This window comes from Micromys minutus, assembly GCF_963924665.1.
Source record: "Micromys minutus genome assembly, chromosome: 4".
NCBI lineage: Eukaryota > Metazoa > Chordata > Mammalia > Rodentia > Muridae > Micromys > Micromys minutus.
This window is the reverse complement of record NC_137973.1, coordinates 35,205,589-35,258,526: the sequence shown is the minus strand read 5'-3', so window position 1 is coordinate 35,258,526 and position 52,938 is coordinate 35,205,589. Positions and strand designations below refer to the sequence as shown.

Sequence of the window (52,938 nt, the reverse complement as noted above, 5' to 3'; positions counted from 1 at the left end):
TTCCTATTTTGTGTCCCCACCTGGCTTTACTTTCAGCTTTGTAATAAGTCCTCCTGGGCAGTGTGATGAACCTTTATCTCAGGAATTGGCTAACCACACCCCAAGGGTCTGCTACAGCCTCACGCCCGCACTTTAAATACAATACTGGAATGAAGTCCTTCTTATCCCCTTACATTCTGTGCATGGCTGCCTTTGTGAGGAAATGACCACAAAGGGAGGTTGCTAAGGAAGACCATGTGTGCTGGTTTTTATTGTCAATTTTACATAACTTAGAGTCACCTGGGAAGAGTCAGCCCCAATCGAGGAGTTGCCTAGGTCAGACTGAGCTGGAGGCATGTGTGTGAGAGGTTTTAATCATTGCTAGTTGATGTAGGACAGCCTAGCCCAGTGTGGACTGTGCCACCCCTAGGCGGACGGGCCTGTGCTGTGTAAGAATGTGAGCCAGAGACAGAGCTAGTAAGTGGTGTCCCTCTATGGTTTCTGCTTCAAGCCTCTCCCTGGATTTCCTCAATGACGGATCGTGACCTGGATGTATCAGGCGGACAAACCCTTTCTCCCCAGGTGGCTTTTGGTCGGCATGTTTTTATCACAGCAACAGAAAGAAAACTGGAACACCACGTGACCTACAAAGTTGAAAATGATTTCTTTCTGACCCCTGTACAAGGGACCATTTTTCTAACGTCTGTCTCTTCTGGTTAACGTTCTGCCCGTTGTGGACACGTATGATATTCCTGAAACACTTGCTTTGACCTATTTTATCCACCATTGTTGTGGATTTGGTTGACTTCATAAACAGTCTTAGGCTCTGTGGTCTGGTGCGTGGTCCAAGCCAGATGTGCACTTGGGACACTCCCGAGCAGTAAGAAAGCTAGCTGTCCCACGGAACCCTCAGCACTGTTCTGAGAACCCTGTCTAAGCAAGACAGGCTGACGCGGAGATGAAGGAGGCACGGCCACTCCTTTCACTGTTTTTAGTCTTCTGAGATGCGTGTAACACTGACTGATTTATTGCTGAGGAGGAATGTAGTGTAAAAAGATGCAGGCCGTGCTAATTCCTCAGGACTGTCCAGAATTTATTCGACATCACAGAAGGGATGATCCTTCACAGAAGGGATCGTTTCTGTCCTATAAGCGAGGAACTGATGCTCAAAGAGGGTAGGATTTATCCAGGGTGCACTAGCACCATGCGGAAGAGAAAGAACCAGAATTCAGGCTTTCCAAGTGATCCTAAACTGGTGGTTCTTGACCTTTCCTAATGCTGTGACCCTTTAATATAGTCCCCGTCAACCATGAAATTATTGTGTTGCTACTTTATAACTGTAGTTTTGCTGCTGTTACAAATCGTGATGTAAATATCTGATGTGCTACCCCTGCCCAGGCAGAGAACTGTCCTCAACTCTTTTACCACAAACACTGCTTAAACTTTTTGCTGTGGTGGGAAATTCTGAGGATGATAATACCCACATCACATGGTTCAACTGGGGTGCTTATGTAAACACAGGAGCTTGTTTATTTTGTTTTCTATGGTGGGGTTCTTGGTGATAGCAGCAGCTCCGATCCACAGTAATTGAGCCTACGAAAGGGGCTTGCTCACATCTCAAGCAGCCAACTTATAAATAGGTTTTAAACCACTTCAAATCAGAAGCGAATGTCACTGTATCCCGACTTCCCCCCCCCCGCCCTACCTCTGCTCATATGAAATGAAATCAATAGTAGTAATTCGGATTTTATAGGCTTTTTTCATGGCTTGCTTACAACAGGGTCTTCGACATCAATAATGTTCTTCAAATATATCTAAGGATTCTGCAAGATTCTGAGGATTCACATGCCAGTGAAGTCTCTCCCCATAGCTCCCTGTGATTTAGTTGGGTACCATGGGCTCTGTGGAGCTTGAGATGTGGGACAACATTGCCCTCAAAGGTGACACTCTGCATCATACTCAGCTCAAAGGGGACAGATCTAAGGTCTCTGGGACTTTCTGATGTCTAGTTATTCTCTTATGAAAATAGCTCCATGGTCTCTTGCCCCAAATCTCCCTTGTGACATCTAAACCCTGGCCAGTGTGGGACCATTCTTCTGCTTTCTGTCCTATGGCCTCGAGTACCCTGTATTTCATCTCCTCTTTTCCCTTTTGCTTCCAGCGGGAGGTCATACAAGCCTGCTTGAGGGCACCACACCAGACAAGCTCCAAGGTGTCGGTATTCCCTCAGATGACACGTCTGTCCCACTGGCTATGCATTTTTACCCCAAATGAACTAAGCACTAAGGCCACCGAGAAAAGAGAAATACCATAAAGGAGATGCTATTTGGCTGAGGGTTAAAAGTAACAGCGTATCTTTAAAGGGAAAGTTGTGTTGGGGTAAACAGTCTAGGCAGAGGAGATGCTCAAGAAAAAAATGCCATACATAGAGTAGCTCTGAGTTGGGATGGGCAACGGGGTCAGAGAGGGATGAGCAACAGGGTCTCCTATGTGCATAGAAACTGAGCTTTATGGTGACCATTGGCTGAAATTGGGCAGTGGTACCAAAGTGAAGTAGGGCAGCTGGCTGAAAAACAATCATTTTCCTAACATGAATAATGGAGGTGGCATCAATTTTATGAATGCCTGAGTGTAGAAAAAAATTACCAGAAAATTCAAGTTTTAGGGAAACCTGGGCCACATGGCAAGACTCTGACTCAGAGACTCGGAAGAGAACAAAAGGAGAAAGAGAAATTTGGTCACTGCTATATTTGCTCTCTCAACTGGTTTTTCCTTCAGCTTTTTTTTTTTTTTTTTTTTTTTTGAGATAGGATCTTGCTGTGTAGGCCAGGCTAGCCCAGATCTGTAATCCCCTTGCCTTGGCCTCCTGAATGCTAGCTAGCATTATAGGTGTGTACCGGCATGCCTGTCTCCATGTATCTTCTTCTACTCACTTTTACATTTAATTTCATTGTTAGAAACTCGAAGCTTCTACCACATCACTTCTGAAACCAAGGTCTCTTCTGGATCAGCTACCAGCTAGAGATGTTTTGTTGAAACCATTTTCTGAGACAAAAGAGCAGATTAGGTAAGAAAGGTGATTCTGAAGTGTCTGGGCTATCAGCACCTGTGTATGAAAGTCCAAAGCTATACTTTCTATGAGGCAGAGGGTGGACAGTTTCTACTTTGTTCTGCACATCCAATAATGGGATTCTTAATAACTCATCTCTCCTGATCCCTCTTGGTACCCAGTGTTCCAGTTATAACAAATAACTCGTTGAGACAACAAATGACTTGCTGCCTCCCAACTGTGTTTCTCATTGTGTATCTTTTACTGTGGAAATCTTTTTGTCCCCTGTGATCTTGACTAGTCCTTTGAGTTGACCTCAATATTTCTGAGGCCCACACAAAGTCTTAGTAGAATGCTGTACTGTTTATTCTTTTGTTTGCATGTTCTAGACTGGATGAAATTTAGATAGAACTATGATACAAGACAGGCTCTCAGAGCGTTCCCTACTCCCCCCCAAACCCCTTTGGTAACTGAGATCATGAGTGTCCCTGATCTTCTCTAGGGTCATCTTCTTACATGGGACTGATGCCAGGAAGCATTTCTATACAGCTTGATGTCACACACTGCCCTGTATGGAGAGACTCAATAATAACCCGCCCCTTATCACTGTTGCGTGCCTGCAGCTGACCACAGCCAACAGAGCAAGCTGTTCTTCAAACAGAGGGGTTTTCAGCACTGTAGTTATTAATTATAACACTAATCACGGGGAGCACAGGGCATTGGGCTCACACTGTAGTACTAGTACTTGGGAGGTAGAGACAAGAGGATCAGGAGTTCCTCAGCTGCAAGATGAAGCCAAGGACACTTCACACTTCATGAAATTCTACAAACAAACAACGAAACTTAAAGTCATCATTGAAAGTATGGGGCACATAGAATAGATATACACTATTACAATATCAGTGAGTGTCCTTTATTAAACACACACACTTGTGTGTGTGTATGTGTGTGCGTGTGCACACGTGTGTGCATGTGCTCAATGAGTCCTTAATTGAAACATATACCATTAAGAGCTCTTGGTATGATAACTCTACAGAGCAAGGATCATCAGCTTAGATCTAAGCAGGTAAATTTAAAGAAAAACAATTTGAGGAGAGTCCTTGGGGAGTAATGCAGACAGGGGTATTTGGAGCATGCGTTTCTATTTAAAGGCACTCAGATCCAAGGTAATAGATAAGGTGGCTGTGTAAGGAATTAGAAGGTTCAGAGGAAGGGTTCAATCCTTTGAATCCCACCTCACATCCTGAAGCCATCACCAGATACCAGAAACTCCGCCATTAAAACAGCGCCTCAAGGTTATGAGTGCAGCCACAGATCACAAGGCTACATGTCCAGCTACTTTGCTATTTTACCTTTCAAAAGCAGTCCCATCACACATTGCAAATGGGTTGCGTGTAACACACGAGGCAGAAAGCTTGAGCATCGTCGCTGGGAATATAAAACAGTGTAGCCGCTGTGAACAAGCAATAGGTCAATCCTTTCATTTTCCCTCCTTATCTGATTTGCATTCTTTTACTGCAAAAATAAAAATGGAATTGCCACATAATTCAGTAACTTTGCTTCTGAGCTGATATCCAAATTACTGAAAGCAAAGACACGGAAGAGATTGTGTGTACCCATGTTCATAACAGCAGCATGCACAATAGGCAAAACTCGAAAGGCAACCCAATGTCCGTGGACACATAGATAAATTAACAGAATATGGTACTATACATAATAGAACATTAGTCATCCTTTAAAGGGGGAAGGGCAGTTTGACACATACTACAACATGGATGATCCTGGGAGACACTGTAAGAAACACATATCAATCATAAATGGGTAAGAGGTGTATGATTCTCTCATAGGAAGTGCCTGGAGTAATCGAATGAATAGACACATGAAGTAGAATACTGCTTTCCAGGGCTAAGAGACAGCACAGCCCAGCATACTTTTTAAGTCATTAGAGGGCTTTGATTTGGGAAGATGAATAATCCACCGGAGCTGGAAGGTAGTGACAGCACAATGTGCTCGAACTTAACACCACCGAAACGTGCACTTTCATGGGAAGATGTGTGTGTAGATTTTAGCACATTAAAAATGTGGGAAGCGGAGAGAGAGCTCAGCTGGTTTCCTGGGTAAGCCTGAGGATGTGAGCTTCAGCCTCAGAATCCACATTAAAAACAAAAACAAAAAAAAAACAAACCCTGGTGTGGTGGCATGTACTTGGAGTCCTGAACTAGGGAGGCAGAACCAGGTAGATCCCTCAACTGACCGGGCAACCTAGCTGAACCAGTGAGCCCCCAAGTCAGAGACCCCGGCTCAGAAATCAAGGTGAACAGCTCCTGATGAAAGATAACTAAGTTGGACCTCTGACCTCCACCTGTATGAGAACACACACATGCACAGGAACGAACACACACACACACACACACATGCACACTGGAAAGTGTAAGATAAAACACCAGCGTTTCCTTTCCACAATCACCCTGTTACTCTAGGGTATCTTTTTCCTCATGCAGTAGTTTCGAGAACAAAAATTATAATGAACACTATTATTTATATACTGTTTAGGAAATCATTGCTCAGCCAGGTGTCAAGGTACGTACTTAAAACTTGAGCTCTGGGGAGACAGAGGCAGGAGGACCGTGAGTTTGAGGCCAGTCTCAGCAATGTAGGGTGACCATGTTCCAAAGAAAGAGAAAAAGGCAAGCATCACGCAGTACATGCCTCTAACTCAAGACTCAGCAGATAGGAGCAGGAGGATATGCCAAGTTTGAGGCCAGCCTAGCCAAAATGGAGATTATGATAAGACCTTGTCTCAGAAACAAAACAAAACTTCAACTATGCTCTATAGACCTTAATGGTACATCAAATCACAATCAACCATGATCTAATCACAATTACCACTGTGCATGTTTTATTAAGAAATGCAAAACTGGCTTACTGTGCAAAATTCAATCTATGTAAATCACTTTGTTAACAGCATAGAGAGAAAATTCCTCATCATCCCTATAGGTGCAAGGAAAGAATTTAATAGTTTTTAGAGTTCACACTCAATTCATTTCTCAGCAAACAGACAATAGAGGGGAACTTCTTCGGGTTGACATAGGCTGTCAAATTCCGTTGTAGCACACCGAGTACTTAACTGCCTTTGATTAGGAATTTGATGGGATGCCAACTAGCACTGTATCTCCTGAGTACTTGACTGAAAGTTCTTGTAATGCAACACTGTAACAGATCTACTGGAGCACAATTGGTACAATGTTAGAGGCACCATCCTGACCGCAAAACTCCTCATGGCCCCAAGCAGGCAAATGGGAACAAAGACCTAGTCCATAGTTCCAAGAAAGCCCTGAGGAAAAAGTTCCTTAAAGTACTAGTCCTGCTTTTTTGGCTTCTGTATTTCCACTTTGTGCTAACAGACGTGTGCCGACCAGGATGCAGTTTTTGTGCGTAAAAGAAAAGAAAAAGAGCTGTAAACCTGGGCTTCCAGCTGCAGGATTTGGTCAATAAAGACTTTTCTTTTGTCTTTTTTTAAAAAAATTATTTATTTCATGTATGTGAGTTCATTATCTCTGTCTTCAGAGACACCAAAAGAGAGCATTGGAACCCTATTACAGATGGTTGTGAGTCACCGTGTGGTTGCTGGGAATTGAACTCAGTACTTGTGGAAGAGCAGTCAGTGTTCTTTACTTCTGAGCCATCTCTCCAACCCTCTTGTATCTTTTTCTTTCTTTCTTTCTTTCTTTCTTTCTTTCTTTCTTTCTTTCTTTCTTCCTTCCTTCCTTTCTTCCTTCCTTCCTTCCTTTTTAATTTTTAGATTTATTTATTTTTTATGAGTACAGTGTAGCTGTCTTCAGACAGACCAGAAGAGGGCATCTGATCCCATTACAGATGGTTGTGAGCCACCATGTGGTTGCTGGGAATTGAACTCAGGACCTTGGGAAGAGCAGACAGTGCTCTGAACCGCTAAGCCATCTCTCCAGCCCCTCTTTAGTCTTTAATAGTGCCTGTGTGGTGGTCTGTGGTGGGCTTACCTCATAATAATTCAACAGGACAAAGAAGTTAAAGGCAAAAAAACACATTGAAACAGAAATTAAACTTTTTATTTTCAGGTGACTTGATTACATTACAAACCAGATACTAGATCAGTACAGAAATAAACTGTAGTTTAATATCAAATGACTTGGAAATCAGACCTACAGTAAATATCAAATGTCTTGAAATAAAATTTTAAGAATTCTACATGTAAAACTATAAGTAAGACATTGCTGGGCTGAGAAAGACCAACTAGGGAGTTTCTTTTCATAGTTAAAGGGCTCAGCATCATGAACACATCAGTTATCCTGGAGTTGATCTATTGATGTAAAGCAGCTACTAACAGTGCAGGGAAGGGGCAAGTCTGCCTCCTGGTGAATATGTACATGGAGACATTTTTGGTGTTGCATCTTGAGGAAGTGACAGTGAGTGAGAGACCAGTATTCTCTGAACACCCCAAAATGCATAAAATGGCACCCCCCTTAGTAAATACTTTCCAAGTCCCAAACTTCATTAGTGCCATGCTTAATGGAACCCTAACTTGAATCCCAAATACTTTGGGGGCATCAACATGCTTTCATTCTAATACTAAATAAAAATACACGTTCTTTGGGATCAAGAAGTCCATGTTTAAAAATAAAAGGTTGAAGGAATTACATGATCAGGCAACAGGAAATTCTGCACAATACAATGTTTCTACATATAAATAAAGAACCAGCAGAGAAGAATGGAGACCAGAAGCAATTCTACACATCCACATTTATCTGATTTCTACTATTGCTGCTATTTTAATGAGGAGAGAATACTTCTTTTTAGCGAATTATGCTTGAATAAATTAAAACTAATACATAAAAAAAAACACCTCACGTTGTATTTGGTAAAATAATAAACATCATTAAAATAAAAATATCTAGAACCAAACAGGTGACTGACATTGTATAATTTTAGTATAAAAGAGAAGTGATGAGTTACATATTTTTAATGAGCATCCTGTGGTTCTGACTGGGTGATGAGGCTTATACTAAGATCCAGGCCTGTAGATGTTGCTGACAGAGTCTCTTCTCTCCACAAAGTGAACGCTTACGTCATTGAGCAGATACCATGGGTTTAGAAGGATTGGCTCTCTGGGACAACATGGGGTAGAAAATGGCATCAGTCAGAGTTCACCAGAGAGACAGAAGTAACAGGATCTGAGCAGAGATGGAAGAGGAATTTTGTTTTGGAAGTTGCTTCACACCGTTATAGAGGCAGTAAGATCCCTAGAACAATGTTTGTGGACCAGAGACCCAGTGAAGCTAACGGTGTGATTTAATCAGAACCCGATTAGGGGCCCGAGAGACTAAGGGAGCCAGTGAGGTGCTTCCTACCCTGAGGTGTAAGCCCAGGACTGAAGGGCAGAGGCCTGCAGGCCTTGCAACCCTACGGATCAAAAGCTCTGGTATTCAAGAGCAGAAGATAGACATCACCTCAAGAAGAGAGGATTTGCCCTTTCTTAGACTTTTGTTCTGCATGTGCTGGTAACAGTTTGCAACTACCAACCTGGAGGCTGATCTTTTTATTTAAAATCTTTTTTTTGGATTATATTATTTTATGTGTATTGAATGTTTTGCCTGCATGTATTTATGTGTACCTCAGGTGGGCACAGTGACCAGAGAGGTCCAAGAAGGGTCTCAGAACACCTGGAACTGGAGTTACAGATGGTTGTAAGCCATCTCATAAGTACTGGGAATTGAACTTGGGTTCTTTGAAAGAGCAACGGGTGCTCTAACCATTGAGCAAACTCTCCAGACCACAAGGCTGATGATCTTTACGTGGCTTACCTGCTCATGTCTTCCTGCAGCGTCCTCCCAGACATACCCAGGGACAGAATTTTATTAGTTACCTTGGGCATTCTTTAGCCTGGTCAAGTTGATGCGTACGATTATCCATCACAACTATACAACAGGGAGACACAGTTCTGCCTTATGATCACTAAGGATTATGACGCCCAAAGCAATGTTCCTCCTTCTGCAGTGAGCAGAGACTCTACCCTCTCACAAACCAGAAACATGAAAACAACAAGAGTATCACTGGGCAACAGCAATGATAGCTCCTAGGACCTAAGTGACAGGTCCTCATCTCTTAAGAGAGATGAAATTGGCTCAGGGAAGCTGGGGGACACTTAGCACTCAGCACTGACTTCCGCAGAGTGGCCACCCTGTGTGACCTTATGAGGCAGTGTACGCAGACACGGGATGATGTGTTTTGTGATGGTCTCCTGTCACTGGAGGCAGACGCTACATGTTCTCAAGTCTGACTTTAAGGGGTCTTTGCATTGTTTCGGCCTGTCTGGCAGCAACAATTTGTACCAGCCTGATGGCCATGGAAAATTGAAGGTTCTCTGGTGGCCATTGCTCAAGATACAGCTTGCTCAATAAAAGGCTGTTGGTATCAAAATGACAGGCATTTCGTTAAGCATTGTTCAGATAGCCCCCAAGCCCTAAGCAGACAAATAGTGACTCTGTGCCTAGAGAACAGGTCTGTTGAGGGAACAACGAGGGAGGGGTTGCAGCATCTGATCTGAAGAGGCGGGGCTCAGCTGCCAATGTGAGGAGGGGCTGTCTGCTCTGCCCAGCATCGGCTCCTAGCCCGTGGGCACATCTAAGTATATCTGTGGTGCTTGAGAGAGGAAAGCCATTCAGCACGGCATGAAATGAGGAAGCACCAGTTCCCACATGCTCCCACATGTCACCTGCCCTGTTCTGTAGTTTGTCCTTCCCCACCAAAGGCATCGTAAACACAGGAGCCTTCGCCAACGAGCTGGTTTCAATAAGTCAGATGGAAGCCACTAAGTCCCACTTCTTACCAGCCACTTTGACTTCTTGCCCTTTTTAGCTCCACAAAGTGAAGGTGATGTTTCTGACCTGACAGAGCTTGGTGTGAGGCTTAAATGAGATGAACTCAAGGGCACAAGGGAGTTGGCGTTCACTAGGGAATGGTCGTCCCCGACCAGCCCCCATTTTGATGCTTTCTGTACTTGAAAAGGAAACGCCAGCTACCTGTTTTCTAACTCCTAACATATCCTGGAGAGAACATGATGTGGGGTTTGAATGTAAGCACAGACTCAGTCACAGAAGAGGATTGTGCCCCGTTCTCCGCCGTGGAGGCAAATGAAGGGCAGGTTTCAGGAGTCGGGTTAGCAGGGCAGGGGGAATGGAGGAACATTTGGATAATGCGGTCTGGATGCTTTTCAGTTAAATGAGAAGCCAGTGTGATTTAGTCCAGGGGTTCAAAGCAAAGATATATAAATACATGGAAATAATGAGAAATGGAGCCGCCGGAGACTTCTATCCTGAGGTGCATTATACCTGTATTAATTAGCTAATTCAATTTACATGGAGATTTTAGTGCAAATAGCACATTTGGAGAACGCTGTATGAGGAAGCACATGCTGTGGTGGAGAGGAAGCAGTGACTTGGGAATTCGTATCGGGGTGCTTGGCCGAGAGTAAAGCACCAGGGGCAGGTAACAGACACGACAGACGTTTATTTTCTTAAAGTTCTCAAGGCTGAATCGTAGATCAAAGTGCAGATCCATTGTCAGCCAAGGGTTCTTCCTGGCCTGGAAATGAGCCATCTTCCTCCTCCGTGTACTCTCTGGACAGAGAGAGCAATCCTTTCTGCTCATATTCTGTCTGTCTCTGTCTCTTGTCTCTCTGTCTGTCTCTGTCTCTATCTCTGTGTCTGTCTCTGTCTCTATCTCTGTGTCTGTCCGTCTGCCTCCCCCCCCCCCCCGTAGGCATATGCATGATGTCAGAGAACAGCCCTGGGGGTTGGATTCTTCCTCCAATCATGTAGGATGCAAGGCGTCTCCTGGGCAGCTGCCTAGGCCAGACAAGCTGGTCCCCAAGCTCCCAGGATTCTCCTGTCTCAGTTCCCCATCTCACCGCGGGAACTAGCTTTACAGATGTGTGCTGCTGCATCTGGCTTTCGCTTAGGTTCTGGGGGTTCAAACTCAGGTCTTCACCCACTGAGCCATCTCCCCAGCCCTATTGTGTCTTCTGGTAAGAGCATTAATAATCATCTCAAGGATAATAATAATCGTCACAGAACCTCATCTAAATCTAATTACCTCCCTAAAGCACCATCCCTGAGTATTAATGTATTGGCTTCAGCGTATGAACTGTGGGGAACATAATGCCATAGCAGAATTGTCAAGATAATCAATGAACTGTTTGTCCTGTATTCACCCTACATGAATGTTCTTCAAGTCTCATAACATTTTTCAATGGTGACAAGTTATTTATGTGCTACAGGCTTGGTATATTTTGTTGTATAACAGCACTTGCGTGCACACCCATGCACACCCATACACACACACACACACACACACACACACACACACACACACACACACTATATACAACCTTAAAGCAGTATCAGTCTGATACTGTGAGCTCGATTTCTCCACCTGGCACTTAGCTGTGCTCCAGCTCTTCCATGAGAAATAACCAATTACTGAGGTGGCAGGAAAGGTGTCATCATAAAAAAAAGCTTAAGAACTCAAAGGAATAGCTTAAGGATGCATGCACAGCTCTGGGTAGGGACAGAGAACCAGGATGTGACTACTGTCACCACAGCCACCCATCAGTACTGCTTCCATCTGTCCTGCCCTGAACAAGTGTCCTGAATGAGGTTTGGGGAGAGGAACGTGCAGGAGTCAAAGAGGAATGGAAGAGAAGAAACAAGGGGAGCAAGTTCATAAAGGTGAGAGGATGCAGAAATAACAGGAGGCAGCCCACAGAGGGAACACACACACACACACACACACACACACACACACACACACACACACACACACACACGTCCTGCCCTGGGTTCCCTGACTCTGGGTAGCTCTGGATAGGCCCAGGGGTAAGAAGACAGGAAGCTTTTAGGAAATACTCCAGATATCCTGAGATGGAGAGGCAGTGAGAGTCACAGAGCTTAGTGGCCTTACTACCTCCCGGGCACAGAAGACAGTCTGCTGGGCTTCCAATTACAATGAGGTAAGGTCAGTCCAGGAAACAGGATAAGGAAGTAGTAAAGAGGAAGTGATGAACGAGGTGTTCTGGACCGTGTGGTTCAGCCAGGCTTCTGTACTGTGGCTCATAAGGTGGTGGCCTCAGATCCAAATGCATATAAACCCCCAAGAGAAGACCAAACAGGAGAGGAAGGAGGAGGCAGAAAGAGCCAGGAGCAGGAAATGATAGATGTAAGCAAGCTGATGAGTCAGGAGGTAATGTGGCTGAATAAACCACCGACCCTAGTGTATGGCAAGAGCTTTGTCCTGAAGGGTCATATTCCTCTGTGGTCTTGGGCTGTTTCCTGAGCCAGTCTCCAAGAAAAATCCGGGACAGATCAGCCTCCTTTCTTTTGCTGTTATGCTTTGAATTCTGATCAATAAAGGGACAAGCACAGGGCAGCAGCCATGAATGACAACAGAGTGAACTCCACTGGTGACTGAATGGCTGTGGTGTCACGTTTACCTGGAGGAGAACTCTGCCTGCCTCAGCAACTTTACAGGTAGCACCGCCGAAGGGAAGGAGGTGCTTGTCAAGTGTTCAGTCGGGAGGCAGTACTAGTAAGTCAGCCCTGAGAAACAGGAATCAAAGAGATCCGGACCGGCTAGAAGGGTGGATCAAACTGACAAGATGATATTCAGAATCCACGAGTAAGTTCAAGCAAATTGCATGCACTGGGTTTTTTGAGTCCATGTGTGAAAAATGAAAGCTGTAGTTGATTGCATACTCAATAAAAGTTACTAGCGTGGCATATTTGCTAGAAAGAGAGAGGGAAGGAGGGGGCATATAATGAACTGGTCAGAACCAAAAATAAAAATTAAAAAAAAAAAAGGAGATAACTATCCCCGCTGCTCTCCCTGAGATGAAGCAAACATCCCCCGAAAAGCATCGCTGAGGGGACTGCGGACGAGAACTGCAGCAGCTGGAACCGTTCCTCTGGAGAAAAGAACATGCTTGCGATGTGTGAAGAGCACAGAACAGCTTATTAGAAATTTTAAAGTGATGCTAGGAAAGTCTTGATGGGCCCCGGGTATCTTCACATGACAAGAAGGCAGTCACTGCAGACAGGACGGTTTCTCCTCAGTAGGCATGAGAATTCACTGCTACGGGCAGTAACAGAGAACCAACCGGTGCTGACCAGGTGCTACATCTGTTAGGGATGCTGCGGAAGGGACAGGAGGGCACACTGAGTGATGTTAAGGTTCCTCCCACTCTGGTTTCGTCCACCCACGGGACGGGTGTATATTGAATTTCTATGCCCTGTACTTAGAAAGAGTACTGAGCACAGGTTTCGGATCTTGGTACTTATGTTCAGTCCATGGGAGAGACGGATGGAGAACAGGCAAGCAGATGGCTGTGTGCTTAGTGCTATGTGAGAAAAGAGATCAGCAAGGGAGGGGCCCTGTGGAGGTGTACCCGGGGCAAGTGTGTGGCTGAGGCTTCACAGGCCAGAGGCTGGCCCTTTGAAGAATTGGGAGAAGTAGTGAGGGCTGATGGTCAGGACTGGCCAGAGTCTCAGGTGAAGGAAGGCTTGGCATTTGGAGGAATTGAGGGCGGAGGGGTTAGGCATGCGGCATGAAGGAGACAGGACTGTAGCAGTGGGGACAGAGAACTGGACTGGACCCGATCCTAAGAACCCAGGGAGGGTTTATGCCTGTCTCCAATTATCAGAGAGACACTGGGGAGTTTTGCTCAGAGAAACAAGAGTCAATCATGCTTTCAACGGGTTGGTATTTTTTGAGGAATGATCTTTTTTTGGTTTTGAAATATTTTTTATTCTTTGAATGTTTTATATACTTTTATAATGTATATTGACCATATCCATTCAATACCACCTCCCTCCAACTCCTCCTATCCCCCACCTTACTTCCCTCCCTACTTTATGTTGTCTTTTACAAATTGCCAATACCCCAGAGGCCAACTTGTACTGTGTATATGCACAGGGGTGTGGGACCAGCCTCTGGAGCGTGAGCAACTTTTCAGTGACCACGTCCTCACAGGACAGAGACTTCCCTCCACAGCAGCTGTCAATAGACCCTCTGATGGAGTTGGGCCTCAGCTCCCAACTTGTGAAACTGTTGACTGTCTCAGTCATGTATTTGTCCTGTATAGGTAACCAACTGCTAATAATTAATACATATAATAGCCACAACATGACCCAGACTCAGCATAGATCTCCTCCCAATTCATTCCTCTTCCTTCAAGTTCCCTAGACCTGGGCACATACCCAAAGGACTTCTCTCCTACTACAGAGATAATTGTAGATTCATATTCCTTGAAGCTCAAGTCACCATAGCCAGGCGATTGAGTCAACCAAGATGCCCTTCATGACAAATAGATAAGAAAATGTGGCAGGCATGCACAATGAATTACTCAGTTGTAAAGAACGAAATCACTACATTTACAGGTAAATCTATGGAGAAACTACAGTGAGTGAGGCTACTCGGGTCTAGAAAGACATGTTGCATGTTATCTCTGATGTGTGGATTCTAGCTTAAAATCTTTTCTTCTGGAAGTTAAACCTGGTGTACGTGTGGAAGTCAGGACACTAGAAACAGGCCATTGGGGGGTGAACACCTTAAGAGGGATAGTAAAATACAGGTAAAATGAAGGTAGAGAAGGGGAAAGGTTCAACACAGAGGAAGGTAGGGGTGGGGACATGAGGTATTGGCAGAAAGATTAACCAAAAGGAACAGTGTGTGAAACGCTACATGGAAACCTATGATCTTTCAACCCAAGAAAACCTTTCTGTTGCTCTTGGCTGTTCATCAGACCTACACGGCAAGGCCCTGTTGCTGATGACAATATGTACTTTGGATGCAGGGCATAGAGAAGTCAATCTCGAACTGACCAGGAAGTGTTCTCCCTGACCGCTAAGGTACAGCAGTGTCAGGTGGTACCAGGCTGCAGGGGACAAAGAGCAGCAATGGTCTTACCCCGCACTTATCCCAGCTACGGTCCCCTCCTGCTTGGAGAAATGTGCACACTGGGGGAGAAAGTGTGGCGTGATGATTTGGGGTACAGCCAACTGCTCTCTGATCAGATGTAAGGCCTGACTCACAGGGAAGAGTTCATGTCTGGTATGGTAAACCCAGTCGAAAACCATAGTGGGGGAATCAGCCACCCTAGAGGAGAATCTACGACTGTTGTTTTGCCAAATGGCCATCTTGGCAAGCTGCACTGTGAACATTTCTGTTTACACTCACAGACGTGTGCTGCTCGCAGCTTTGGTCAGAGAAGCTTCTCTTGGGCAGTGGGTAGTGGCTCATGCAGAGACTCATAACCGGCCAAAGTGCTGAGCGTGAACAATGGAGGGCTCGTCTGCTCTGAAACCTAGTGGCACAGTGCAGATGCTCTGTCCCAGCTCCTAGGTGAAGCCATGAAGGAGCCGCAGGGCACTGTCCCCAGATCTGTGCGGGTTGTCTCAGCCACTAAGATCCCAGCACCTGAAGGGGCCCAGAGGTGGTGAATCTTCAGAACCTGGGGTACCACATTCCTTCTCCACAGGAGAACTTAGCATGTGCCCAAGTGCCATGTGTGCCATGTGTCACCACCCAGAGGAAAGGCAACTTGGAGCAACCACGTACACAGCCACAGCAGCCTCTTCTCTCTCTCTCTCTCTCTCTCTCTCTCTCTCTCTCTCTCTCTCTCTCTGTGTGTGTGTGTGTGTGTGTGTGTGTGTGTGTGTGTGTGATGATTATGGCCTTAGGGAAGCAGTGAGGAGGAAGCAGTTCCTCCATCTTAGGAACACTGAAAATTAGGGTCATGAATCAAGCTAGAATTAAGTAAAATTAGTATGGAGAGAGCAAAAAGGAGAAAGGTTTAAAGTATGAAATTAGATACAAAACAGAGGGTGGGAAGAAATAGAAAGAGCCAAAGGAGAAAGGATTAATTACAGGATGGAGTTAGACAGCCAGGCTGAGAAGCATGCACGTATATAGAAGATTATGAAAGAGGCAGACATGTTATCCCAAGGCCACTCCACGGCAGTGTAATGAGATTACATGGGAATAAAAATGGGGGAGGGCACCCCAAATCCTGCCATCTCACATAAGCATAATCATCGTGATTCTGGTACACGCTCTCTGTCGTATCTCCCTGTGCGCTTGCTGTTAATGGCATTATTGGATTTTTTAAATCATAAGAGTGGTGCATGCTAGTTGTACAGAGTAGAACAGCAAAGATGTGCCAGCCTGGATTCCCAAAGGATAGAAATAGAGTCATCTAATACCGAGCTTTAAAAGTTTATGGTTTGATGTCTCAGAATATTGGCATGAGTACAGTCAGAGTGCACAAACAATGTTGATGTGCTCCACTGTTCCATTCTGGTTTCTCTGATGCCCTTGGGGTGGACCACTGAAACACTAGATGGTATGAATCAACCTCGAAGGCATCACGTAAGGATGATCTGAGACAGAAGCAATAGACGTGCGCTATGACTCCGTTTATAGAGGACATTCAGAAGGCAGCATTTTGTAGATGGAGATCGCTAGGCTGATCTCATTTTCAGGATCATAAACATTGGTCTTAAACTGTGGGGAGGGGCTCGGAGAGGCCACAGCTAGTGAAGTTCTTGTCATGTAAGCACAAGAACCTGAGTTTGGATCCCCAACATCTGGAGAAAGCAGGTGTGGTTGTGCATGCAGATGGGAGCTTGTGGAGTAAGAATCAGGTTCCGCAAGAGACCCTGCCTCAAAATCCAAGATGAAGAAGAGTGAATGATTATCTGAGGTCAACCTCTGGTCTTCATATGCTCACATGCATACATACGTGCACACACATGTATGTGTGCACATACACATTATACAATACACAAGCATGTTCTAAAAACAGTTGGCTATGCAACTCTACACATTTAAAAAGCACTATGATGAACTATAAACAAGCAGGAGAAAATGCTCTGAACAACTCTTGGCATCCTATTTTAAGAACAGTGAAATTTGGAATCTAACACTGCAAAATTTTGGTAACAACAAAATCATTTGTCAAACTGAATGACAGTTCAGATTATAAACAGATCTTTGCCCACAGTAACATCTTGATTGTTCCTTAATCAAAGGACAGGTTTAAAACTCTCATATATCTGGAAGGCACCAGATAAAATGAAATCGAATGAGCAGTACTTATTTGTAAGCCAAAAGAATGAAACAGAAATAGGCCGTCCTTCTGCTTGACTTTCATGTTAATGTGCTGCCACCTAGTGGTTATTTGTAAAATGGCTATGGCTTTTGTTTTTTATTTAGTCTTAGCAGTTGTTAAGCATGCCATAGCAAACACCTAAATGTTTGATGAAATGCAAGTGAAATATCTGAGTCACTGAATGTATTTTGAAACTTAAAAGTTTTGCCTGGCAGTGATGACATATGGTTTTAATCCTACCACTCAGGAGGCAGAGGCGGGTGGATCTCTAAATTCAAGGACAGCCTGGTCTACAGAGATAGTTTTAGGACAGCCAAGGCTACACTCGAACCCCTGCTCAAACAAACAAACAAACAAACACAAAACAACAACAACATTTTCATTTTAGCACACTAATTCTTTTGAGACACTATACTAATGGTTCCTTTTGAGACACATCTAACTGTGTAACTCAGGCAGGCCTGGTATTCTCTGTGTAGTCTGGGCTTGCCTTGAGCTCAAGACAATTCTTCTCTATGCTGGGGTTACAGGTGTGAGCCACCAGCCCTGACTTTCCCAAATCTTTAAAACTCGGAATAAAGAATGCATGTTGCTAGGGTAGTTGTGAGCACTAAATGTAGCAGCTATTCAGGAAAAGCCCTTATCTTACAACGCACCTCAGAGAGAGCTGAGATTTGACAACTTCCCTTCTCAGAAGGCGCTGCAGGGCAAAGATATGTCACCTGCCATTTAGAACGAGGCTCTGTGTTTGCAACAATCAAAATGTCTGAGAGTTTTGGAAAATCAGGTGCTGGGTGGGGCGGTACTCGGTGATTTGGTACTAAGCACGCCTCCTCACCCCTACCCCAGAAAACAGGATGCTTAGAACTGACATCTGGCTAGCAAACCTCCCTTGAGCACGTATATAATAAACGAGACTTGCAGAACTACAAGAATCTGACAACTGGCTTGAATTTAAATTGTTGGATATTTTTAAATGATGCTGAGAGGGGTGTTCAGGGGTTAGCTCACCCTCTCACCTCTATCGAGGACCCACTGAGTCTGACATGTGTCAGCCAGCACAGTGCCCAGCACACTTGTCTTCATTGCCTCAAGAACTAAAATGAGTGTACCGCCCTGTTGTCACAGGTTAGGGAGCCCACCTGCTTCAGGGTCAGCACTGTCTACCACCAGGTTCTTCAGCCACTAGGCTGTTTTCTAAGGATGGTGGTGCACCTCCCATTTACTTTCTACATGGACGGTTCCAACACCACTTACACATTTTTAAAAGCAGCTTTCTTGAGGCCTAATTTAGGTCTCATAGGATTCACCTATTCAAAGGGTCTGATGCTTAAAGTCAGCCTGGACACATACCCAGTTCAAGACCAGGTTGAGCTAATCCTAAAACTCTATCTCCAAACAAACAAACAAACAAACAAACAAACAAACAGATTTTTAAGCTCAAGTGCAGTCACTGTCACAATCTGGCTGCAGAATAATTCCAACATAAATTCTGTGGTCGAGCAGCCCATACTTAAATAATTTGTATTGTTAGCTCGTGCATTTAAAACATCCAGACTTAGGATTTACTCTAAGCATTTGTTCTGAGTACGTCATGGCTATCAAGAAAACCACAACTTTCATTCTTAGCTTCATTCAAAGTAGAAATGTATACAGCTCAGTCTTAGAGGTCTTTCTGGATGTTTTCTGGCTAAGAACGTACATGAAATATATATGCACAAAACCTGTACGTGCTCGGCTGTCTCACTGGCCCAACCCCTCTCCTATTAATATGATCCTTGCTCTATATATTTTTATTTAGCACATCCTAGATTTCTGGAAGGAACAGCTCCCCTTCCTGTTTTCTGTGTTCAGTTTTGCTCCTGGGAAGTGCAGAAGCCGGCTGAGCAGCTGCGGAGGAAAAGATTGGTCTGTAATGTCACACCCGAGACCTGGACTTTGTCTAGTCTCAAAATCATATTGTGCGGGGAAAGAATCTGTAACCTGGGGCTGGAGAAGTGGCTGAGAGGTTAAGAGCTCTGGCTACATGAGTTCAATTCCCAGCTACCTCATGGTGGCTCACAACCATCTACAGTGAGATCTGGTGCCCCCTTCTGGCCTGTAGGCATAAATGAAAAAAATAGGGGGAAAAAATCAGTAACCAGACTTTTGATTGCTCTGTGAGTTCTTTCCTCCCCCTTCTCTACCCCTCTCTTTTTAACCCCCATAATGCTAGGTAGAAAAGAAAAAAGGGGGGGCAGAGAGGAAAGGGTGGTGACACAATAATGGTAGGCGGCTTCCTGCTGATTAGGGCTGTCTAGTTCCTTGGGGCAAGTTTGAGCTTTGCCACCAGCACATCTAATTTTTTTCTTTTCATCTCTTTGCATACAACTGCTTAACAAAGCGCAGCCTACAGCATCCAACCACCATCCAGCCCCATTCTAATGGGCCCTAGTATTTATATATCCTCCGAAGAGTCCCCAGAATTCCAAATGTCACACTCTTGCAGAAACTATCCACTGGCTGACAAAACCACACCCTTGTTGGAGCACAGAGTCAAGTCATAGTCAGCTGCTGTGGACAAACTGTAGCGGCCCCACCTGATGAAAACAAACAAACAAAAATTCTTATATTTTTGTGTTTTTAAAGAAACAAAAAAAAAGTCTCACTACAAAAATCACCATGGTCCTCCTCCCCAAACCTCAGTGTTTTCAGTCTTCTTCACCTCACATGGTATCTAGTTCACACGCACATACAGATCTTGGAATTGCAACCTGGGAATAAAGAAAAATACCTCACCTATTTGTATAAAATCCCACTGGAGAACTGGCGGTATACTGCATGCACTTGGAAATTCATGTCTTTAGCTCTCCAGAGGGTTTGCTGCTGACTCCATTCGTCCTGACATTTAAATACTATTTTATATTTATTTAAGCATTAGGTATAAGTTAGTTCAGTTTCCTCCATTCAGTGAGCCCCTTGTGGTTAGAGCAGTTACCTTAAGTGTATGCATTACGTGAACTTCATATTTCTCAACCACTTACTCCTCTTGGGGCACCAAAAAAAAAAAAAAAAAAAAGCTATTTAGTAAGAACTGCTTAATTCATAAATGATACCTCGGGTTTGTCTCTCCAACTCAGGACTCCTAAAATGTTTGCAGTTTCCACATAGCCCAGACTTCTTACATACTGCAGCTTTTCTGTCCTCGTAGCAGTTGTGTGTGCCACTCTGAGACACATGGTCTTCAACAGCTGAAATATGAGCAACCAAGTTCCGATAGTCATCCCCCATCCCCCACTCATTAAAAGAATTGATTACAATTTCTAAGTATTCATTTTATTTTTAATCCCGTGAATGTGCCTCTCTGTGTGTCCAAGTTAAAGTGGGGAGTCCATGGAGGCGTGGGGCTGGATTTCAGGTGGTTGTGAGAGGCCGTAAGTATTTGCTAGAAACCAAACTCATGTCTGCAATAACAGCCAACAAGCACTCTTAAATGCTGAGCCATAATTCTCTAGCCCCTTGGTTACAAATGCAATATTCTCTTAATGTCAGTCTGTTTGTTTTTTTTTTTTTTTTTAAACTTCAAATGCGAAATAAGTTCAAAAGGTTTGACAATGCAAAATACATAAGCTTGCACGCGAGGCCCGAGGCCCGGAATTACCCTCAGGTTCTTCTCTTAGACTCAGGGCATCCACACCAGGTGGTCCTTAGAACCTCACCAGAAGGCAGCCATGAGACTCAAAGAGCGCAAAGCGTGGAACTGAGATGTGTGCAGACGTTCAATCCTGGGTGACCCTGTGGACGCCCTACACTCATTTAAAGGTTGTCCCGGGTCCTAAGGGAACCTTTGTGCAGACTACAGACTAAGCAATAGATTCCCACAGTTTTAGGAGATGCTCCTGCCTCTCGGCCGCCTCAATTTAAGTGTTTCCCCTACAGTGGCTTCTTCGTCAGCAAGCAAGTGGCTCTGGCTCCGTCTGGGTCTCAGCAGCTACTTTGAGGCTCAGCATTTAAGTCTCGCTTTTCCCCCCAAGTCAGGGAACCTCCTGGAGTCCTCATTGGACTTCTGCCACGCCTCCTACTTCAAGTTTGATTTCAGCGCGCGCCAAGCCTGAGGGAGGCTGTAATTGGTTGAAGATGAGAGGATCAGCCATGTGATTGGTGGAACGCTGTGGTGGGCGGAACGGGGCGGGGCCAAAGACGGAAACCCGGCAGGCCAGGGCTTCCTGGCAGCGTTATGGACGTAGTTAAGTGTCCGGAGCACGGTAAGGCCCTAGTCTTGGGATTTCTCTCCTGGGGACTGTGGGACTGGCTTGCAGTGGCTGTTGCTGACCTTCTTGTTTCCTCAGGGGCCGTTTGCTTCTTAAAGACCGGCGTCCGCGATGGCCCGAATAAGGGAAAGAGCTTCTACGTGTGCCGGACAAACACATGCGGCTTCGTGCAGGCCACCGAGTGAGTCTCCAACCCGGCCCGGTTCTATGAAGTGACCCAGCCCGGCCACTTCAACTGCCTTGGGACGCGGATTCGCCCACACTCGGATCCTTCTATAGTCCGCTTCAAGTTTCTAGGCACCTTGTGTGGCCTTCCTTAGCCACTCCCCTTTGCCCCAGAATCCTTTCTGCTCCCTCTAAAAGGCGTAAACAAACAGTGGGCGTGGGAATTAATTTGCTGGTCTTGTACCAATTTTAGGTCGCCATTTAAATTTTAATGTTTGAGGCTAAAATATAGTTAGACAGCAGCTTTTCTCGTTCATCTAGTGTGGCGTGACATCAATGATCCAGAGAGATCCATGGTCTTTAGGGCAGCGTTTCTCTCTCAGCCTGTGGGTAGCGACCTCCAGGGTCTAAGGACCTTTTCACAGGGGTTGCATTTCAGATGTCCTGCAAATCCGAAAGTTACATTATGATTCAAAACAGTAGCAAAAGTACAGTTATAAAGTGGCAACAGAAATGATTTTTATGGTTGGGGTCACCTCAACATAAGGAACTTTTAAAGGGTTGCAGTATTGGGAAGGTTGAGAGCCACTGCTGCAGGGTGTTAGCGCTGAATGAAACTTCAGAGGTTGATGTAGAACTCAGGTTCTGCTGACCTGAAATGTATTAAGGCTGAGACCTAGAAATGTCAAGCATCTTGTCTAAAGCGAGGAAAGTCATACTGCTCTCAGGTGTGACAATCTTAAGATACCAGGTGTTGACAGTGAAATTAAACCGTGGTATCATTTAACATTTCCTCCTGCTCTTTATTCAGCCGAACTTTGTAGAGCATAGTTATCTTTTCAGCATCATAGCTATATACTGGATATTAGTCCTGGAATAAGTTGTATGATTTGTATCTCCATGTTGCATCGGAGTTTACTATTTATTTCTAAATATATTAGGATTTAGTACACTGCTCAAATGTTGTAAGACACATGTGTGCTTATGTTTATAGAAATTATGCATCAACGTTGGTCTCAGGTTTGATTCAACATTAAGAGAAATATTCTTGGGGGTTGGGGAGATGGGTCAACCTTTAAGAGCACTGGCTGTTCTTCCAGAGGCCCCAGCTTCGATTTCTAGCACCCACTTAGGGGTGGTCAAATGTCTATAACTTCAGTTTTAGGGGATCGGGTGTGCTCTTTTGGCCTCTGAAGGCCTAGCATGTACATGGTGTATAGACACACATGCAGACAAAACATCCCTAAACAAAAAATAGAAATAAATCTTTAAAAAAAGACTGAATATCCTTAAACAGCGTGCCTCTTACCTGGGTATACTGTAATACAAACTAGTACAGTACTTTCACTGGAGGCCTGCGGCGTGTCTGACAAGCAGGCTGCAGGCAGTTTTACAAGTCATGGGAGAATGCTTTAGACCTTCACTCAAACCTGTTTGCTCTCAGTGTTGCCCATATTTTTCTTCTGTAAGTTAGGAGGGACATGTACAATTTTATTTCTGGCAAGAAGCACGTGAGTAAGTTATTGTTAGAGGTAGACGTGTGGGTAACGGCAAGTGGCAGCTAATAAGGTGTTAGTGGATAGAGGGTAATGGGAGAACCTGAGGAGAGGTCACAGCAGGCCTGCCCGATAGTCAGCCTTAGACTATGTCATCCCTGGGATGTTGCAGTGTGGGTGTCCTATGAAAGTGATGAAGAAAAGAATTATTGTCATGCTTTGGTTTAGAAAGTGGAAAAAGGAAAAAACTATGGGTCCTTTCCTTAGGAAGCCACACAGATAGCCATCTTTGGGACACCTTGGCATAATATCTGTGGTTGGGCTGGGTGTGGTAGCACACACTTGTGATCCTAGGACTCAAGAGACAGAGGAAGGATTGCTGCAAATTCGAGGCCACATTGGTCTAGGTAGTGAGTCCCAGCCCAGCCAGGGCTACTCAGTGAGAATTCAGGCTTGCATTTGACTTCAGGCTGCTGGCCTCTGTTCCTTGTCTTTTAAAATTATTTTATTGTGTTTTTCTCTCCTAGTATTCCTGTTTCTCATTGTTTATTGCATGAGGAGTTTGTGGTCGAGCTTCAGGGTTTGTTTCTACCACAGGGCAAGAAAGAATGGAGGTGAGTGTCCAGAGTGAACACGTAGATGCACCTCCACCTCCACACCCCCTCCACTTCCACACACACTCCCCCCTCCACACACTCCCCCCTCCATCCTGAAGAGTTGCAGCTTGTTTTTAAATTCTTTAAAAGTAAAGAATTTTGTCCTTTAAAAGTCGTCACTGACAACCGTTTCTGCACACACTGAGCATCATCTGTCTACCTTGTTAGTGGTTCTAAACCTGTGGGTCTCCACCCCTTTGCAAGGGTCAAATGACCCTTTCACAGGGGGTCACATGTCAGATATTTACATTGTGGTTCATAACAGTAGCAAGATTATAGTTTCAAAGTAGCAGTGAGGTTATCCCAACATGAGGAACTGTGTTAAAGGGTCACAGGTTGACAGCCAGTGCCTTAGATGCTGAAGGAGTTACCCCGAGAAGCCAGTGGTTAATTTCTGGATTAGCAGCTCTGTGGTACCCCACTAGCTGTCCAGTTGCTAATAACATCAACCCACTAACTAGTCAACTCTCAATTCTGATAATAGAAAGAGGGAAAAGGTCATACTCAGTAAAGTGCAGTTTCCCTTGGGAAGGGTGGGGAAGTCCATATAGATGGGAGATGTTAGTCATCATGAATGTTAATAGGTAAGTAGAAAGTCACCATCATTAGAGACTCTTTTAAATGAACACATTGGGGTACCAAGGCATGATGTAACATGACCACTTTGGAGAATTGGCTTGGGGGTTTGGCCAAGAAGGCAGAAGTCATACATGACTATTTTTATGTAATTTTAGAATTAAATTACATAACTTACAAATTAAAATTAGAATTAATTCATATAGTATAAGAGTCCAACACTAACTATCATGGCAGGAACAGGGCAGCAAACAGGTAAACACTGTACTGGAGCAGTAACTGAGAACTTAAATCTGGTCCACAAGCATGGGGCAAAGAGAGAGAATCCCCAGTGATGTACCTCCTTTAACAAGGCCACACACTTCCTAATCCTTCCCAGAGAATCCCAGCAACTGGAAAACAAGCCTTCAGATCTATGAGCCTATAGGGGCCATTCTCATTTAAACCAGCACGTCGGTGTAAAGTCCTGTCACCAACCCAAGTATATCGAAATGCTTGGCATCCTTGTTTTAAAAAAAAAAATCAATCAGCCCTAAGTTTGTGTCAGTGTCTGAGGTGGTTAATTTTTGCCCATTAGTTTATTTACATATTTTTGCATGGTTGATTATGTGAAATAATGTGTCTTCCAGCTTCTTCAAGATTGTGCTGGAATTGTGGGGTCTTTGTGTTTGCATAGCAAATAGATTCAGCCTCTTAAATTTCTACAGAAAACTGTTGAGGTTGCATATTTACAGAGATCCGTTTTGAGAGAACAGACTTCAATATTGACTTTTCCAGGCTGTGAGCATGATGTAAAGTATGACTTTAAATTGTTCTCAGTGTTTTAAATAATTTCCATTATAAAGTGCTCACAGTCCTTTCCAAGTGTATTCCTCTGGTTATGTTTTTACTGCTGCTGTAAATGGAGTGTTTGTTGTTCTGCATGTATGGGGGTATGTGCATATGTATATTTGCGTACATTTGGATGTGTGCAGTTGTCATGCACATGTGTGTGAGGCCAGAGGTTGATGTTGAGTGACTCTTGATCACCCTCCACCTTACTTACTGAGGGAGTGTCCTCACCGACCTTGGAACTCACCTGTTGGCAAGCCTCAATAGACAGTTTGTCCTGGGAACACTTTGTCTCTGCCTCTTGAGTGCTGGGATTACAGATAGGTGCCAAACCCACCTGTATTTTATGCGGGTTCTTTGGTTTTCACACTTGCAAGGGACCACTTTTTTCACTAAGACACCTCCCTAGCCTATACGGGTAATTAGAATAGAGAAGGAGAGAGGAAGAGAGTTGCTTTCTGTTAGTAGAGTTGGGCAGGCAAATCTTGATTAGGTTCAGTCCTGACACTAAGATCACTTGTCCCTTGGTACAGAAACACCTACCTCTAAAGTTGGTAGACGGCCACCAGTGGCTTTCTAATGTGCATTAGAAGAACCACGGAGATTCAAAAGTGAAGACTAGAGGAACGTATCTACCAAAGACCTGAGCCACATGGCACCTCATTATCCCTTATCCTCCATGCCCCTCTGCTGTGGCTGGTTTCGGGAGCTGTTTTACAGGTGGATGAAAGACTGCTGTTAGAGAGTTAGGAAGGGAATCTGACTTCCCGAGGTTGCTGGGATTCAGACCCAGATCCAGCTTTCTCTGGGTGAGAGCTTGAACTGAGATGGTGAAGCTGAGTGCAGTTAGGCTGAGACAAGCGGCCTGGAGAGAGCTGGAATGGCAGTCCATCCAGTGTGCTCTGTCCACCTCTCATCGGGGGCAGTGGTGGCCCTGCTCCAGAAAGGCCCCAGGTTGTGAAGAGTTAGCTGTGTGATAACCGTTCGGAGTTTGCTCGTATTTCTTGTTAAGCAACTTCCTTTGTTAGACAGTATTGTGGCCTCCCTTCTAGCACACACAATATCTGGTTATCCTTTGCCTGATTTTTAGCAGCTATTGCTGATCTCCTTCTCCATTTCATTTGTTCTTCATACAGAGTAAAAAAGAATAAACGGGTGCATGCTTTTGGTTATTGTATCATGTTGGTTCTTGACTTTCCAGCCCTTAAAAATGTCCCCTGCAGGGGCTGGAGTGATGGCTTAGTAGGTAAGCTGCTAGCTGTGCAAGCATGGGGACCTGAGTTCAGACCTTCAGTGCCCACGTACAAACCAGGTGTGCTCAGCTTGGGCTGTGGTGAGACCTCTCTCTCTCCCTCTCTCTCTCTCCCCCTAATTATGGGTTTAGATTAATGCCAAGTGGTTAAGAGCACTTGGTGCTCTTGCATAAGACTTGGATTCTGTTCTCATTACCCGTAATATCAGGCAGCTCACAACAATGAGAGGCCTGAATCTGGTGTCAGGGAATTCAGAGCCATCTTTTGGCCTCTACAGGTACTACATGTGTACATGCAAGCAAAATAAATGCTCATGCGTACACAAAATCAGTAAAAACCATAAAAAAATGAAACTCTTAAAGAACATGTGTGCCTTAATTATGTCTGTTCTGTACTCCATTAGGTTGTTCTTCCGATGTGCTAGAACTAAGGCGGAGGGGAAGCACTGGTGTGGAAACGTCCCGTGGCAGGTAGGAATCACCCATCTGTTTCCATCTACCAAAAGCAACCCAGTCTGTATGAACTGCTGGTGTCCGTCACACTGCCTCCAAGAGCCCTGGAGGGTTCTGTGGCTGCTCATTCAAAGAGCCACTGCCATGGTCAAAGTTTGATCACTTACCTTCTGTTTTACACAAATGTTTTCCAATGTCAGCCAGTATCCTACTTAGGTAAGAAAGACTAACCTCCCTGTCTTTTTATAGATCAGTATTGACTTGATTTTGATACAAGCTAAATGTAACGCCTAGGTTCCTAGACTGTGAGAGGAGGAGAGACCCTATTCTTGTGCCATACATGGGGACTAGACCTGGGGAACTAGTAACACTTATAAAGAATAGAAAAATACACATTGTGGCTCTTGTGACTATCAGCGCCTGTTGTCTCAGTCTTCACCAGGCCCTAGAAAGGAATTATCCTGAACAGAGTGTGAACAAGGAACTGAAAAAAGTGGATCCCTTGTGAATTTGGCATCTTTCCTTTTTACATGCAGAAGCAGTGCTAGGCATGGACTGCATTTACTGTGTTTTTGTTTCCTCTAAAAGGACATTTTAGATACAAAAGTAACCCTATTTTATGTTACAGTCTAATATTTTCATTGTCTGTAGGATCCTAATCCCAAGGAACACTCTGGAACCAGCAAGCCTCAGCTGGCATCTGAGTTACTGCCTCACCCTCCCAGCCAGCACAGAAACCCATTTAGGGTGCTTAACAAGAATCAGAAAACACTTGATTGGAAACAGTCTGTGGAAGTAGGAGAGAGAAAGACAGCTGATAAGAAGCTGAGAGAAGACAGAGAGCAGCTCTTGGATCAAAAGAAAGAACAGAAGTCTAAATCTAACTGCAAAATGGAGAAGGACCCCTCATCTGACCTGGTGACAACTAGACAGTCCGGAGGTGATCGAGAAGAACAAGAGGAGAAAACAGTGTTCCAGCCCCAAACTAAGAAAACTGAAGGAATGGTTTCCAAACAAGGCCATGGAGAGGAGCTTCAAGGAATACCCAAGGGCCCTCAGATGTCAGAGAGTCGAGAGGTCCCAAACAAGCCAGAACCTCTGAGAGAAAAGGAAACCCAGCTTTTGCAGCAGAGTATTCCTGGTCAGCACACAGAAAGTAAGGTTCAGAAAGAGGGACACCTCAGCAGGGAGCAGCTCAAGAACGGGGAGGCCCCAGGTAAAACAGGAACAGATGTCTGCAGTGCACAGGTCTCCCAGAAGGGGCTATCTCAGGAGCCTCTCCAGGGACCTTCCAAGACTTGGAGGCCTGCTCCCAAAGCACAAGTAGCCCCTGGGCTTTCCTCAGGAGCGGTACACCATGCCACCTCCAGCAGCGATGACAGCGAAGATGATGGAGTTTCCAGTAGGCCAGGGTCCCCACTTCTCTTTGACTTGACTCTGGACTCACAGAAGAAGGGGAGCCTCCAACATTCTGACCAGAGCGTGCAGAGACAGACAGCTATTGCTTCAGGTGTTTCTAAGAAGGGAGAATCATCTGACTCAGCAGTCCAGCGTGCGAACCTTACAACACAGCTGAAACAAAAGAAGGTGAGTCTGTAGTGTGTACTGCTCTGGCAAAAGACCCCAGATCAGTTCCCAACACCCATGTCAGCTGGCGCCAAACCAACTGTAAGCTCAGCTCCAGGGGATCTGACACCCTCTCCCTGCATCCTGGGCACTTGCACCTACACTCACATACTTATCCAAAGTTTATATTGCATACCAATACATATAATAAAAACTAAAAAAAGAAAGAAAGAAAAGAAAAAGACAGTCTGTGCTTTGTCTCTAAGGCAGTGGTTCTCAACTTGTGAGCTGAAACCGTGCTGGGGGTCAAATGACCTTTTCACAGGGGTTGCCCAAGACTGTTGGAAAACATAGATTAATATATTATAATTCATAACAGTAGTAAAATTTTAGTTGTGAAGTAGCAACAAAATAATTGTATGGTTGAGGTCACGACATCATGAAGAACTGTATTAAAGGGTCATAGCATCAGGAGGACGAGAACCAGTGCTCTCAGACCAGGGTGCTTCTGTGAGCAGCTTGGAGAGCTTGCAGGGTTGAGTGGATTCCTGGGAAGGCTTTCTAGGTGGCTGCTTAATGCCTGCCTTCCCTATGGTTAGACTTAGGCTTAGTGTGCTAGCTGGGGTTTATTTTGCTTTTTAATCTTGGTTTTCACATTCATAATTAGAAGACCATTTTGGAGTTTTTACATGCTAAGCCAGAATTGAAAAATGTGAGGTTGTCTTTTAATAACTTGAGATGCCAGTTCCACTTGATAGGGTCTGTTTTTTAGGGCACCCTGGCTGCAGTGAACATCCAGGCTCTCCCCGATAAGGGAGAGAAGTTGCTTAAGCAAATCCAGGCTTTGGAGGATGCGCTCAGTGCCCTGGCTCTCTCCCCTGAGCAAGGTAAGATGGGGTTTGTGCTGGAACTCAGTGTTTGTGAACATGTCAGACACACTCTGAGAAAGATTGTGTTCATTTTTCCTGCTGTATTGTTGGCGTCCAGGCTTTCTCGTAATGCTACCTGCTGTTGTATAGCAGGATTCCTGCATGCTGTGGTCCCAGTACAGTTAAAACTCAGTCTTCTCTGGGAGGCCTCCGCTGGCTGCACTTGCTTGTGATGTCTTTACTTGTTTCTCTCACTTTAATCTGCTTGTCCCGTGTGTGTTGAACAGGAAGTAGGGAGAACTGCAGCTCTCAGGAACCAGAGCAGAGTAACATCACCAAAACTGCTGCTGGCCCTCTACACTTGATACCTGCCCAGCCCCTTCCCAGGCCCCACATCCAGCCTGCAACCTCTCTAGGACTAAAGGCAGGCCGCCAGGAAACTCCTGAAGAAGGTAAGGTTCAAGGACTCAGGCCAGCTCCGACAAGCTGGTAAGTTACGCGCTACGCAGGCCGTATCTTTGCACCCACTCCAAGGGAAAGTTGTTCATCCTTGGATTGAGAGTTGCAGGTGTGTGAATTATCTTATTCTCGGTAGAGCTTCGAACAGTTGTTTTAGGACTCCGAGGTGGGGCTAGTTACTACCTTATGTCACCATGTGCCCACCAGCCAACCAACCCAGAGGTCAGTACATAGGATGCACAGACAGTATTGTGTATGAAAACTTGCTTATTATTATGAGGCAGATAGACCAGCAGGTAACATTTTTATTTTTCTATGTGAAAGATGAGGGTGGGTCGGGCATGTATGGAGGCAGAGAAGAATGATCTAAGGTGACCAATTCCTTCAGACACATAGAAGGCAGTAGTTCCCTAGTTAGCTATGTTTCTGTTGCTAACTTCCAGGCAACTTTGCAGGTCCCTAGTAGAGGTGTTTGTTTTTTTTAATTTTTTTAGGTTTTCTTGTTTTTTGGTGTTTTGAAACAGGATCTCACTTGTTTCAAAATTCTGACCTGGAACTTGCTGTATAGACCAGGAAGGAGTACACCACCATGCCCAGCTCCTAGATAGAACCTTAGGTGTGCTGGCTGACTGATGACTTGTTTTGCAGTCAGGAGATTGGAATTGAAGTGGGCTGGCAGAAATTAGGAAAACGGTGGCAGTTTTCTCCCAGTAATAACAGGTCTAAAAAATTGGAAGGCAGCCTTGATAGGGAGTGTCTAATAGGTGAGTGGGTGGTATTTGAATTTAGACTACTCTAAATGTGATTGAGAAAACACTTGGTCACATAGATAGCCAAGAAGCTTTTTGGGACTAAAGCTTATTTTACAACATTATTCTATTACTTAATAATGATGAAGCCACCTAGAGAAACATGAAGTTATAGCAGGTTATTGATGTAAAAGAACTTGTGACAGGTCTTGGAAAGAATCCTGTTAAGACAGTTTAAGGCACTTCAGAACTTAACATTTCCCATTGTCTAGAAACCTTGTCCTAGAAATGCTTTCCCCCTAGAATCGGGAACAGCTTGGGTATCTTGCTGGTATGGGGTGAGAGGGCCAGTAGTATAGAGTGACACAGTCCACTGTGACCTGCATCTCAGGGATCAGCTTTCTGTCCTCAAAGATAACTTCATGTGTGGCTTGTACTCTCACTGGCTCTTCTTTGGATTCAGAGGCCTTTGCTTCCAGAATTACTGCCCAGGATGACCTTCATGTCCACTGCTTTTCAGAACTGAAAGTAAATGGTGGAGATGGAGCTCAGCGGCAGAGCTCGCCTGTCACGTTCAAGGCCTCACATTTCATCTTCAGCTCTAGAAAAGTATTGTAGGTTGTTTGTTCTAAATCATAGTTGTTTGTGTGGTTAAGGAAACAGAATGGGAGTAGAAAGGCTTATGAGACCAGCAGAGTCTTGAGGTAGGAATTTTTACTCAGTACAGATTCATCATTTGACAGGTAATTGTGTTTTTTGAGGCTCTAGCCAGCATACAGTACTTGGCTTGCTGTTTTTGTCTGAGGAACGGGGCCTCCTGTATTGAATTTGTATGGTGTTGGGGCTCAAACCCAATTATGTGAGGCAAACACTATAGCAACCGCACCACATCCCCAGCCCTCACGACACAACACTTGTGACATCTTGGGGAACACTTGTCTGTCCTCAGGCCATATGAACCACCATCGTCTTTATAATGTGTGGAAAATCACGAGTGAAGCCATTGATGAGCTACATCGGTCACTGGAGTCTTGTCCTGGAGAAACAGCAGTGGCGGAAGACCCAGCTGGCTTGAAGGTGAGCCAGAAAGACTACAATGTAGAGTACCCAGCACCGGAGAGCACCGTGAAACCTGCGGGGAGATGCCTTCTATAGCGGTTCCTTCTTTTCTGTTGAACAGTAAAAGTAGTAACAGGACCCCCCCCCCCCCTTTTTTGAGTTATATTCTAAAACGGCAAAGGATCTGTGTGTTCAGTTGTTAGATGCTACAGGATGCAAACCACTTGTTATCTGAAATGAGCTACCGGGGTTGGAGATTTATAAAACAAACGTGCTCATAAGACAGAGATAAAAAGCACGGTGCTGCCAGGCGCTGGTGGTGCATGCCTTTAATCGCAGCACTCAAGAGTCAGAGACAAATGAATTGATATGAGTCTGAAGCCAGCCTGGTCTACAGAGTGAGTCCCAGGACAGCCAGGGCTACACAGAGAAACCCTGTCTCAAAAACAAACAAAATTGTAGCATGTCATAGGCCATATATGTAAAGTATATAGGGAACTCAAAATAATGGTCAGTAAGTTGTTTTATACCTTAAAAAAAATGAAGACGTTTAGGGGCAGAGAGGATTAAAAACAACACAGGCTAATGAGGGGCGGTAGTGAGGGACAGGTTGGTGTGAATCAGTCCCTCACTGGGAGGAGCAGACAGTGCTACAGAGAGTGGGGAGAGTCACAGTGGAGCCTGGCATTGGCCGATGAACTTAGATTTCAAAGATTCAAGATGCCCTCTGCAGTAGTCATAACTATAAAGGTTTATGAATGTTGTGAAGGTCTGTTGTCCCAAAGCACAGCATAAACTGGGACACAAAAGAACTGGGAGGAAGTCAGTATTTGAAGAGCTATTGCAATGTGTGACTATCAGTCTAGACTGGCCGTTGGGTAGAAAGGAGAGTCAAATACAAGGATCATGAGAAGGAACAGAAAGGCTAGTAAAAGTCAAGTGGACTTTTAGTGGAGGTGGAGACATGGACAGGAGCATCCTAATAGAGATGCTGAGTGTTAGCATAGTGAGGTCTTCATAGTGGGCAGGGGAAACCAGCAGCTCATGGCCACAGCTAGAACAGAGGGCTCACCGGTACAAGAGTAGAATGAAGCTGGGGTCCAGATAGCCTCTCATTAGGAATTCATTCTGACATTTGACTTAACTTTGTCAGGTCCCCTTGCTGCTGCACCAGAAGCAGGCATTAGCCTGGTTACTATGGCGGGAAAGTCAGAAGCCACAAGGAGGGATCCTGGGTAAGTTTGGTATTACAATAAGAGCTGACAGTTACGGGATACTTAGTCACTATGTTAACTGTGCTGTAGTGCTTGATTTGATGTTGTCACAGTGCTACGAGGAAGGTATGTCCATTTTTCAGATGGGAAACTAAAGTGTAGACATGTTAAGAGCTTGGTTAAGACACATAGCGTACCAAAGGAGCTGTTGGCAACCAACATTAGTATCTGCCTCTGACTAAGGAGAGTTTGTTCCGTTCTGGTCTCCAGTCTCTAGAAGCTGTGGAACATGAGCCTGGGGCCATCCTTCTAGGAGCACAGGCCATAGCCACAATTGCAAACTGATCATGACTTCATCCTGAGTGTTCAAGGAAGCTAAAGTTTCTGTCTGCTTAGGGTTCAGAGATTTGTAATGGGAGCCACAATATTTAGTGCATCCCCTGGCCATGATGTACACAGATCAAAACCAGCAGAAGGCCCATGGGACAAAATTCTGGGAGCAGTCTTCTGGAGTCTTCTCCTAATGAAGTCACATGGGTCACAATATCCTAGTAGTTGGAGGATGTTTCCAGCCAGAGAAGCGTTTTGGAAACTTAATGCCCAGGGAGTTTTCTAGTAGCATGTAGCATAGGCAATTTCATACTGGTAGACAGTGAGATTCCATCCTCCAGAAGGAAAGGCGATGTTGGTACAGAACTATATCATGTATATAAGTGGTGTGGGCAGTTTTGAAATGTGACAGCTCTCCTTACATGTTAGTTCCATGGGTAGCCATGGCCTAATGTTGGCAGCAGGGCTTTCAGATGTCGATACACAGGCTGCCCATGTTGACTCACACACTGTGGCAGAGGCAGAAAGTGAAGCACTCTACTGCTGAATCACAGTGATTATGTTGAAGGACTGTAGAAGCCTGATGAGCTAATCCAAGTGTTACATGTGGTATGAAGAGCAAGTTAGGTAATCTCAGAGACTAGCACAGGGACTGTGCAGTGTAACACAAGAAGTGTCATAGTTAGTGACTTGACGCACAAGCAAAACACTTGTAAAAGCCTGGTGACCCAAGTTTGATCTTTGGCATTCATGTAAAAAGTAGGAGAGAACTGACTCCACACACATGTGCCTTGGCATGTGATAGTTTTCTGCATGTCACACACATATGTATGTACAAATGTATACATGCACATATAATGAGGTGTTCAGTTATGGCCTTTGATGGATGATGGATGTGCATGACAGACTGCTGGAACTGTGGCAGTACCAGTAGAGTAGGTGATAGTGTATGTTAGCTAGACATTTTTGCTTTTGAGAATAACTGAAAGTCAATCAGTCCACTGTTAGATAAATCCACCATAGCAGGGAAACTGGGGTAAGAGTATCTGACCTCGATCTCCATACAAATAGCAGATTATCTTTACACAAACAGATCCCACAGGGATAGGAAGCAGATAGGAATAGGGAGTAGGCCAGTGTCTGCCAGAGGAGTCTTCTCTTGAAGTCATGTTGACCCTTTGTCTCTTATTTCTAGCGGATGACATGGGCTTAGGAAAAACCCTGACAATGATTGCACTCATTCTAACCAAGAAGAATCAGCAGAAAAGCAAGGAAAAGGACCGAAGCATGCCTGTGACGTGGCTTTCCAAGAATGGTAGATATAAGCGCCTTCTGCCATTCCCAACCCTATTTGGGACAGCAAAGGGGGGTTTTCAAGTTAACAAGGGTAGCTTTGGTCACATCTCATTAGCCTGTTATAAAGCCAGTACTGGTTACTTTCCTGTGTTATTTCTTTCTCCTTCTTTTGATTCTGGAATTTTATTCAGTGGTCTCTGGGTTTAGAAGAAATTGGTGGTGAAGCAAGGCTCGTGCTATCATGGAAACACTCGGTGGGGCAATGGGAACTTGATCTTGAGGTCATGGAATTGCCTGATACCCAGCCAGCTGCAGTCTCTTTCATCTTCCTGATCTGGAAGCAATACTTATGGGCACAGTGCCAGGCGTGGTTTCACCCTGTGGCATGACCCTGCCAGTGATGGCTATGCCCCAGTGCTCCCTGTGCATGTCATGTGTGCCAGTGTGGGAGTCATAGCACAGCCAGACACCAGAGTTCAGTGCTCTCAGACACTGCCTGCAGAGCCTTGTCATCTTCTTCACCTGTGACATGAAGCTCTAGAGATGGGACTTGGCCACCGCATGGTTGGGTGCACAGATATACACTCAGTACAGTGTGGGGTGAGCAAGCAGCACCCTACTACCTACCTCGTATGCCCGAAGTATGTCTGACACCTCCATGGCGGCCTGTCCTCATTTGACACCCACTCCTCCTGTGTTACTTCTGATGCTGAGTGTGCAGTTATAAATGACGTCTTCTTTCTTTTAATTGAATTTGGCATGATCTTGGATTCAAACGAGTTTTCCGGAGGTAGATGAGGTCCTAGAACAGTTAGTTCAAGCATAGTAGTTAATGTTTTCTCTTGATGCTAGGGATGAACCCCTAGGAACATCTAAATTAATGTACCTTTTTAAAGGTGCATATTCTGTTTGTTCACTTGTTTTTAAAATATAGCTTCATGCATATTTTATGTTGATATATGTTATCTGTTGCAGCTGGGCCCCTGACCCTGCATGGAGTAACACACACGTGTGTGCACACACACGCACACTTGCACGATGAGAAACAATGGTACTAAATACTGTGTGCCAGTATATGGTTACAAATCACATTTACGGGGCTGGAGAGATGGTTCAGAGTTTAAGACCACTGGCTGCTCTTCCACAGGTCCCAAGTTCAATTCCCAACAACTACATGATGGATCAAAACCATCTATAATGTGCTCTGGTGACCTCTTCTGGTGTGCAGGCATATGTGCAGGCAGAACATTGTATTCCTAATAAATACATCTAAAAAAATCACATTTGCTTTTCTTGAAGAGGCTTTTTCTACTCATTTAATGCATAGTAATTTGTATTTATATTTATTGTAGAAGTACATTAAGTTATGGTTTTTATATAGAAAAACAAAACAGTAACTCTCTGTAGTGAATCATCTCAGGAGGCCTTAGGAAAGAACCTGCTTCCACTAGTGGCCACTATGAAAGAGCATTGCTTTTTTGACTGGTCTTACACTGCCTACTTTATCCTTAAACTCATTCTAAAATAAATAAAAGACCATCTCTTCCATTTCCTATTCTGTTTGCTTTGTGTAGAAATAAAACAATAGTTAAAAATACTGACTGAAGGGATAACACAAGAGAAAGCTTGTGTTCAAGGCTGTTCAACGAATGCTACTAGGTATTGATTTCTTCCCCTAGATCCCTCTGTCTTTACTTCCAATGGGACACTAATTGTCTGCCCTGCTTCCCTGATCCATCACTGGAAGAATGAAGTAGAGAAACGTGTGAACAGCAACAAACTCAGAATCTATCTCTACCATGGGCCAAACCGGAGTCGGCACGCAAAAGTGTAAGTCAGAAGCACTTGGACGGATGTGCTGCCCACCTAGGGAGCCCTTTTGCCTTTCTGCTTGCCCAGTTCTTTGGGACCTGTCACTTGTGTGGAGACTGAGGACAGTTTTAAATCTAATTATCAGGCAGCTTACACTAAGCGCAAATGAAGGTTTAGTGGTTTCACTTTGCCATGTGCTGGTCGCTCTCCCTAAGCTTCAATAGGAAGATCTTGCAGTACCTGAGTTGCCTGACAGGTAGCAGTCACATTCCCTGGTAAACCCTGGGGACTGAGGAACTGTCAGGGTCTCCCTCAGGCACTGAAGACCTGAGGCTAGAACTCATCGTCCATTTCCCTGAGTGTGAAAGGAAGCACTTCGTCTTACACACCATCTTGCTAGCACTCTTGTCAGTTACCTGCTGCGGGCTGTGGCTGTGAGCATGTTTATGACTGTATTTTTATACATACACTATTCAGTAAAGTTAAGTGTAAGAGTTTTAGATGCAGAATTGTTAGACTTAACTGAACATTCTTGAAAAGGGATGCTTGGGAGGGAGAAAAGATCAGCTCAGATGGCAATCTTTAGTTTTGGGTTTTAGGGGTGTTTTTTGTTTTTCTAGTGCTGGGATCAAATACCTTGAGCATTCTGGGTAAGCTGTAGCACTGAGCTACAATTAGACCTGCCTGTTAACTTAAAATCTGTCCTGTTTCTGACTGGGACGAGTGGCGCGGAGGCTGTTTAACCTCGGATGAGAGCATTGTTGTTCTCTGTCCCAAGTTATCACTCCCAACCTTTGCTACTGCAATTTTATGCTCATAGACCAGTGCAGGAGTCATACCGGATTGGTGACTTTTTACTTTTAAATTTATTTTTTAATTTTTAAATGTTTCTTTTTAAATTTTAAGGATTACTGATTTAATGTATAGAAGTGTTATAACTGTGTGCCGCGTGCATGCAGGTACCTGCAGAGGCCAGAAGATGGCATCAGATTCCCTGGAACCGGAGTTACAGCTGGAGTTGTAATATGCTGGGTACTAACCCAGTGCTCTTAACCTCCGAGCTGTCTTTCAGGCCGGCAGTCAGTCTCACAGCACACTGTACGTTTGTTCTCATAGTGCAACAGAGCAGGACTGGAGTTTGCTGGTGGTTCTGGATCCTTAGAAACAATTGAGCTCACTTGAACTTTGCTCTTTGGCTTGCACTTTGGACGTAACAGCTCGTTACTCAGAAGGTACAGTCACTTATGTTTAATTCTGAGAATTCATAGATGGACTACCACTTGGAGTGAGGTATATCACTTTATCAAATAATGTATTACTCTCTGTTAGGTGATATTAAATCCATTCGAATAAGATCCAAGCCTTTGGGCTGGAGAGGTGGCTTAGAGGTTAAGAGCACTGGCTGCTCTTCCAGAGGACCCAGGTTCAATTCTCAGCATCCACATGGCAGCTCACAACTGTCTATAACTCCAGTTTCAGGGGATCTGACATCCTTACACAGACATACTTCAAATAAAACACTAATGCATGTAAAATAATTGAATAAATGTAAATAATGTAGAAAAGATGAGCTAAAAGCTTACTACATTTTTCTGCCCAAAACTAAGTTAATGGGTTTTCACAAATCTATTGTAAAATGGTAGCAGGAATGTACAGTTGGCATGGAGTTGATAGTGCTTTGAGGATTCTTTTTTCTTGGAGACCTGAGCATCACCCACTTCAAATCATTAGATACCAGTTTCCAGCCCTGTCCTACATTCTGTTCTGATTAGGTCATAGCAAACTTAATATGACTACAGTTAGACATTCTCCTTTCTGATTGACTGGATGGTTGCTGTAGAGGACAGACTATATGGGAAGAATGGTCACATTGGTAAGAGATAGGGAAGTCTGATAGAAAAATCCACCTCATTTCACACACACACACACACACACACACACATACACGTGCACACACACGAGAGAGGAGAGAGACCTCGATCATGTGTGTACCAAGCACATAATTAGTGGATGTCAACTCTGCTCTTTTCTTCCCTCCCTAAGGTCTGTTTTGTTTTTGCAGTGCTGGCAATTAAACTGAGAGCCTTGAGCATGCTGGCAAACACCCTCCCCTGAGCTGTTCTTTCTCCCCAGCTCCCTAGCTGGCAGGCACTAGGAGGAACTGTTTACTGTTTGCCTTTTGTATCCATGCAGGCTCTCTACGTATGATGTCGTGATTACTACTTACAGCCTTCTAGCCAAGGAGGTTCCTACAACAAAGCAAGAGGGAGAGGTCCCAGGAGCAAACCTCAGTGTGGAGGTGAGACTTAGGGATACCAGGGAGGTAGAGGAAGAGTCATCAATAGTCTAATGGGAGAGGTAGCAAAGGTATCCTCCTGCAAGGAGAATGTTCTAGAGAGTCCACCTATGGAAAAGAGTCCTTCTTCCTTCTGCTCTTCTCTATTCTGGACAAGCACCCCAGTGGTAAATTAGTACTCGGCACAAAATTTAGCTATTTTTTACAAGTAAAGAAACATACACTGTCATTGTGGTAATAATCACATGTGAATACTGAATAGCCTGGCTTGCTATTTTCATCTTAGACTATGTGGAGTGTGTGCTCATGTATTTTTTATGTTTTGTATGCATTAGCCTGTTTTTGCCTGCCTTTCTTCTACCTCCTAGGAAAGAGCTTTGCAAATAATAGGGCTACAAATGGGTCAGAAGCTAAACAATAACCTTCTTCATTTGTAGGCAGATTCAGGGATCCTGTTACCTGTTTTACAGGCTTTCTTGTATAATTGTGAGGGGATTTCTATATTCTGGGTGACTTATGGAGTATTGTTCCAGCTCAGACCTAGCTCAGTGCTTTTCCATCGCTCTGAGATAAAAACCTAAATTCCACTATGTAATGTCTAAGGTACTTGATGGTGCTGGCCTCTCTCTCCTGTCCCTCTGCCCATCTGCGCTCTCCCTGAGGCACTGTATAGTCTGCATGCCGTCACACCTGCCACCCTCTGGGCGTCTCTGAAGAGTGTGCTTAGCTACCTCTTCTAAGGTGTGTTTCCTAAAGCCTTTCTGTTCGAACTGCTTTCTACTCAGCATTTGGATTCGTGCCCCCGCCCCCCTTGTGCTCACGTGGTTGTAGTTCTCTTTATTCAGCTGGTGCAGAGGCTCTGCTGTGTTGGGGGAAAGCCTCCACTGTCCTGTATCGAGTGACTTCTGCATAGACTTCAGGCTCTGACTTTTTTTTTTTCTCTCTTGCTAGAGTTTGAGCTCCTTGAGGGTCTGAGCTGGCCTTTTTGTTTTTGACTTAGCATCTTACACCTAAAAATTGGCATGTAGGAAGTTTTAATAAATTTAGCAAATACTTGACTGACTGAGCGAGTTTTTAACCTTATGCCTAGTGTATTCCTGACTACACATTATTAATGCTGCTGCTGAATGCAGGTGGAGAGAATAAATGAAAACTCGGATTACAAAGCATTTTACCCTTGGGTATATTCTGTTTGGAGTCAGACTCTTAAGTGACCATTTATCTGAACTTTTTGAGAGGTTCTGTGATTGGTTTCTAAACATAGTTCAGTGGAAGAGTCTAAGTAAATTAGAGGGTCAGGGTGGGCCCTCAGGTTACGTTCCTCCTCTTGAGGACAAGTGCATGTTCCCACACTGGTGTTGGATGTCACTTTGTTCCTTCCAGGGCATCTCAGCACCTTTGCTTCAGGTTGTCTGGGCTCGAGTCATCTTAGATGAAGCTCATAACGTGAAGAACCCTCGAGTACAGACATCTATTGCTGTGTGTAAGCTCCAAGCCCAGGCCCGGTGGGCTGTCACTGGAACCCCCATTCAGAACAACCTGCTGGATATGTATTCACTGATGAAGTGAGTGGCCTCTTTGGGGTCACATTACTGTGACTCTGCCCCTAGTCTGTAACCCTTCATCATTATATCATGCCTTGGGATGAAACTCTGGTGTGTCCAGATTATCTGTGTGGCAGGTGGCCAGCTTTGCCTTTAAAGGCAAAGAATGAATATTCATGTTAAAAGTATCAATGACTCTTAGGTTGATACCAGTATTTTATATTTAGGCAAATGTACAGAGCAGCTTGATCTAAAGGAAACTATGGTCACCATTCCTCACCCGGTGGCTATTTTAGACTACTTGCTTTAAAATACATGGACCAGGACCAGACTGCAATGTTTGAGACCAACAGAAAAGAATGCTGATTTTAAAATGCTTTTTTCAAGTGAGCCCATAAAAGTCTTTAGAATTTTTTTGCTAACATTGATGCTTTAGTAGTAAATTCTAGCTGTCCTGTTGTGGCTGTTTACATTGTTTCTGTAAAATACACAACTTTACAATGTGATTTTCCTTATTGACACTTGGCTTTTGGCCTGTCAGGCAGACATTGCTGTGGCATTTGTTTTCAGATAGGATGGGAAATAGGGCAACAGTTTTGTTTGTTTTGATCTGGTGTCTTTGAATCCTCATTCTATCCTCTCCAATCTCCTTTCCTGCTCTGTGTCTTTCCTGGCCCTCAAAAAGATTTCTCCGATGCTCCCCATTTGATGAGTTCAGTCTTTGGAAGAGTCAGGTTGACAATGGTTCAATGAAAGGAGGAGAGCGGTTAAGCATTTTAACCAAGAGCCTTTTGCTGAGGAGAACAAAAGACCAACTGGATTCCACTGGTAAACCTTTGGTAACCAGATTTCTGCCTATCTCCAGGGAGGCCTGGGAGGGAATGTGATCCCCACCTCAAGTAAACCACTCAGTGTGAGGAGCCTCCGTTTCTCCCTGAGCTGTGCTAGCTCAGTCCTTTCCAGGGAAGAGGGGAACCGCTGTCCAGAGACTGGTGCAGAGGGCCAGTGCTAGGGTGTGTTCTCTGAAGTATTCAGTGGTTTACCAAACTTCACACCAGCTTCCTTTTCTCATTCCCCAGGTGCTGCTGCCTGCACGTAGATGTCGGCTGCACCGCTTAACGCTTTCTGAAGACGAACGGGCTGTTTATGACGTCTTTCTTGCAAGATCGAGGTGTGTACCGTGAAGAAGCACCTTCTCTCATGTTTTGTTTTTGTCTTTCTTGGCATGGGGAAGAGTCTAGTCTTATGTTTCCCAAAGTCTCACATATGACACTGATGTGTTACACCTTTATTCTCCAGAAAACCCCAAACGTTACAGTTCTTTTTAATTCCTTTTCCTTTCCTCTTGTCTTATCTCTGTCAGCTCTACACACTGAATGCAGAATTTTCACCCCAGTTTTAGTTGTCTTCTTTACGTAGCAATCAGAGGGTATAGAATCTGTCTGCTCCTTTTGGGATTAGATAATACATTAGATAATGACTCTCTTTGACCTTTGACCTACCACCCAGCATCTCACTGGAGCTTAAATGAAAAACAGCTTAGGAATCTTACTGTTTGCTCTTCGTCCTTTCTCTAGAACCCTTGTCATTCTTGGAGTTTTCCATTTGCTCCTTTCCATGTGGTACTTTTTGTTTCCAAGAAGATTGTGGCTTTTGTCTTTCTATTCTTTATACTTACTATGCATTTAAAAAAGCTTTTGTTTTGTAAATAATAATTATTATTTTGCTTTTGGCTTGTTTGCTGTGAGCTGGGCATGATTTATCCAGTACATTCTATATCCTGGTCAGGCCATGCTCCAAGTTAAGCCAACCTGGCATTAATGACTAACGTGTATTCTGACAGGTCAGCTCTCCAGTCCTATCTAAAGAGACAAGAAGGTAGAGGCCACCCTGGAAGAAGCCCTGATAACCCATTTAGTAGAGGTAAGAAGGGAACACTCAACTCTGGATAGCTACGGAAGGAAAGTGGGGTTTCTAACCATTAAAATAGCAGATTATGGGCCCTGGGTATCAGAGAGACCACGTTTTATCAGAGCTTGTTAAGCAAGAGAAAAATACACTGATCTGAAAACATAAGGACTTCTTTTTGTTTTCTATGTCTACATTATTTAAAACACAGGCATGCCTACAGAAAACCCAGTATTTCATTTGACTTCATCAAGGTGTGTTTTAGCACTGTTAAGAAGGCTCAGCTGGTAACGGTGCTTGATGCCAAGCCTGATGAACCGAGTTCAAACCCTGGGCCACATAGGGTAGAACGAACTTCTACAGGTTTATTTAAGCTTACGGTTGTCTTCTAACCTTCACATGCACACCTCGAAACACATACCCACCCCAAGGGGATGGTTTGTTTATTTAAGTATATTATAACTAAATTATTAGTGTCAGGTCAAACTCAGTTCCTTGTTCTTCCCGATCTCCGTTTTAAATCTTATACTGTTTCCTGGACTCGTCTTCTCTCTTGGCAGTGGCTCAGGAGTTTGGGTCCAGTGTGCCCCAGCGCTCCACTGCGGCAGACTCGCAGAGACCCAGCACCGTCCATGTCCTGTCCCAGCTTCTCCGGCTCCGCCAGTGCTGCTGCCATCTCTCTCTGCTGAAGTCGGTGAGACGAGGCCCTGTGTGTAGGATGGAGAAGAAACTCCGCTTATACTTTATAGTAGTGCTTATTAGTGCTCGTGATTTCCACGACAAGATACACTTTTTTTTATCATTTGTTTTGTTTTAGATCAGGAAATGATATTTTGTTAAGGAAACCATTTGTGAGTGCTTTGGTATCTCAGAATGTCATATGGCTTATGGAGTTCCTGGTGTTCAGTATTGGGACGTATGAAAACTCAAGTACAAACAGGAAGGTTGATTTTACACTAGGCAGAGGTGTATCTAGAATTCTAATTTGTTGTGTACTCATTTCAGAAGCTTAGCTCTGTACCTGAGTGTTAGCTGAGTGAACTCCATGAAAACAGAATGATGACGTAATCCATCTGCAGGTTTTTAACTTGCATCCTGTAGTTTATCTGGTGAGAAACTTCAAGGCCACGTCTTACACAGGGCCTTTGCTGTAGTGCTGGAGATGTCATTTTACTGTTGGGAACCAGCTGGTAAGAAGGCTTGCCACCTCCACTGTCCTGTGTTCCCATCTCCTCTCTCTTCCCAGGCTCTGGACCCCACAGAACTGGAGAGTGAAGGCCTTGTCCTATCCCTGGAAGAGCAGCTCAGTGCTCTGACCTTGTCTAAAGTCGATGTCTCACAGCCGTCACCCACTGTTAGTCTTAATGGCACGTGCTTCAAGGTGGAACTTTTTGATGACACACGAAGGAGCACCAAGGTACTTTTGTCGCTTCTGTGCTTGATGGCAGGTGACATTACATTTCTCCCTGTGTTGGACACCTCGTTGTGCTTATGAGGGGAGAGTTATAAGGTCAGATTTTAGACCCCCCCCCCCTCTAGTCTTAAAGCCTCACTTTGTCACAAAGAACCCTAAAGCCTTCATTCTCTTTTCACACCATGTGGGGTCCAGGGGCTGACCTCCAGCTGTCAGGCACTCAGCAAGCACAGTTCCTCCCGAGGCATCTTGCTGACTCTTAGTTAAAATTTTAGAACATGAGCCTGGGTATTTACCATAAATAACTGGAAAATCAGAGCCCTGATGTGAGCAGATTGTACACTCTAGCATCGTTAGAGTCAGCTGCTGTGTCCTTGCCTGATATCAGGTAATTCACATGGCTTAACACAAGCCCATGAGGAGAATCAAACCCTGTTAGGCTTCATGTACATAGGGAACCACGTGAGCCAGCAAAGCTCTTTTGCTTTCTTCTGTGAGTGTCAGGCTAGACTCTTGCCTCTTCCAGCAGTAGTCAAGAGGCCAGAACAGGAGGGAACCAGACATGCTTTCATTCAGGTCCTCGGGATCTGACATCCTGAAAGCAGTGACTGTGTGGTGTGATCATGACAGCAGAATCAACATGGACCATACACAGCTGGCTATCCCACACTAAACTGGGGAGGCTTTCAAAAGCAGTACCCATCTTACCCCAGCAATATGGCTAAACAAGACCGGAACAATGGCGGTACCAGAGACCTGCTAAGGTGGAAGAGAGAGTCTCCTGGGGTCCTACCCCGAGCAAAGAACTACAGGCAGCCAAAGACTGCTGCTGAGAGATGGAGCAGTCTCTGCAGGGATGAGGCCCCTAGTTGGTTATCCAGTTCAGAGTGGTTCTCCCTAGAGTCGTGTGTACACAAGCCATACTAAAGAGACTACGTAGGTTACGCTTATATATTTATGTGTGTATGACAATAATAAATGGAGGCCATCAATGTAAGAGGGAGTCGGGTGCGTGGGAGAGGTTGAAGGGAAGAATGGCAATGGGGAAGTAATGTAATTATATTTGAATTAAAGATCAGAAAAAAAGAAATCTCTAAAACAAATTTTAAAAAATGATATGACATGACTTGAAGCTGGCATGGAAAATGATGCTCTGAAGTAGAGGGAACAGATGTGGCCTAATAGGTAAAGATTTCAGCATGATTGACATGTTCTTTGAGGAGTGCGTAGTGAGGAATGACTATCGCAGAGGTCAGAGCCGCCTGGACCTAGCAGGTCAGTGTAGACACAGGATATCATAAGAGGAGGCGTGTAGCCAGCTTACATTTAAGAAACAGCTTTCCAGCTGCAGGAGAGTGAGGAGACAAGCCAGGCCAGAAGCATAGAGGCTGTGCAGGTTCTTGTTCCTGTAAGTCAGGGAGAGAAGAGAGAAAACTAAATGGCTTAAACTGCAATGTTATGTGGCCTCTCCCAGGTGTCTTCTCTGCTGGCAGAATTGGAGGCAATCCGAAGAGGCCCAGGGTCCCAAAAGAGGTGAGCGGCATCTCATCGCTTCTGCAAGGGAAGCCGAGGCTCTCAAGTCTTAGCTTAGGTCGTGCCCCACAGAACATACTCAGGCTATGGTATACATTCCTGTAACTTGTAATTGAAATACCGTGATGTGCATGGAAGGAGATCCCTGGCTCACCCTAGCCGTGAGGATCTGGATAGGTGATATTTGAAACAGCAGAAGAACAAACCATGAGCAGGGAGCAGGGCAGGGCTGCTGCTGAGCTGCTTACCTAGGGCTTAGAGCCAAGTAGGCTCATGTTCTTTGCAGTACATCACACGTGTAGTGTAACATATCCGCACGGATACAACTGTATTACACAGATACATCTGTATACATGAAATAGTTCCTTATGTAATTGTTGAATCTCTGGTTAAGACATGCGTTGGATGAACAACCTAGCAGCTGTTCTGGTGGTCAACACTGTCCCTTTGCTGCAGGACCACAGGTTTTTGGATGACCACTAAGACCCCAAGCAAAGGACAGCGGTCCTTTTCTCTGAGCAGCACCGAGTGAGAACGGAGCTTACAGACAGGTGGATCATAAACTCAGCACAGTGACCTTAAGTCACGTGCCTTGCATTAGCTTCATGCCGCCACTGTGAAAGGCCTCACAGGAGGCTCTTAAAAAGATGACGGACTTTTAGCTGGTGGCTCTGGATGCTTCACTCATGAGTGGATGCTCTCAGTGGCTTAGGCTGAGGGGTGAATGGCAGTCACGGGGGTACATTTCCAAACAAGTAGTCACATGGGCAGCAGGGAAGAAGAGGTGAGTTCTGCAGTCTCCTTAGAGGACTGCCTCCCCCAGGCTCAACCTCATAACCATCACAGCTTCCCCTCACTTCCACCCCAGGACCAAACCTTTACACACAGGTCCTTGGGGGACACTGCGAAGCACATTATGACCTTGTCCTTCAGTTAACAGGGATTCATCTTGTCTACATTAGTCTACATTTTGTAACTAATCTGGAGGCTGGTGGGTTACAGCCTGCAGGGGAGACTGCTTAGTCTTTTTGGTTTGTATTTTCTCCTCTCTAGTGTCATTGTCTCTCAGTGGACCAGCATGCTGCAGGTGGTAGCGAAGCACCTCAAGAAGAACCGACTGACTTACGCCACCATCGATGGCTCTGTCAACCCCAAGCAGAGGATGGACTTGGTGGAGGCATTTAATCACTCCCAGGAACCTCAGGTACAAACTGGTCACAGCGGCCTCTGTGACTGAGGAACAGATTGTTCTTAGTTATGAAGCAACAGTGTAGCAGCTTAACTTAATATTTGGCCTGGATTCCTCCAAATGTTTATATTTTTAGACACTTACTGCAGGTCTGTGTTGAAGTGCACAAATGGTCGAAAGAGAGTGGCTTGGGAAATAAACCGAAGGAGTTTGCAGAGCAGGCTGGGATGGAGAGTCCGCAGAGCAGGCTGGGATGGAGAGTCCGCAGAGCAGGCTGGGATGGAGAGTCCGCAGAGCAGGCTGGGATGGAGAGTCCGCAGAGCAGGCTGGGATGGAGAGTCCGCAGAGCAGGCTGGGATGGAGAGTCCGCAGAGCAGGCTGGGATGGAGAGTCCGCAGAGCAGGAAGCCTTGCAGGGTACGTGGCTTTTGATAGATGTGGGAGAACAGGGCCCTGGAATCGTTAGGAAGGATTTAGTAAGTACTAGCTGAGTGGAAGGAAGGACAGTGGAGCTGTGGGGGCATGGTCTTAAGACTAGTTATAATTTAATGCAGAGTTGACCACCCAAGGGTCTGAATTACAGTGTTCACATACACTGCTGACCCTCATGTGAGACGGGACAATTTTTTCAAAGGTGAGGTATAAAAAAATGGCAGGTTAATGATTCAAAACATTACACCAGGGGGAAATCTGAAAGGAACGTGATGTGTTCTTACCTTTTTGAACTAGAGCTGGAAAGATGCTAGTTAGCTCTCTTTCTGTTCCTACAAATATCCCCCACAAAGTGAAGGGGGCTGCTGTGGGCTTATGGTTTTTGAGGTTTCAGTAGTCCTGCTTTTGGGCTTCTGTTATGGGAGTGTGTGGAGGGCAACAACCGCACATCTCAGCAAGGAAGTAAGAAGACAGAGTCAGGCCAAAGAAAGGGGACGTTCCCAGTGGCCTGAAGATCAGTGCTCCTGACCCCATAAAGGTTCCAGCACCTTTGATCTAGCGCCAGGACGGGGCCAAGCCTTTGCCGCTCGGCTTTTGGGGCACTGCAGACCCTGACTGGCAGCGGCACCATAAGCAGGTGTGGAGTTTAACAGCGAGTTTCCTTTTGAAGGTCATGTTGATCTCCCTCTTGGCTGGCGGCGTCGGACTCAATCTGACTGGAGGAAATCACCTTTTCCTTCTCGACATGCACTGGTAACTTCAGGATGTTCCTGTCCCAGCATCAGGGAGAGCAGTGGTCAGAGGGCAGCAGTCTGACAGTGCCTTTTAGAAAGTTACGGTGACATGCTGTATGGCCCTAAGTGGCTGATGGTCCAGGACTGCTGAGGACCATTTCATGGCTACTTCATGATTCTATTGTTCATGACTTAAAAAATGTTTAATATTGTTTCTCCATAAAAACAAGGAGCAGCCAGACAGTGATGGTGAAAGTCTTTAAATCATTACTTGGGAGGCAGAAACAGTTTGAGGCCAGCCTGGTCTACAGAGTGAGTTTCAGGATAGCCAGGGATACACAGAGAAACCCTGTCTCAAAAAGCAAAACAAGCAAACAAAAAACCAAGGAGCACAGGTTTTTTTGTTTTTCCTCATGACTAAGCTACATTGCTCAGTGCAATGTCTCTGGAGTACTATTTTTTCAGATATAGTGTTTGAGAAGTCAGGGAAGTTACAACTTTAGAGTTAGAGACCTTACTCCAGAAGGAAGAAGAGATGTTTTCTAGTTGTGATGGAAATGCTTGTTCCATCCAGCCATTGGCTTCACGATGTGTGTGCTGCCAGTCAGTGCCTTGGTATGTGTCCCTCCTGGTACTGGACAGGTGAAGTCACATGGCTAGGTGGAGTCTCACAGTGCCAGACTCTCATGTTCTGCCTGTGCAGACTGGGGTTGCTGTTTCGAGCAGGCTTTGTTTTGCTTGCTCTGCAGTTCTGGGGCTGAGCACAGGACCTTGCACACCTAGCCCACCTTTCCTTCTTACCTTTTACTTTGAGGTAGGGTTTCACTAGTTGTGCAAGCTGGCCTCAAACTACGTCTGTTGTACAGGAAAGCCTGGTATTTTTATCCTCCTGCCGCAGTCTTGTAAATAGCTGGGATGTCAGGCCTGGTCCAAGATACTTTGTACCAGGTACTGTTTCCAGGATGATGTGTCTAATTCTCCATGCAGCCTCAAATGGTGCAAACAGGACAACTTGCTAACTTTGTGGAGAATGTGTGTGGGTTTACTTAGGATACTTATATACACAGAAGTGAGGAAAACGAGCTAGGAATTAACCCAGTCTTGAGATGGAAAAATATTACCCCAATTCTAAAGAGGTAAGATGAGGTTAATTTAGCGTTGATGATGAGACTTCCTCCCTCTTTAATTGGCTTCACTGAGCACTAAAGCTGAAAGAAATATGTGAGACTCTTAAGCAGCTTGTATGCTTCCAAGAAGGTTCTGAAGCTGCTGGTTGTGGTTAGGTAATCTCCAGTCAGTGCCTCCTAGACGAGCTGACACTTCTGTTAGCATTTCAGGCTTTGCAGGGCACATAGGTGTCTGTTGCATAGCCTTTGTTTTGTGTTGTTTTCTTAAGCCCCTTTGGGAATTTAATGACTACCTTTAGCTAAAGAAGCATACAAAATGAACTGTCGTTTGGACCTGGCAGTGGGCCATGGTTTGTCAGCCCTGTGTGACATGTTGGTGTTTCTGAGTTGCATCTGTCCTCAAACAGGAATCCCTCACTTGAAGACCAAGCTTGTGACCGGATTTACCGAGTCGGGCAGGAGAAGGATGTTGTCATACACAGGTAAACAAAGGCACCAGCCTCTTGTCAGCATTTTCCTTTGTGGGAGCCTTTCCTGGGGAGTATTTTCATAGAATATAAAGGGCTTGGTGATCAAAGCACTAATGATGTTCCGCAGACACACCTGAGGAACTCTAGTCAGGAAGAAGTGAAACTGTCTGATGTAACCTCACTGATCATGGCCAGAAAGCAAGCCTGTGTGGTGATAAGCCACAGCTCACCAAGGAGGCATCTCTGGAAGGCGTCCTCCATGCCTTCCCTTGTCTTTTTTTTAACTTTTAGTATAGCATAATCTCAGTCATAAAGAAAGGTTGCATTACCAGAAAGTTCCTGTATCCTAGTTTTGTGTGTGTGTGCAACATGTGTGCGTGAATGTTGGAAGTAATCAAGTTTGATGATGATCATTTTTCCTATCTTTAGCTCTCTTTTCTGCTCATAAGTCCCAAATCTCTATTTTTAGTTCCACTGTCTCCTAAATTTCAAGCTAGGTATCCAGATCCCTGCTAAACATCTAAGCCTAAATGTGCAAGGACTCATTCATCTTCCTTCATCAGTTTGTATGTTCAGATGCCAAAATGAACACTTACTGAGCACCTGAATGTGCCAAGTATAATTACACCCTCCAGGATAAAAAAGCTTCCTCTGTCTCAGCATGCACATGCACATTATCTGTGTGACTAGCATCCGCTTATCTAGCATACAGGCAGGAACTAGATGCCACCCCACTTCCCATGCCAAAGCCTTTAGCTGTACGTTCTAAACTTGCAGCCATTCTTTCCTTTATCCCCGCTCCCTTTCCAGCTCTGCTCATTCTTGTCCTCTGCATTGCCAGCCAAAGGCTCTTTCTCTCTGGGACATGTCACCCCTTCAACAGCTCACTTCCGGTAGACTTACTTTCGTGTCTCCGCATGTCAGGGCTAACCACTGAGGGTCTGGCTCGTAGCTACTGAATTTTTGCTACTAGTGGACTTGACTGGACATCAGGATCTTTATTAAACATAGCACATTCGGAAGCCCAGCCACAGTTTGTACCTGTTCTCACTCCCTGGGATGTGCCTACCGTCCTGTCGAGCCCTGGTCACCCTGCATGCCTCACATTAAGGGTTAACTCGGATGGACTTCCTTGACTGCCCTACACAGATTGCCTTTTGGATCCTGGACACACTTTTACTCTGCACTTCCTATAGGGCACATGTATAGATGAATTTAGATGTCCTTACTCAATACTTGTGTGACAGCAGGGTGACTTCTTCAATTTGAGAAGCCTGGTTATGGTATGGATCAGCTAAGAAGTTAGACACTCTCCACTTAAAATGCACAGACACAGTCAGAAGACCTCTGACCTTGGCAAGATTAGAGTTTGGGTAAAAGTTGGGCCACTGTGTTTTAGATAGAAATACCTCCTGTAACTACCCTCACTTCAGAAAGAAAGTATCACTTTAAACACACATATTTAGTGAAAGTTGTGTGCATTCTCTACTCTCCAGTATCCCAGGGAAACAAACAGAATTCTTTAAAACTGAAGTGAGGTTCAAATGCACATTCTTTGGTGAGCCACTTGGGCTCTGATGTTTGTTACCGTTTGCTCTTAGGTTTGTCTGTGAGGGGACAGTGGAAGAGAAGATCTTACAGCTCCAAGAAAAAAAGAAAGATTTGGCAAAACAGGTCCTTTCAGGATCCGGAGGACCTGTCACCAAGCTCACACTGGCTGACCTCAAGATCCTCTTTGGCATCTAGCTTCCTCTGCTGGTGCCGGTGTGTACAAGGGTCTGGAGTGATGCTTTTCCATGATCCTAGAGTCTTAGATTTCATTTACTCAATGTGAGGCTTGTTCCTGTGTCAGGAATTGAGGATGGGTTACCATCAAACCATGTTAACAAACCAGGTAGTCAATCATGTTTCTCACTCAGCTTGTGTAATGTGCGCCATGGAAACCAATTGGTTATGTCAGAATTAAGCCTGGCATGTTGGTGCATCCTGACACTTACAAAGCAAGAAGATGGAGAATTCCAGTTTGGCCTGACTCTTTCTCAAAGCAAACCACAGCAGTGCTTTGGAAGCCAGCCAAGTAGTCCATAATTCCCAGCACTCGAGAGGTAGAGGGGGGATTCTGAGCTACCGAGTAAATTTCAGGCCAGCCCGGGCTACAGACCATGTCATGGAAAACCAAAGTAAAACTAATGAGAGCGTTGGTGTTTGATGGTCTGCAAGGTAAGCCTGGAGGAGCTGTGAATGCTTCCTTGTAAACTCAGCAGGCGTCACAAGCATGGGGACAAATGCCCATAATGCTACTAGCACTTTGGGGGCAAAGGCAAGAGGATCTTGAGTCTAAGGTTAGCCTGGGTAACAGTGAGTTCTTATGCAGCCTTAATTGCATGGTATGACCCCATCTGTCAAACAGCCTGAGTTGCCATGTTTGGGGCTGATGACAGACCTGGTCTTATTACCTTGACTGTGTAGGCTCTGTCCTGTTTCCCTCCTGGCTGGCTGCTCCCTTGTAAGCCTCTTTGTGAGCTGAGAAGAGGGTGGATCCTATTACCAGCCATCCCTATGCAGCTGCCTGAATCCAGGCAGGTTTAGGGTCAATACGTTTCACATATGAACAGATGTTGAGTACTGATCAGGGTATCATCTAGTTTCTGTCAGTCAGCCTGTGCATCATGGTTTCATTTAAGAGTGTATCAGCATCAGTGTGACCGTGTCACTCAGTTTCATCACTGTGTCATTTGGTAATCACAGTATTTCTGTCATACAGTATTTTCGTTATTTAATGTTTATGTCCATTTTAGTTGCCATTGGCTTTAAATACTGTTGTGTCAGTTTCTGCCATTGTTCCACATTGTGTTATCATTGGTATAGTCTTAATAAACGCCTTCAGCAGAGTCACAGAGGTGATGCAGTGTGTTCACCAAACCCCATCTCCTTCCCCTCAGCACCAGAGACCACCTGCTGCAGGTAGGATCCACTTCCTGAGTTCTAGCTGGGGGCATGGAGAGAAGTGACGTAAGGAAACAGGATGTCCTGTGCAGTGTTCTGGATGTTTCTTCTTGCTATTTCTGTGAACCTACTGGAGGTACAAACGGGTAAATACTACTAGATGAGGGATTCTCGTTCATACCATATTCTCCACCACTGCTCCCCCCACAACTGATGAACTTTTTTAAGCCCACTGAGTACACAGTGCTGACAGTGCGTACACAGAACACTGGCAGCCTATCAGAGGTCGCATCCCAGAAGAAAATGACCCTTTCCCAACAGCCGTTGGTTGCCAGGAGTTCTTATGGAGTGGGAATTTATAAAGTCTTCTTTCATCCAGGACTTGGCTGCCATGACCTTATGTGGAAGTCATGTGTTTATGTGTGCTGTGGCCTTTCATGTCTGGAAATCATTGTTTCAGTGGTCCCCCACTGTCTCTAGAAGGATCAAGATCAGGGATTCTGAACCAAATGTGGACCATCGATCATTCTGTCAGAGTTGGTCTTACACTCTGGGGACTAGGTCCTCGGGTGTCCTTCACCTGCCTCACCTACACTGGCCTGTGCCGTGGAGAACCCTTTCAGTCCTGTCAGTATGGTGTACAAATTAATATTTATTACATACTATGCTGAGAATAGTATATAATAAATATACATGGTTTAACTTATTTTACCTGGCAGGTGAGATGAATGCTGTGAATGTCCACTCCAAGCACTGCTGGACAGTCCTAACTTTCAAATTTAGGTCTTCATTTGGAGAACAGAGTCTAGCCTACATTCAGGGCTCACTGAGAAGTGCCTTTATAGACTCCTGATATCTTAAAGCCTTCCCTTCATTTTTCCCTTTTGGATAGAACAGCTAGCAAAGCTTCCTCACTGTAACTGAGGTGGGTGAGTATTCCCACCAAAGTGAGATGCTAGTGATGTCTGTGGGCATAGCGAATGGAGAACTGCCCGATAGGATGGACTTTACCAAATATTCTTAAAATCTCAGTCCCAAGACAGAGTACAGGAGTCAGTGCTAGTGTGGCCTTCTGTGTCCATCTC

At 44.8% G+C, this 52,938-nt stretch overlaps 1 protein-coding gene across 1 annotated transcript; it reads left to right on the top strand.

Moving 5' to 3' along the window:
• The first annotated feature begins 21,439 nt into the window (after positions 1-21,439).
• TTF2 (transcription termination factor 2) lies at positions 21,440-51,704 on the top strand. The gene is made up of 23 exons (XM_080916555.1): positions 21,440-21,472; positions 21,557-21,659; positions 23,667-23,753; positions 26,859-26,925; positions 27,559-28,494; positions 29,246-29,360; positions 29,630-29,794; positions 31,500-31,627; positions 32,763-32,844; positions 34,349-34,468; positions 36,129-36,279; positions 38,455-38,560; positions 39,941-40,122; positions 40,787-40,940; positions 41,181-41,272; positions 41,945-42,024; positions 42,570-42,703; positions 43,256-43,426; positions 44,898-44,956; positions 46,010-46,160; positions 47,247-47,329; positions 48,845-48,919; positions 50,509-51,704. The coding sequence occupies exons 1-23, from the start codon at positions 21,445-21,447 to the stop codon at positions 50,651-50,653; spliced, it is 3,414 nt and encodes a 1,137-aa protein (XP_080772681.1). The 5' UTR covers positions 21,440-21,444; the 3' UTR covers positions 50,654-51,704.
• Positions 51,705-52,938: the final 1,234 nt, after the last annotated feature.

Excerpts from the sequence above, each read along its gene's own strand:
- TTF2 (XM_080916555.1), top strand. The coding sequence starts at position 21,445 with ATGGACGTAGTTAAGTGTCCGGAGCACG. Across the intron at positions 38,561-39,940 it reads GAGCAAACCTCAGTGTGGAG|GGCATCTCAGCACCTTTGCT; the intron begins GTGAGACTTAGG and ends TGTTCCTTCCAG. Across the intron at positions 41,273-41,944 it reads GTCTTTCTTGCAAGATCGAG|GTCAGCTCTCCAGTCCTATC; the intron begins GTGTGTACCGTG and ends GTATTCTGACAG.